At 46.8% G+C, this 72,089-nt stretch overlaps 1 protein-coding gene across 1 annotated transcript; it reads left to right on the plus strand.

The window, feature by feature from the left end:
• Window positions 1–10,008: 10,008 nt before the first annotated feature.
• LOC124020937 (early nodulin-12A-like) lies at window positions 10,009–43,294 on the plus strand. Its single transcript, XM_046336248.1, has 2 exons — window positions 10,009–10,101; window positions 43,016–43,294. The coding sequence occupies exons 1-2, from the start codon at window positions 10,009–10,011 to the stop codon at window positions 43,292–43,294; spliced, it is 372 nt and encodes a 123-aa protein (XP_046192204.1).
• The last annotated feature ends 28,795 nt before the right edge of the window (window positions 43,295–72,089 follow it).

Here is a 72,089-nt window from a genome sequence, read left to right on the forward strand (position 1 = left end):
GGAGACTGGGAGGTATAGGGGAGACTGGGAGGTATAGGGGGAGACTGGGAGGTATAGGGGGAGACTGGGGGGTATAGGAGGAGACTGGGGGTATAGGAGGAGACTGGGAGGTATAGGGGAGACTGGGAGGTATAGGAGGAGACTGGGGGTATAGGGGGAGACTGGGGGTATAGGGGGAGACTGGGAGGTATAGGAGGAGACTGGGGGTATAGGAGGAGACTGGGGGTATAGGGGGAGACTGGGAGGTATAGGGGAAGACTGGGAGGTATAGGGGAGACTGGGGGTATAGGGGAAGACTGGGAGGTATAGGGGAGACTGGGGGTATAGGGGAGACTGGGGGTATAGGGGGAGACTGGGAGGTATAGGGGGAGACTGGGGGTATGGGGGAGACTGGGAGGTAGGAGGAGACTGGGAGGTATAGGGGGAGACTGGGAGGTATAGGGGGAGACTGGGAGGTATAGGGGGAGACTGGGAGGTATAGAGGAGACTGGGGGTATAGGGGGAGACTGGGAGGTATAGGAGGAGACTGGGAGGTATAGGGGGAGACTGGGAGGTATAGGGGGAGACTGGGAGGTATAGGGGAAGACTGGGAGGTATAGGGGGAGACTGGGAGGTATAGGAGGAGACTGGGAGGTATAGGAGGAGACTGGGGGTAGGGGGAGACTGGGAGGTATAGGAGGAGACTGGGGGTATAGGGGAGACTGGGAGGTATAGGAGGAGACTGGGGGTATAGGGGGAGACTGGGAGGTATAGGAGGAGACTGGGGGTATAGGGGGAGACTGGGAGGTATAGGAGGAGACTGGGGGTATAGGAGGAGACTGGGAGGTATAGGAGGAGACTGGGGGTATAGGGGGAGACTGGGAGGTATAGGAGGAGACTGGGAGGTATAGGGGAAGACTGGGAGGTATAGGGGGAGACTGGGAGGTATAGGGGGAGACTGGGAGGTATAGGGGGAGACTGGGAGGTATAGGAGGAGACTGGGGGTATAGGGGGAGACTGGGAGGTATAGGAGGAGACTGGGGGTATAGGTGGAGACTGGGAGGTATAGGAGGAGACTGGGGGTATAGGGGGAGACTGGGAGGTATAGGGAGACTGGGGGTATAGGGGAAGACTGGGAGGTATAGGGGAGACTGGGAGGTATAGGGGGAGACTGGGAGGTATAGGGGGAGACTGGGAGGTATAGGGGAGACTGGGAGGTATAGGGGGAGACTGGGGGTATAGGAGGAGACTGGGGGTATAGGGGGAGACTGGGAGGTATAGGAGGAGACTGGGAGGTATAGGGGGAGACTGGGAGGTATAGGAGGAGACTGGGGGTATAGGGGGAGACTGGGAGGTATAGGGGAGACTGGGAGGTATAGGGGGAGACTGGGAGGTATAGGGGAGACTGGGAGGTATAGGGGGAGACTGGGAGGTATAGGGGAGACTGGGAGGTATAGGGGGAGACTGGGAGGTATAGGGGGGGGTAGACTGGGAGGTATAGGGGGAGACTGGGAGGTATAGGGGAGACTGGGGGTATAGGGGGAGACTGGGAGGTATAGGGGAGACTGGGAGGTATAGGGGGAGACTGGGAGGTATAGGAGGAGACTGGGGGTATAGGAGGAGACTGGGGGTATAGGAGGAGACTGGGAGGTATAGGGGAGACTGGGAGGTATAGGAGGAGACTGGGGGTATAGGGGAGACTGGGGGTATAGGGGAGACTGGGAGGTATAGGAGGAGACTGGGGGTATAGGAGGAGACTGGGGGTATAGGGGGAGACTGGGAGGTATAGGGGAAGACTGGGAGGTATAGGGGAGACTGGGGGTATAGGGGAAGACTGGGAGGTATAGGGGGAGACTGGGGGTATAGGGGGAGACTGGGGGTATAGGGGGAGACTGGGAGGTATAGGGGGAGACTGGGGGTATAGGGGGAGACTGGGAGGTATAGGAGGAGACTGGGAGGTATAGGGGGAGACTGGGAGGTATAGGGGGAGACTGGGAGGTATAGGGGGAGACTGGGAGGTATAGGAGGAGACTGGGGGTATAGGGGGAGACTGGGAGGTATAGGAGGAGACTGGGAGGTATAGGGGAGACTGGGAGGTATAGGACTGGGAGGTATGGGGAGACTGGGAGGTATAGGGGGAGACTGGGAGGTATAGGAGGAGACTGGGAGGTATAGGAGGAGACTGGGGGTATAGGGGAGACTGGGAGGTATAGGAGGAGACTGGGGGTATAGGGGGAGACTGGGAGGTATAGGAGGAGACTGGGGGGTATAGGGGAGACTGGGAGGTATAGGAGGAGACTGGGAGGGGGAGACTGGGAGGTAGGAGGAGACTGGGGGTATAGGAGGAGACTGGGAGGTATAGGAGGAGACTGGGGGTATAGGGGAGACTGGGAGGTATAGGAGGAGACTGGGAGGTATAGGGGAAGACTGGGAGGTATAGGGGGAGACTGGGAGGTATAGGGGAGACTGGGAGGTATAGGGGGAGACTGGGAGGTATAGGAGGAGACTGGGGGTATAGGGGGAGACTGGGAGGTATAGGAGGAGACTGGGGGTATAGGGGAGACTGGGAGGTATAGGAGGAGACTGGGGGTATAGGGAGACTGGGAGGGGGAGGAGACTGGGGGTATAGGGGAAGACTGGGAGGTATAGGGGGAGACTGGGAGGTATAGGAGGAGACTGGGAGGTATAGGAGGAGACTGGGGGTATAGGGGAGACTGGGAGGTATAGGGGGAGACTGGGGGTATAGGGGAAGACTGGGAGGTATAGGGGAGACTGGGGGTATAGGGAAGACTGGGAGGTATAGGGGAGACTGGGGGTATAGGGGAGACTGGGGGGTACTGGGAGGTATAGGGGGAGACTGGGGGTATAGGGGAGACTGGGAGGTATAGGAGGAGACTGGGGGGTATAGGGGGAGACTGGGAGGTATAGGGGGAGACTGGGAGGTATAGGGGAGACTGGGAGGTATAGGGGAGACTGGGGGTATAGGGGGAGACTGGGAGGTATAGGGGAGACTGGGAGGTATAGGGGAGACTGGGAGGTATAGGGGAGACTGGGAGGTATAGGGGAAGACTGGGAGGTATAGGGGGAGACTGGGAGGTATAGGAGGAGACTGGGAGGTATAGGAGGAGACTGGGGGTATAGGGGGAGACTGGGGGTATAGGAGGAGACTGGGGGTATAGGGGAGACTGGGAGGTATAGGAGGAGACTGGGGGTATAGGGGAGACTGGGAGGTATAGGGGAGACTGGGGGTATAGGGGAGACTGGGAGGTATAGGAGGAGACTGGGGGTATAGGGGGAGACTGGGAGGTATAGGGGAGACTGGGAGGTATAGGGGAAGACTGGGAGGTATAGGGGGAGACTGGGAGGTATAGGGGGAGACTGGGAGGTATAGGGGAGACTGGGAGGTATAGGAGGAGACTGGGGGTATAGGGGGAGACTGGGAGGTATAGGAGGAGACTGGGGGTATAGGGGGAGACTGGGAGGTATAGGGGAGACTGGGAGGTATAGGGGGAGACTGGGAGGTATAGGAGGAGACTGGGGGTATAGGGGAGACTGGGAGGTATAGGGGGAGACTGGGAGGTATAGGGGAGACTGGGAGGTATAGGGGGAGACTGGGAGGTATAGGGGAGACTGGGAGGTATAGGGGGAGACTGGGAGGTATAGGAGGAGACTGGGGGTATAGGGGAAGACTGGGAGGTATAGGGGGAGACTGGGGGGTATAGGGGGAGACTGGGAGGTATAGGGGGAGACTGGGGGTATAGGGGAGACTGGGAGGTATAGGGGAGACTGGGAGGTATAGGAGGAGACTGGGGGTATAGGGGAGACTGGGAGGTATAGGAGGAGACTGGGGGTATAGGGGAGACTGGGGGTATAGGGGAGACTGGGGGTATAGGGGGAGACTGGGAGGTATAGGAGGAGACTGGGAGGTATAGGGGGAGACTGGGAGGTATAGGAGGAGACTGGGGGTATAGGGGAGACTGGGGGTATAGGGAGACTGGGAGGTATAGGGGAGACTGGGAGGTATAGGGGAAGACTGGGAGGTATAGGGGGAGACTGGGAGGTATAGGGGAGACTGGGGGTATAGGGGAAGACTGGGAGGTATAGGGGGAGACTGGGAGGTATAGGGGAGACTGGGAGGTATAGGAGGAGACTGGGGGTATAGGGGGAGACTGGGAGGTATAGGGGGAGACTGGGAGGTATAGGAGGAGACTGGGGGTATAGGGGGAGACTGGGAGTTATAGGAGGAGACTGGGGGTATAGAGGAAGACTGGGAGGTATAGGGGGAGACTGGGGGTATAGGGGAGACTGGGAGGTATAGAGGAAGACTGGGAGGTATAGGAGGAGACTGGGGGTATAGGGGAGACTGGGGGGTATAGAGGAAGACTGGGAGGTATAGGGGGAGACTGGGGGGTATAGGGGAGACTGGGAGGTATAGAGGAAGACTGGGAGGTATAGGAGGAGACTGGGGGTATAGGGGAGACTGGGGGTATAGGGGAAGACTGGGAGGTATAGAGGAAGACTGGGAGGTATAGGGGGAGACTGGGGGGTATAGGGGGAGACTGGGAGGTATAGGGGGAGACTGGGAGGTATAGGAGGAGACTGGGGGTATAGGGGAGACTGGGGGTATAGAGGAAGACTGGGAGGTATAGGGGAGACTGGGGGTATAGGGGAGACTGGGAGGTATAGGGGGAGACTGGGAGGTATAGGGGGAGACTGGGAGGTATAGGAGGAGACTTAGGGGTATAGGGGAGACTGGGGGGTATAGGGGGAGACTGGGAGGTATAGGGGAGACTGGGAGGTATAGGAGGAGACTTAGGGGTATAGGGAGACTGGGGGGTATAGGGGGAGACTGGGAGGTATAGGGGAGACTGGGAGGTATAGGAGGAGACTTAGGGGTATAGAGGAGACTGGGGGGTATAGGGGAGACTGGGAGGTATAGGGGAGACTGGGAGGTATAGGGGGAGACTGGGAGGTATAGGGGGAGACTGGGGGTTTAGGGGGAGACATGGAGGTATAGGGAAGACTGGGGGTATAGGGGGAGACTGGGAGGTATAGGGGGAGACTGGGGGGCTATAGGGGAGACTGGGAGGTTTAGGGGGAGACTGGGCGGGATAGGGGGAGACTGGGACGTATAGGAGGAGACTGGGAGGTATAGGGAGAGACTGGGAGGTATAGGGGGAAACTGGGAGGTGTACGGGGAGACTGGTGGGTATAGGGGGAGACTGGGGGGTATAGGGGGAGACTGGGACGTTTAGGGGGAGACTGGGAGGTATAGGGGGAGACTGGGAGGTATAGGGAGAGACTGGGAGGTATAGGGGGAAACTGGGTGGTATAGGGGGAGACTGGTGGGTATAGGGGAGACTGGGAGAGATATAGGGATGGGGGCAGGAATATAGGGAGACTGGGGGGTATAGGGGAGACTGGTGGGTATAGGGGAGACTGGGAGAGATATAGGGATGGGGCGGGAATATAGGGGAGACTGGGGGTATAGGGAGACTGGGGGTATAGGTGGAGACTGGGAGGTATAGGGGGAGACTGGGAGGTATAGTGGGAGACTGGGGGTATAGGGGAGACTGGGGGGTATAGGGGGAGACTGGGAGGTATAGGGGAGACTGGGGGTATAGGGGGAGACTGGGGGTATAGGGGAGACTGGGGGGTATAGGGGGAGGCTGTGAGGTATAGGGGGAGACTGGGAGGTATAGTGGGAGACTTGGAGGTATAGGGAGAGACTGGGGGTTATAGGGGGAGACTGGGGGTATAGGGGGAGACTTGGAGGTATAGGGGAGACTGGGGGTATAGGGGGAGACTGGGGGTATAGGGGGAGACTTGGAGGTATAGGGGGAGACTGGGGGTATAGGGGGAGACTGGGGTATAGGGGGAGACTGGGGGTATAGGGGGAGACTGGGAGGTATTTTCTCCAGGTTTGGTTGTGCAGTAACTTAGGCTGATGGACAATCTATTTTTCAAGGAAATGTATAGTGATTTACAATTTCATAGGGGAAGATGTGGGCTTGAGGGAAAGTAAATGGTTTGTGGTGAAAGGGTGTAAAATGAGAGGGCTTTTTCATAAAGCCTCTCAGAGTAGGAGTTCTGATCTAGGATCAGGTCTCCCCTTTCCATGTCATCTTGTTCATTATCATCAACAATTTTTAATTGTTCCTAGATCAGCACTCCTATTCTGAGACTGTTTGTTAATACAGGCCACCTGGTGTGTTACTCTTAGTCAGAGTCAGACTGTGTCTATCCGTGGTTGTGGCTGTGTTCCCAGCACAAACAGGTGGTGATTTCATCCCAGATGCCTCTAGGGCTGATGGGTAGTTTCCGCTCCGCAACATGAGGCCCATTGGATCCTATTACAGTGTGATTGACAGGTGAATGACACCAATGAGAGCTGACCCTCTCCCCCAGGTCTGATGCTGAACCTCGTGAATGGAAACAGAGCCCGAGGAGAGAAAAGAGTAGAAAAGAGAGTCTTTGAACCTGAAAAGAATATTTTGGACCTCTCTTCTTTTCTCTCTCTTTCTCCCAGTCTCTCAGAGTGCCAGTCGCCCTCCTGCCCTTTGCCTGCCTTTCTCCTTTCTTTTCTCTGGGCCGGTGTTTTGTCTCTGTTCATGCCGGAGGCTTTGGGAGGCTGATGGGTTGGAGGCTGGTTGAGTCGTGGCAGTCGTCAGGCAGGCCAGAAAGAACTTAAGGCCTGTTAAATGAAGTCCTTTCAGAGGCGGAGGCAGGAATGTGTCAGTCAACTCATAGGTCCTGTTTTGTTTGGAGCTGTCAGAGAGGCTGGCAGGGGGCAAGGTGATGGGAGGGTGGAAAGTGAGTGAGAGAGAGAGATATGGTGGGTGTATACGAGTGTGAGGGCAAGTCAACTGGGAGGTCTGAAACCAATGCCAGAGAGTTTCCCTGCCTGCCTGTTCTCTCTAGCTGGGACTGGAGGGTCACTGGCAGGGCGTTTGGAGGTTTCAGCACCACTATCAAACTGTACTGTCTGAAATCTGGGTAGAATGAAATATGTGTTCAAACCAATGTTCTGAACTACAAATCAACCTGTAGAATGAGAAAGAGGGAACAAAGACCAGGTTTGACGTGTTCACCGTCGTCATTCCAGTAACGGACGATAGATCTTTGAGCACAGAAATGTGCCCTTTCCAACAGGAGACTGGAGAACCTGATCCAACTACTAGGCCTCATTGCTGAACGAAGACATGAGCGCCTTTGAAATAGTATCTTGTTCTTGATCGATACGGCTCAGGCATGAACGGGAAAGACACAGTATTATAAAGTCACGGACAACTGGTTTCATGATGGATGGCCCCTCTGCTGCTTCCTCATATCCAGTCATGATCCTCTGCAGTCACCCAGAGGGTTGTGTTTGCTTTGTGGTGTTGTGCTATTGTGACCACATCCCAATCCATCCTGGCCTCTCTCACCATCAAGTGTTCCCTTTCACAACTGCCAATCACCTTCCAATCAACCAAAGGTGACCACTGCCCTGACCTGGGTTTCTCTTAGTAGGAAGGGGGACAGACAGGGTGACAGCAAGCCTGCTAAACACAACCCATGCTAAGTCAATGGGACAAAACAGGCTAATTTGTTAGCTAGCTAGCCATGTAGAGATTGCATTTAGTTTTTCATTTAGATTGTGTTTTTGTATATTTAACTAGCTGGCTAGTTGGATGAATACCATTTACACCTCCGAGCTTAGAATTGTGAACTAAAATGTTTTTAAAATCTAGTTATCCTTATGTCTGCGTTGCCACTGACTTGACTGGTAGTATGTTGAGTGGATGCCCAGGGCACAGGAAACAACTCTTTACTGCTTATTTGTTAGCTGATAAATAAATTCCAGTACAGATGTGGAAGTCAACATGTTCATCATGCTGCTCATCATACTGCTCATCACACTGCTCATCATACTGCTCGTCATATTGCTCACCAAGCTGTTCATAATACTGTTCACCATACTTCTCATCATGCTGCTCATCATGCTTCTCATCATACTGCTCATCACACTGCTCATCATACTGCTCATCATGTTAATCTGCTCATCTGTTCATCATGCTGCTCATCACACTGCTCATCATACTCATCATGCTTGCTCACCAAGCTGTTCATAATACTGTTCACCATACTTCTCATCATGCTGCTCATCATACTGCTCATCACACTGCTCATCATACTGCTCATCACACTGCTCATCATGTTCATCTCTCTGTTCATCTCTCTGTTCATCTCTCTCCCTGTTCATCATGCTGCTCATCATGCTGCTCATCATACTGCTCATCATGCTGCTCATCATGCTGCTCACCATGCTGCTCATCATACTGCTCATCATATTGCTCATCATGCTGCTCATCATGCTGCTCATCATGCTGCTCATCATACTGCTTATTATGCTGCTCATCATGCTGCTCATCATATTGCTCACCAAGCTGTTCATAATACTGTTCACCATACTTCTCATCATGCTGCTCATCGTACTGCTCATCATGCTTCTCATCTCTCTGCTCATCATGCTGCTCACCATACTGCTCATCATGTTCATCTCTGCTCATCATGTTGCTCACCATGCTGCTCATCATGTTCATCTCTCTGTTCATTATGTTGCTCATCATCCTGCTCATCATGCTGCCCATCATGCTGCTCATCATGCTACTCATCATACTGCTCATCATACTGCTCATCATGCTGCTCATCATGCTGCTCATCATACTTCTCATCATGCTGCTCACCATGCTGCTCATCATGTTCATCTCTCTGCTCATCATGTTGCTCACCATGCTGCTCATCATGCTGCCCATCATGCTGCTCATCATGCTGCTCATCATGCTGCCCATCATGCTGCTCATCATGCTGGTCACCATGCTACTCATCATGCTGCTCATCATACTGCTCATCATGCTGCTCATCATGCTGCTCATCATGCTGCTCATCATACTTTTCATCATGCTGCTCACCATGCTGCTCATTATACTGCTCATCATACTGCTCATCATATTGCTCATCATACTGTTCACCATACTTCTCATCATGCTGCTCACCATGCTTCTCATCATGCTGCTCATCATGCTGCTCATCATACTGCTCATCATGTTCATCTCTCTGCTCATCATGTTGCTCACCATGCTGCTCATCATGTTTATCTCTTTGTTCATCATCCTGCTCATCATGCTGCCCATCATGCTGCTCATCATGCTGCTCATCATACTGCTAATCATGCTGCTCACCATGCTTCTCATCATGCTGCTCACCATGCTGCTCATTATACTGCTCATCATACTGCTCATCATATTGCTCATCATGCTGGTCATCATGCTGCTCATCATCCTGCTCATCATGCTGCCCATCATGCTGCTCATCATGCTGCTCATCATACTGCTAATCATGCTGCTCACCATGCTTCTCATCATGCTGCTCACCATGCTGCTCATTATACTGCTCATCATACTGCTCATAATATTGCTCATCATGCTGGTCATCATGCTGCTCATCATCCTGCTCATCATGCTGCCCATCATGCTGCTCATCATGCTGCTCATCATACTGCTAATCATGCTGCTCACCATGCTTCTCATCATGCTGCTCACCATGCTGCTCATTATACTGCTCATCATACTGCTCATCATATTGCTCATCATGCTGCTCACCATGCTGCTCATCATACTGCTCATCATATTGCTCATCATGCTGCTCATCATGCTGCTCATCATACTGGTCATCATGCTGCTCATCATACTGCTCGTCATGCTGCTCATCATATTGCTCATCATGCTGCTCATCATGCTGCTCGTCATGCTGCTCATCATGCTGGTCACCATGCTACTCATCATGCTGCTCATCATACTGCTCATCATACTGCTCATCATGCTGCTCATCATGCTGGTCACCATGCTGCTCATCATGCTGCTCATCATGCTACTCATCATGCTGCTCATCATATTGCTCAGCATGCTGCTCACCATGCTGCTCATCATGCTGCTCATCATACTGCTCATCATACTGCTAATCATGCTGCTCATCATATTGCTCATCATGCTGCTCACCATGCTGCTCACCATGCTGCTCATCATACCCCACTTTGTTGCCAGCAATATTGCCTCAAAGATTGTCCAGTTTCTCATGGCTGTTAGTCTGTTTGACTTGTAGTCAACCAATCAAGTCAGGACTTTTTAGCACGAGCACCATCTTGGCTGATCTTGAAAACTCAATGCTTTGTTCCAGAACCACGCCGAGGCCAAACCCAACCCATGAATCATTGCTTTTCAAACAATTATTCCTGTATTTCTTAAAATGTTATTACATGACGTGCCGGAGATAATTAACTTCTAAATATTATTGGAATAAAGGGAATACTTAGACAGCTGTATTCCACTATGACTTCCTAAAACATACTGTGTCATGTCTAGCCATCCCTCCACTAGGACTTCCTAAAACATACTGTGTCATGTCTAGCCATCCCTCTACTAGGACTTCCTAAAACATACTGTGTCATGTCTAGCCATCCCTCCACTAGGACTTCCTAAAACATACTGTGTCATGTCTAGCCATCCCTCCACTAGGACTTCCTAAAACATACTGTGTCATGTCTAGCCATCCCTCCACGATGACTTCCTAAAACATACTGTGTCATGTCTAGCCATCCCTCTACTAGGACTTCCTAAAACATACTGTGTCATGTCTAGCCATCCCTCCACGACTGACTTCCCTCTACTAGGAAAAACATACTGTGTCATGTCTAGCCATCCCTCTACTAGGACTTCCTAAAACATACTGTGTCATGTCTAGCCATCCCTCTACTAGGACTTCCTAAAACATACTGTGTCATGTCTAGCCATCCCTCTACTAGGACTTCCTAAAACATACTGTGTCATGTCTAGCCATCCCTCTACTAGGACTTCCTAAAACATACTGTGTCATGTCTAGCCATCCCTCTACTAGGACTTCCTAAAACATACTGTGTCATGTCTAGCCATCCCTCTACTAGGACTTCCTAAAACATACTGTGTCATGTCTAGCCATCCCTCTACTAGGACTTCCTAAAACATACTGTGTCATGTCTAGCCATCCCTCTACTAGGACTTCCTAAAACATACTGTGTCATGTCTAGCCATCCCTCTACTAGGACTTCCTAAAACATACTGTGTCATGTCTAGCCATCCCTCCACTAGGACTTCCTAAAACATACTGTGTCATGTCTAGCCATCCCTCTACTAGGACTTCCTAAAACATACTGTGTCATGTCTAGCCATCCCTCTACTAGGACTTCCTAAAACATACTGTGTCATGTCTAGCCATCCCTCTACTAGGACTTCCTAAAACATACTGTGTCATGTCTAGCCATCCCTCTACTAGGACTTCCTAAAACATACTGTGTCATGTCTAGCTTCCTAAAACATACTCATGTCTAGCCATCCCTCTACTAGGACTTCCTAAAACATACTGTGTCATCCCTCTACTAGGACTTCCTAAAACATACCATCCCATCCCTCTACTAGGACTTCCTAAAACATACTGTGTCATGTCTAGCCATCCCTCTACTAGGACTTCCTAAAACATACTGTGTCATGTCTAGCCATCCCTCTACTAGGACTTCCTAAAACATACTGTGTCATGTCTAGCCATCCCTCTACTAGACTTCCTAAAACATACTGTGTCATGTCTAGCCATCCCTCTACTAGGACTTCCTAAAACATACTGTGTCATGTCTAGCCATCCCTCTACTAGGACTTCCTAAAACATACTGTGTCATGTCTAGCCATCCCTCTACTAGGACTTCCTAAAACATACTGTGTCATGTCTAGCCATCCCTCTACTAGGACTTCCTAAAACATACTGTGTCATGTCTAGCCATCCTCTACTAGGACTTCCTAAAACATACTGTGTCATGTCTAGCCATCCCTCTACTGGACTTCCTAAAAACATACTGTGTCATGTCTAGCCATCCCTCCACTAGACTTCCTAAAACATACTGTGTCATGTCTAGCCATCCCTCTACTAGGACTTCATAAAACATACTGTGTCATGTCTAGCCATCCCTCTACTAGGACTTCCTAAAACATACTGTGTCATGTCTAGCCATCCCTCTACTAGGACTTCCTAAAACATACTGTGTCATGTCTAGCCATCCCTCTACTAACATACTGTGTCATGTCTTCCTAAAAAAACATACTGTGTCATGTCTAGCCATCCCTCCACTAGGACTTCCTAAAACATACTGTGTCATGTCTAGCCATCCCTCCACTATGACTTCCTAAAAAAACATACTGTGTCATGTCTAGCCATCCCTCCACTAGACTTCCTAAAACATACTGTGTCATGTCTAGCCATCCCTCCACTATGACTTCCTAAAACATACTGTGTCATGTCTAGCCATCCCTCCACTAGGACTTCCTAAAACATACTGTGTCATGTCTAGCCATCCCTCCACTAGGACTTCCTAAAACATACTGTGTCATGTCTAGCCATCCCTCTACTAGGACTTCCTAAAACATACTGTGTCATGTCTAGCCATCCCTCTACTAGGACTTCCTAAAACATACTGTGTCATGTCTAGCCATCCCTCTACTAGGACTTCCTAAAACATACTGTGTCATGTCTAGCCATCCCTCTACTAGGACTTCCTAAAACATACTGTGTCATGTCTAGCCATCCCTCTACTAGGACTTCCTAAAACATACTGTGTCATGTCTAGCCATCCCTCTACTAGGACTTCCTAAAACATACTGTGTCATGTCTAGCCATCCCTCCACTAGGACTTCCTAAAACATACTGTGTCATGTCTAGCCATCCCTCCACTATGACTTCCTAAAACATACTGTGTCATGTCTAGCCATCCCTCCACTAGGACTTCCTAAAACATACTGTGTCATGTCTAGCCATCCCTCCACTAGGACTTCCTAAAACATACTGTGTCATGTCTAGCCATCCCTCCACTAGGACTTCCTAAAACATACTGTGTCATGTCTAGCCATCCCTCCACTAGGACTTCCTAAAACATACTGTGTCATGTCTAGCCATCCCTCTACTAGGACTTCCTAAAACATACTGTGTCATGTCTAGCCATCCCTCTACTAGGACTTCCTAAAACATACTGTGTCATGTCTAGCCATCCCTCTACTAGGACTTCCTAAAATATACTGTGTCATGTCTAGCCATCCCTCTACTAGGACTTCCTAAAACATACTGTGTCATGTCTAGCCATCCCTCTACTAGGACTTCCTAAAACATACTGTGTCATGTCTAGCCATCCCTCTACTAGGACTTCCTAAAACATACTGTGTCATGTCTAGCCATCCCTCTACTAGGACTTCCTAAAACATACTGTGTCATGTCTAGCCATCCCTCTACTAGGACTTCCTAAAACATACTGTGTCATGTCTAGCCATCCCTCTACTAGGACTTCCTAAAACATACTGTGTCATGTCTAGCCATCCCTCTACTAGGACTTCCTAAAACATACTGTGTCATGTCTAGCCATCCCTCTACTAGGACTTCCTAAAACATACTGTGTCATGTCTAGCCATCCCTCTACTAGGACTTCCTAGGGACAGACAGGGATGTGACATGTGGTTGTCTGTGGTAAAACATACTGTGTCATGTCTAGCCATCCCTCTACTAGGACTTCCTAAAACATACTGTGTCATGTCTAGCCATCCCTCTACTAGGACTTCCTAAAACATACTGTGTCATGTCTAGCCATCCCTCTACTAGGACTTCCTAAAACATACTGTGTCATGTCTAGCCATCCCTCTACTAGGACTTCCTAAAACATACTGTGTCATGTCTAGCCATCCCTCTACTAGTGACTTCCTAAAAACATACTGTGTCATGTCTAGCCATCCCTCCACTATGACTTCCTAAAACATACTGTGTCATGTCTAGCCATCCCTCCACTAGTGACTTCCTAAAAACATACTGTGTCATGTCTAGCCATCCCTCCACTAGGACTTCCTAAAACATACTGTGTCATGTCTAGCCATCCCTCCACTATGACTTCCTAAAACATACTGTGTCATGTCTAGCCATCCCTCCACTAGGACTTCCTAAAACATACTGTGTCATGTCTAGCCATCCCTCTACTAGGACTTCCTAAAACATACTGTGTCATGTCTAGCCATCCCTCTACTAGGACTTCCTAAAACATACTGTGTCATGTCTAGCCATCCCTCTACTAGGACTTCCTAAAACATACTGTGTCATGTCTAGCCATCCCTCTACTAGGACTTCCTAAAACATACTGTGTCATGTCTAGCCATCCCTCTACTAGGACTTCCTAAAACATACTGTGTCATGTCTCCCTCCAGCCATCCCTCTACTAGGACTTCCTAAAACATACTGTGTCATGTCTAGCCATCCCTCTACTAGGACTTTCTAAAACATACTGTGTCATGTCTAGCCATCCCTCTACTAGGACTTCCTAAAACATACTGTGTCATGTCTAGCCATCCCTCCACTAGGACTTCCTAAAACATACTGTGTCATGTCTAGCCATCCCTCCACTAGGACTTCCTAAAACATACTGTGTCATGTCTAGCCATCCCTCTACTAGGACTTCCTAAAACATACTGTGTCATGTCTAGCCATCCCTCTACTAGGACTTCCTAAAACATACTGTGTCATGTCTAGCCATCCCTCTACTAGGACTTCCTAAAACATACTGTGTCATGTCTAGCCATCCCTCTACTAGGACTTCCTAAAACATACTGTGTCATGTCTAGCCATCCCTCTACTAGGACTTCCTAAAACATACTGTGTCATGTCTAGCCATCCCTCTACTAGGACTTCCTAAAACATACTGTGTCATGTCTAGCCATCCCTCCACTAGGACTTCCTAAAACATACTGTGTCATGTCTAGCCATCCCTCTACTAGGACTTCCTAAAACATACTGTGTCATGTCTAGCCATCCCTCCACTAGGACTTCCTAAAACATACTGTGTCATGTCTAGCCATCCCTCTACTAGGACTTCCTAAAACATACTGTGTCATGTCTAGCCATCCCTCCACTAGGACTTCCTAAAACATACTGTGTCATGTCTAGCCATCCCTCTACTAGGACTTCCTAAAACATACTGTGTCATGTCTAGCCATCCCTCCACTAGGACTTCCTAAAACATACTGTGTCATGTCTAGCCATCCCTCTACTATCTGGTTATCATATGGTTCAGACCTGTGTTAAGTTGTGCTCAAATATAATCAAACGTTAGAGTTGTTAAAAGGCTGGTCGACATGAAGAAAGTGTCAACAGACAGGGGTGTGACATGTGGTTATTGTGTGGTAGAGAGGACAGTAGGGACAGACAGGGATGTGATGTGGTTATTGTGTGGTAGAGAGGACAGTAGGGACAGACAGGGATGTGATGTGGTTATTGTGTGGTAGAGAGGACAGTAGGGACAGACAGGGATGTGATGTGGTTATTGTGTGGTAGAGAGGACAGTAGGGACAGACAGGGATGTGATGTGGTTATTGTGTGGTAGAGAGGACAGTAGGGACAGACAGGGATGTGATGTGGTTATTGTGTGGTAGAGAGGACAGTAGGGACAGACAGGGATGTGATGTGGTTATTGTGTGGTAGAGAGGACAGTAGGGACATACAGGGATGTGATGTGGTTATTGTGTGGTAGAGAGGACAGTAGGGACAGACAGGGATGTGATGTGGTTATTGTGTGGTAGAGAGGACAGTAGGGACAGACAGGGATGTGATGTGGTTATTGTGTGGTAGAGAGGACAGTGGGGACAGACAGGGATGTGATGTGGTTATTGTGTGGTAGAGAGGACAGTAGGGACAGACAGGGATGTGACGTGGTTATTGTGTGGTAGAGAGGACAGTAGGGACATACAGGGGTGTGATGTGGTTATTGTGTGGTAGAGAGGACAGTAGGGACAGACAGGGATGTGACGTGGTTATTGTGTGGTAGAGAGGACAGTAGGGACATACAGGGATGTGATGTGGTTATTGTGTGGTAGAGAGGACAGTAGGGACAGACAGGGATGTGATGTGGTTATTGTGTGGTAGAGAGGACAGTAGGGACATACAGGGATGTGATGTGGTTATTGTGTGGTAGAGAGGACAGTAGGGACAGACAGGGATGTGATGTGGTTATTGTGTGGTAGAGAGGACAGTAGGGACAGACAGGGATGTGATGTGGTTATTGTGTGGTAGAGAGGACAGTAGGGACAGACAGGGATGTGATGTGGTTATTGTGTGGTAGAGAGGACAGTAGGGACAGACAGGGATGTGATGTGGTTATTGTGTGGTAGAGAGGACAGTAGGGACAGACAGGGATGTGATGTGGTTATTGTGTGGTAGAGAGGACAGTAGGGACATACAGGGATGTGATGTGGTTATTGTGTGGTAGAGAGGGCAGTAGGGACAGACAGGGGTGTGCCATGTGGTTATTGTGTGGTAGAGAGGACAGTAGGGACAGACAGGGGTGAGCCATGTGGTTATTGTGTGGTAGAGAGGACAGTAGGGACATACAGGGATGTGATGTGGTTATTGTGTGGTAGAGAGGACAGTAGGGACAGACAGGGATGTGATGTGGTTATTGTGTGGTAGAGAGGACAGTAGGGACAGACAGGGATGTGATGTGGTTATTGTGTGGTAGAGAGGACAGTAGGGACAGACAGGGGTGTGCCATGTGGTTATTGTGTGGTAGAGAGGACAGTAGGGACAGACAGGGATGTGATGTGGTTATTGTGTGGTAGAGAGGACAGTAGGGACAGACAGGGATGTGATGTGGTTATTGTGTGGTAGAGAGGACAGTAGGGACAGACAGGGATGTGATGTGGTTATTGTGTGGTTATTGTGTGGTAGAGAGGACAGTAGGGACAGACAGGGATGTGATGTGGTTATTGTGTGGTAGAGAGGACAGTAGGGACAGACAGGGATGTGATGTGGTTATTGTGTGGTAGAGAGGACAGTAGGGACAGACAGGGATGTGATGTGGTTATTGTGTGGTAGAGAGGACAGTAGGGACAGACAGGGATGTGATGTGGTTATTGTGTGGTAGAGAGGACAGTAGGGACAGACAGGGATGTGATGTGGTTATTGTGTGGTAGAGAGGACAGTAGGGACAGACAGGGGTGTGACATGTGGTTATTGTGTGGTAGAGAGGACAGTAGGGACAGACAGGGGTGTGATGTGGTTATTGTGTGGTAGAGAGGACAGTAGGGACAGACAGGGATGTGATGTGGTTATTGTGTGGTAGAGAGGACAGTAGGGACAGACAGGGGTGTGATGTGGTTACTGTGTGGTAGAGAGGACAGTAGGGACAGACAGGGATGTGATGTGGTTATTGTGTGGTAGAGAGGACAGTAGGGACAGACAGGGATGTGACATGTGGTTATTGTGTGGTAGAGAGGACAGTAGGGACAGACAGGGATGTGATGTGGTTATTGTGTGGTAGAGAGGACAGTAGGGACAGACAGGGATGTGATGTGGTTATTGTGTGGTAGAGAGGACAGTAGGGACAGACAGGGATGTGATGTGGTTATTGTGTGGTAGAGAGGACAGTAGGGACAGACAGGGATGTGATGTGGTTATTGTGTGGTAGAGAGGACAGTAGGGACAGACAGGGATGTGATGTGGTTATTGTGTGGTAGAGAGGACAGTAGGGACAGACAGGGGTGTGATGTGGTTATTGTGTGGTAGAGAGGACCTCAGGGACAGACAGGGATGTAGGGACAGACAGACAGGGATGTGATGTGGTTATTGTGTGGTAGAGAGGACAGTAGGGACAGACAGGGATGTGATGTGGTTATTGTGTGGTAGAGAGGACAGTAGGGACAGACAGGGATGTGATGTGGTTATTGTGTGGTAGAGAGGACAGTAGGGACAGACAGGGATGTGATGTGGTTATTGTGTGGTAGAGAGGACAGTAGGGACAGACAGGGATGTGATGTGGTTATTGTGTGGTAGAGAGGACAGTAGGGACAGACAGGGATGTGATGTGGTTATTGTGTGGTAGAGAGGACAGTAGGGACAGACAGGGATGTGATGTGGTTATTGTGTGGTAGAGAGGACAGTAGGGACAGACAGGGATGTGATGTGGTTATTGTGTGGTAGAGAGGACAGTAGGGACAGACAGGGGTGTGATGTGGTTATTGTGTGGTTATTGTAGAGAGGACAGTAGGGACAGACAGGGATGTGATGTGGTTATTGTGTGGTAGAGAGGACAGTAGGGACAGACAGGGATGTGATGTGGTTATTGTGTGGTAGAGAGGACAGTAGGGACAGACAGGGATGTGATGTGGTTATTGTGTGGTAGAGAGGACAGTAGGGACAGACAGGGATGTGATGTGGTTATTGTGTGGTAGAGAGGACAGTAGGGACAGACAGGGATGTGATGTGGTTATTGTGTGGTAGAGAGGACAGTAGGGACAGACAGGGATGTGATGTGGTTATTGTGTGGTAGAGAGGACAGTAGGGACAGACAGGGATGTGATGTGGTTATTGTGTGGTAGAGAGGACAGTAGGGACAGACAGGGATGTGATGTGGTTATTGTGTGGTAGAGAGGACAGTAGGGACAGACAGGGATGTGATGTGGTTATTGTGTGGTAGAGAGGACAGTAGGGACAGACAGGGATGTGATGTGGTTATTGTGTGGTAGAGAGGACAGTAGGGACAGACAGGGATGTGATGTGGTTATTGTGTGGTAGAGAGGACAGTAGGGACAGACAGGGATGTGATGTGGTTATTGTGTGGTAGAGAGGACAGACAGGGATGTGAGGGACAGACAGGGATGTGATGTGGTTATTGTGTGGTAGAGAGGACAGTAGGGACAGACAGGGATGTGATGTGGTTATTGTGTGGTAGAGAGGACAGTAGGGACAGACAGGGATGTGATGTGGTTATTGTGTGGTAGAGAGGACAGTAGGGACAGACAGGGATGTGATGTGGTTATTGTGTGGTAGAGAGGACAGTAGGGACAGACAGGGATGTGATGTGGTTATTGTGTGGTAGAGAGGACAGTAGGGACAGACAGGGATGTGATGTGGTTATTGTGTGGTAGAGAGGACAGTAGGGACAGACAGGGATGTGATGTGGTTATTGTGTGGTAGAGAGGACAGTAGGGACAGACAGGGATGTGATGTGGTTATTGTGTGGTAGAGAGGACAGTAGGGACAGACAGGGATGTGATGTGGTTATTGTGTGGTAGAGAGGACAGTAGGGACAGACAGGGATGTGATGTGGTTATTGTGTGGTAGAGAGGACAGTAGGGACAGACAGGGATGTGATGTGGTTATTGTGTGGTAGAGAGGACAGTAGGGACAGACAGGGATGTGATGTGGTTATTGTGTGGTAGAGAGGACAGTAGGGACAGACAGGGATGTGATGTGGTTATTGTGTGGTAGAGAGGACAGTAGGGACAGACAGGGATGTGATGTGGTTATTGTGTGGTAGAGAGGACAGTAGGGACAGACAGGGATGTGATGTGGTTATTGTGTGGTAGAGAGGACAGTAGGGACAGACAGGGATGTGATGTGGTTATTGTGTGGTAGAGAGGACAGTAGGGACAGACAGGGATGTGATGTGGTTATTGTGTGGTAGAGAGGACAGTAGGGACAGACAGGGATGTGATGTGGTTATTGTGTGGTAGAGAGGACAGTAGGGACAGACAGGGGTGTGATGTGGTTATTGTGTGGTAGAGAGGACAGTAGGGACAGACAGGGATGTGATGTGGTTATTGTGTGGTAGAGAGGACAGTAGGGACAGACAGGGATGTGATGTGGTTATTGTGTGGTAGAGAGGACAGTAGGGACAGACAGGGATGTGATGTGGTTATTGTGTGGTAGAGAGGACAGTAGGGACAGACAGGGATGTGATGTGGTTATTGTGTGGTAGAGAGGACAGTAGGGACAGACAGGGATGTGATGTGGTTATTGTGTGGTAGAGAGGACAGTAGGGACAGACAGGGATGTGATGTGGTTATTGTGTGGTAGAGAGGACAGTAGGGACAGACAGGGATGTGATGTGGTTATTGTGTGGTAGAGAGGACAGTAGGGACAGACAGGGATGTGATGTGGTTATTGTGTGGTAGAGAGGACAGTAGGGACAGACAGGGATGTGATGTGGTTATTGTGTGGTAGAGAGGACAGTAGGGACAGACAGGGATGTGATGTGGTTATTGTGTGGTAGAGAGGACAGTAGGGACAGACAGGGATGTGATGTGGTTATTGTGTGGTAGAGAGGACAGTAGGGACAGACAGGGATGTGATGTGGTTAGGGACAGACAGGGATGTGATGTGGTTATTGTGTGGTAGAGAGGACAGTAGGGACAGACAGGGATGTGATGTGGTTATTGTGTGGTAGAGAGGACAGTAGGGACAGACAGGGATGTGATGTGGTTATTGTGTGGTAGAGAGGACAGTAGGGACAGACAGGGATGTGATGTGGTTATTGTGTGGTAGAGAGGACAGTAGGGACAGACAGGGATGTGATGTGGTTATTGTGTGGTAGAGAGGACAGTAGGGACAGACAGGGATGTGATGTGGTTATTGTGTGGTAGAGAGGACAGTAGGGACAGACAGGGATGTGATGTGGTTATTGTGTGGTAGAGAGGACAGTAGGGACAGACAGGGATGTGATGTGGTTATTGTGTGGTAGAGAGGACAGTAGGGACAGACAGGGATGTGATGTGGTTATTGTGTGGGAGAGGACAGTAGGGACAGACAGGGATGTGATGTGGTTATTGTGTGGTAGAGAGGACAGTAGGGACAGACAGGGATGTGATGTGGTTATTGTGTGGTAGAGAGGACAGTAGGGACAGACAGGGATGTGATGTGGTTATTGTGTGGTAGAGAGGACAGTAGGGACAGACAGGGATGTGATGTGGTTATTGTGTGGTAGAGAGGACAGTAGGGACAGACAGGGATGTGATGTGGTTATTGTGTGGTAGAGAGGACAGTGTGGTTATTGTGTGGTAGAGAGGACAGTAGGGACAGACAGGGATGTGATGTGGTTATTGTGTGGTAGAGAGGACAGTAGGGACAGACAGGGATGTGATGTGGTTATTGTGTGGTAGAGAGGACAGTAGGGACAGACAGGGATGTGATGTGGTTAGAGAGGACAGTAGGGACAGACAGGGATGTGATGTGTGGTAGAGAGGACAGTAGGGACAGACAGGGATGTGATGTGGTTATTGTGTGGTAGAGAGGACAGTAGGGACAGACAGGGATGTGATGTGGTTATTGTGTGGTAGAGAGGACAGTAGGGACAGACAGGGATGTGATGTGGTTATTGTGTGGTAGACAGACAGGACAGTTGTGTGGTAGGGACAGACAGGGATGTGATGTGGTTATTGTGTGGTAGAGAGGACAGTAGGGACAGACAGGGATGTGATGTGGTTATTGTGTGGTAGAGAGGACAGTAGGGACAGACAGGGATGTGATGTGGTTATTGTGTGGTAGAGAGGACAGTAGGGACAGACAGGGATGTGATGTGGTTATTGTGTGGTAGAGAGGACAGTAGGGACAGACAGGGATGTGATGTGGTTATTGTGTGGTAGAGAGACAGTAGGGACAGACAGGGATGTGAGGGACAGACAGGGATGTGATGTGGTTATTGTGTGGTAGAGAGGACAGTAGGGACAGACAGGGATGTGATGTGGTTATTGTGTGGTAGAGAGGACAGTAGGGACAGACAGGGATGTGATGTGGTTATTGTGTGGTAGAGAGGACAGTAGGGACAGACAGGGATGTGATGTGGTTATTGTGTGGTAGAGAGGACAGTAGGGACAGACAGGGATGTGATGTGGTTATTGTGTGGTAGAGAGGACAGTGGGGACAGACAGGGATGTGATGTGGTTATTGTGTGGTAGAGAGGACAGTAGGGACAGACAGGGATGTGATGTGGTTATTGTGTGGTAGAGAGGACAGTAGGGACAGACAGGGGTGTGATGTGGTTATTGTGTGGTAGAGAGGACAGTAGGGACAGACAGGGATGTGATGTGGTTATTGTGTGGTAGAGAGGACAGTAGGGACAGACAGGGATGTGATGTGGTTATTGTGTGGTAGAGAGGACAGTAGGGACAGACAGGGATGTGATGTGGTTATTGTGTGGTAGAGAGGACAGTAGGGACAGACAGGGATGTGATGTGGTTATTGTGTGGTAGAGAGGACAGTAGGGACAGACAGGGATGTGATGTGGTTATTGTGTGGTAGAGAGGACAGTAGGGACAGACAGGGATGTGATGTGGTTATTGTGTGGTAGAGAGGACAGTAGGGACAGACAGGGATGTGATGTGGTTATTGTGTGGTAGAGAGGACAGTAGGGACAGACAGGGATGTGATGTGGTTATTGTGTGGTAGAGAGGACAGTAGGGACAGACAGGGATGTGATGTGGTTATTGTGTGGTAGAGAGGACAGTAGGGACAGACAGGGATGTGATGTGGTTATTGTGTGGTAGAGAGGACAGTAGGGACAGACAGGGATGTGATGTGGTTATTGTGTGGTAGAGAGGACAGTAGGGACAGACAGGGATGTGATGTGGTTATTGTGTGGTAGAGAGGACAGTAGGGACAGACAGGGATGTGATGTGGTTATTGTGTGGTAGAGAGGACAGTAGGGACAGACAGGGATGTGATGTGGTTATTGTGTGGTAGAGAGGACAGTAGGGACAGACAGGGATGTGATGTGGTTATTGTGTGGTAGAGAGGACAGTAGGGACAGACAGGGATGTGATGTGGTTATTGTGTGGTAGAGAGGACAGTAGGGACAGACAGGGATGTGATGTGGTTATTGTGTGGTAGAGAGGACAGTAGGGACAGACAGGGATGTGATGTGGTTATTGTGTGGTAGAGAGGACAGTAGGGACAGACAGGGATGTGATGTGGTTATTGTGTGGTAGAGAGGACAGTAGGGACAGACAGGGATGTGATGTGGTTATTGTGTGGTAGAGAGGACAGTAGGGACAGACAGGGATGTGATGTGGTTATTGTGTGGTAGAGAGGACAGTAGGGACAGACAGGGATGTGATGTGGTTATTGTGTGGTAGAGAGGACAGTAGGGACAGACAGGGATGTGATGTGGTTATTGTGTGGTAGAGAGGACAGTAGGGACAGACAGGGATGTGATGTGGTTATTGTGTGGTAGAGAGGACAGTAGGGACAGACAGGGGTGTGATGTGGTTATTGTGTGGTAGAGAGGACAGTAGGGACAGACAGGGATGTGATGTGGTTATTGTGTGGTAGAGAGGACAGTAGGGACAGACAGGGATGTGATGTGGTTATTGTGTGGTAGAGAGGACAGTAGGGACAGACAGGGATGTGATGTGGTTATTGTGTGGTAGAGAGGACAGTAGGGACAGACAGGGATGTGATGTGGTTATTGTGTGGTAGAGAGGACAGTAGGGACAGACAGGGATGTGATGTGGTTATTGTGTGGTAGAGAGGACAGTAGGGACAGACAGGGATGTGATGTGGTTATTGTGTGGTAGAGAGGACAGTAGGGACAGACAGGGATGTGATGTGGTTATTGTGTGGTAGAGAGGACAGTAGGGACAGACAGGGATGTGATGTGGTTATTGTGTGGTAGAGAGGACAGTAGGGACAGACAGGGATGTGATGGGTTATTGTGTGAGAGAGGACAGTAGGGACAGACAGGGATGTGATTGGTTATTGTGTGGTAGAGAGGACAGTAGGGACAGACAGGGATGTGATGTGGTTATTGTGTGGTAGAGAGGACCTCAGGGACAGACAGGGATGTGATGTGGTTATTGTGTGGTAGAGAGGACAGTAGGGACAGACAGGGATGTGATGTGGTTATTGTGTGGTAGAGAGGACAGTAGGGACAGACAGGGATGTGATGTGGTTATTGTGTGGTAGAGAGGACAGTAGGGACAGACAGGGATGTGATGTGGTTATTGTGTGGTAGAGAGGACAGTAGGGACAGACAGGGATGTGATGTGGTTATTGTGTGGTAGAGAGGACAGTAGGGACAGACAGGGATGTGATGTGGTTATTGTGTGGTAGAGAGGACAGTAGGGACAGACAGGGATGTGATGTGGTTATTGTGTGGTAGAGAGGACAGTAGGGACAGACAGGGATGTGATGTGGTTATTGTGTGGTAGAGAGGACAGTAGGGACAGACAGGGATGTGATGTGGTTATTGTGTGGTAGAGAGGACAGTAGGGACAGACAGGGATGTGATGTGGTTATTGTGTGGTAGAGAGGACAGTAGGGACAGACAGGGATGTGATGTGGTTATTGTGTGGTAGAGAGGACAGTAGGGACAGACAGGGATGTGATGTGGTTATTGTGTGGTAGAGAGGACAGTAGGGACAGACAGGGATGTGATGTGGTTATTGTGTGGTAGAGAGGACAGTAGGGACAGACAGGGGTGTGATGTGGTTATTGTGTGGTAGAGAGGACAGTAGGGACAGACAGGGATGTGATGTGGTTATTGTGTGGTAGAGAGGACAGTAGGGACAGACAGGGATGTGGCATGTGATGTGGTTATTGTGTGGTAGAGAGGACAGTAGGGACAGACAGGGATGTGGTTATTGTGTGGTAGAGAGGACAGTAGGGACAGACAGGGATGTGGTTATTGTGTGGTAGAGAGGACAGTAGGGACAGACAGGGATGTGATGTGGTTATTGTGTGGTAGAGAGGACAGTAGGGACAGACAGGGATGTGATGTGGTTACTGTGTGGTAGAGAGGACAGTGGGGACAGACAGGGATGTGATGTGGTTATTGTGTGGTAGAGAGGACAGTAGGGACAGACAGGGATGTGATGTGGTTATTGTGTGGTAGAGAGGACAGTAGGGACAGACAGGGATGTGGTTATTGTGTGGTAGAGAGGACAGTGGGGACAGACAGGGATGTGATGTGGTTATTGTGTGGTAGAGAGGACAGTAGGGACAGACAGGGATGTGATGTGGTTATTGTGTGGTAGAGAGGACAGTGGGGACAGACAGGGATGTGATGTGGTTATTGTGTGGTAGAGAGGGCCTCAGGCTCAGTCCAACCCCCTCTGCCTGTCACTCTGTTACCATGCAGCTGTTGGCTGTCTGCCCTCATCACCAGGAGGAACACAAACCTCCCAACACTGTCTGTTGACCTTTCACTGTTGAACAGAACAACTCTCTCTCTGTCTGTCTGTCTGTCTGTCTGTCTGTCTGTCTGTCTGTCTGTCTGTCTGTCTGTCTGTCTGTCTGTCTGTCTGTCTGTCTGTCTGTCTGTCTGTCTGTCTGTCTGTCTGTCTCTCTCTCTCTCTCTCTCTCTCTCTCTCTCTCTCTCTCTCTCTCTCTCTCTCTCTCTCTCTCTCTCTCTCTCTCTCTCTCTCACACACCAACGCTTTCTTTCACTGAGACAGGAATACTGCGGGAAAGTCCCCTCGAAGTTCAACCACTACTAGAAAGTGTTTTTTTGTACTGTACTGTAGGTGTGTTCTACCCTGTACCTCTACACCCTCTCCTCTACCCTGTACCTCTACACCCTCTCCTCTACCCTGTACCTCTACACCCTCTCCTCTACCCTGTACCTCTACACCCTCTCCTCTACCCTGTACCTCTACACCCTCTCCTCTACCCTGTACCTCTACACCCTGTACCTCTACACCCTCTCCTCTACCCTGTACCTCTACACCCTCTCCTCTACCCTGTACCTTTACACCCTCTCCTCTACCCTGTACCTCTACACCCTCTCCTCTACCCTGTACCTCTACACCCTGTACCTCTACACCCTCTCCTCTACCCTGTACCTCTACACCCTGTACCTCTACACCCTCTCCTCGACCCTGTACCTCTACACCCTCTCCTCTACCCTGTACCTCTACACCCTGTACCTCTACACCCTCTCCTCTACCCTGTACCTCTACACCCTCTCCTCTACCCTGTACCTCTACACCCTCTCCCCTACCCTGTACCTCTACACCCTCTCCTCTACCCTGTACCTCTACACCCTGTACCTCTACACCCTCTCCTCTACACTGTACCTCTACGCCCTCTCCTCTACCCTGTACCTCTACACCCTCTCCTCTACCTTGTACCTCTACACCCTCTCCCCTACCCTGTACCTCTACACCCGCTCCTCTACCCTGTACCTCTACACCCTGTACCTCTACACCCTCTCCTCTACCCTGTACCTCTACACCCTCTCCATTACCCTGTACCTCTACACCCTCTCCCCTACCCTGTACCTCTACACCCTCTCCCCTACTCTGTACCTCTACACCCTCTCCTCTACCCTGTACCTCTACACCCTCTCCTCTACCCTGTACCTCTACACCCTCTCCTCTACCCAGCTCTTACTCAATCCTGTCTGTCTAGTACACCCTCTCTCCTACGCAGCTCTTACTCAATCCTGTCTGTCTGGTACACCCTCTCTCCTACGCAGCTCTTACTCAATCCTGTCTGTCTAGTACACCCTCTCTCCTACCCAGCTCTTACTCAGTCCTGTCTGTCTCTCTACTACACCCTCTCCTCTACCCTGTACCTCTACACCCTCTCCTCTACCCTGTACCTCTACACCCTCTCCTCTACCCAGCTCTTACTCAATCCTGTCTGTCTAGTACACCCTCTCTCCTACGCAGCTCTTACTCAATCCTGTCTGTCTGGTACACCCTCTCTCCTACGCAGCTCTTACTCAATCCTGTCTGTCTGGTACACCCTCTCTCCTACGCAGCTCTTACTCAATCCTGTCTGTCTGGTACACCCTCTCTCCTACCCAGCTCTTACTCAGTCCTGTCTGTCTCTCTACTACACCCTCTCTCCTACGCAGCTCTTACTCAGTCCTGTCTGTCTGTCTAGTACACCCTCTCTCCTACGCAGCTCTTACTCAAGCCTGTCTGTCTAGTACACCCTCTCTCCTACCCAGCTCTTACTCAGTCATGTCTGTCTGGTACACCCTCTCTCCTACCCAGCTCTTACTCAGTCCTGTCTGTCTGGTACACCCTCTCTCCAACCCAGCTCTTATTCAGTCCTGTCTGTCTGTCTACTACACCCTCTCTCCTACGCAGCTCTTACTCAGTCCTGTCTGTCTGTCTAGTACACCCTCTCTCCTACGCAGCTCTTACTCAATCCTGTCTGTCTAGTACACCCTCTCTCCTACCCAGCTCTTACTCAGTCCTGTCTGTCTGGTACACCCTCTCTCCAACCCAGCTCTTATTCAGTCCTGTCTGTCTGGTACACCCTCTCTCCTACCCAGCTCTTACTCAGTCCTGTCTGTCTCTCTACTACACCCTCTCTCCTACCCAGCTCTTACTCAGTCCTGCCTGTCTCTCTACTACACCCTCTCTCCTACCCAGCTCTTACTCAGTCCTGCCTGCCTGTCAGCCATCTGGCTTGGTCTCCTCAGGCTGGCTGGCTGGGCCAGTAATTACCCACAGCTGGACGTGAAAACAAAGGCAAAGCAACACGCCCTGCAAGGCCTGGTGACGGAGGGCTAATTGATAGAGACAGGCCACAGTGGTTCACCATTCACTTAGGTTGAGTCCCAAATTGCACCCTATTCCCTAGTGCAATAATACATTTGACCAGGGCTCATAGGGCTCTGGACAAAAGCAGTGCACTGTATGGGGAGTAGGGTGCCATTTGGGATTCAGCCTTACTGCTGTCCAGTCATTTTGCTTCCAGGACTGTGACATAACTTCCCCAATGGCAACATCAGTATAATCCCACCTTTTTTCACTTTTCTTCCAGACGTCAAAATGTTTCACCTTTCTTCCTGAGGTCAAAGTGTGGTGGAAGAGAACTGGCAGCAGCAGAGATGCTGGATGACTTTAACGTCATTATCTTGGAGTTCAAGACATTGAAAATGCGTCCGCAAAGCGTATTCCTAAACTTCAACGGTCCACAAAAGGTCCTGGTAAGGAAGGCCTTGCGTTTGGCTGATATGAGGAAAATAAATGGCGTATAATGTGACAGAATGTTCTGGAAAACAAGTGATAAACCCTCACTACATTTGTGTGGTCGTCTCTCTTCATCTCCGATTCATTGTTGAGACGGTTAATGATGCAAACCTCTTTCAGGTGATAGTTCTGTCATTCCATTACTACTGTTCTGTAGAACGATCCTTCCTCAGGGGGGTAAACGGTTTTATACTAGGGAAGACATGCCTGTTTGGTGTGAAAATCAGTGCTTTCATTGGCCCTGAACGCTGAACAACCCCACAACTGCTATACCCTCCCTCTGAACAACTGGAATCTGACAAAACCTTTACACTGATTTACATTGTCCATTCTCCAGAATGTCTTTTTCAATTTGGAACCTATCAAGACACGAAGTGGAAACCGTTACTCAGTGAGTCCTCAACATTAATTGCTTGCAGCTGAGATTCCAGCAGCTCTGGGAAGGCCAGAAGAAGGGAGGAGGGGAGAGACTGAGGTCACGTCCCTAATGACACCCTATCCCCTATATAGTGTACTACATTTGACCAGGGAATAGGGTGCCATTAGGGACACAGCTGAGAAGAGAGGAGGGGGAACTGTAGGAGGAACAAGTGCAGTTGATTCCATTGCGACTGACTGAATTCCTCCTCGGTGGGGGGTGATGCCATGTTGAGGTTTAATTGTCCCAGGAAACAGGCTCTCAGCTCTCTCAACCAGACAGGAAATGAAGTGGCAGACAGACACAGACCGGCTTGTGTTTCCCTCCTCTCCCCTCTTCAGCCTTCAGCTGGACCTTGTTATCCCGGAGACACCGGGCCTCGTGATTATGTTCCCATAGAGTGAACAGTAAACAACCCTGCAACATGTTTAACTTAAACTAACTTCTTGTGAAGGCTGCTGTGGGGTCTTGAGTTTCACACACACACACACGCACGCACGCACGCACGCACGCACGCACGCACGCACGCACGCACGCACGCACACACACACACACACACACACACACACACACACACACACACACACACACACACACACACACACACACACACACACACACACACACACACACACACATGTGCACACACACAGGCACGCACACACACATACCGACATGCGCACACACACACAAACACACACTTTTTTGCCCCTCTCAAAGGGTAGTGATAGATGGTCCCATGTTGGGAACGGTCCTGTGTAGTGAAAGACAGATTAAAGAGTCACTTCATTTAATTTAGTTAGCCTTAACTAATATTTAGTCAATCTTTCTGTGTTAGGAAAACATTCACTGCCTCAATAACCAAAGAGTGCTTCAGGACTCTTAACAGTTAAACATCATATATTTAGGTCCTTCTGGTTTTACCTTATATGGGCAATGTGGGACTGGTACATACATCGTTTGACTTTTAAATAACAGTATATATAGCTGTTGTTGTTTGAATCGCAGATTGTGCCTTTCTCCTGTCTGAGAGAGAGAAAGAAAGATACATCCCCCAGTTTGGTCGAGCCATGAATCCTTCACAACGAGAGGTAAAATACGAGTGCTCAGAGATTGCCCTGATAAAGGATACGCTATAGCTTTGTGTCAGGAATGTTCAGATTTATCTAGGGTCTGAGTTTGCCCTCCATATCCCATGAATTATGAATCATGCTGGTTTGATAATGGCTTAACCAGTGGCAGCAGGAGAGAGATACTTCATAGGGGATAGATGTAGGTATGTATGGCTGGGAGAGAGATACTTCATAGGGGATAGATGTAGGTATGTATGGCTGGGAGAGAGATACTTCATAGGGGATAGATGTAGGTATGTATGGCTGGGAGAGAGATACTTCATAGTGGATAGATGTAGGTATGTATGGCTGGGAGAGAGATACTTCATAGTGGATAGATGTAGGTATGTATGGCTGGGAGAGAGATACTTCATAGGGGATAGATGTAGGTATGTATGGCTGGGAGAGAGATACTTCATAGTGGATAGATGTAGGTATGTATGGCTGGGAGAGAGATACTTCATAGGGGATAGATGTAGGTATGTATGACTGGGAGAGAGATACTTCATAGGGGATAGATGTAGGTATGTATGGCTGGGAGAGAGATACTTCATAGGGGATAGATGTAGGTATGTATGGCTGGGAGAGAGATACTTCATAGGGGATAGATGTAGGTATGTATGGCTGGGAGAGAGATACTTCATAGGGGATAGATGTAGGTATGTATGGCTGGGAGAGAGATGGGATAGATGTAGGTATGTATGGCTGGGAGAGAGATACTTCATAGGGGATAGATGTAGGTATGTATGGCTGGGAGAGAGATACTTCATAGTGGATAGATGTAGGTATGTATGGCTGGGAGAGAGATACTTCATAGGGGATAGATGTAGGTATGTATGGCTGGGAGAGAGATACTTCATAGGGGATAGATGTAGGTATGTATGGCTGGGAGAGAGATACTTCATAGGGGATAGATGTAGGTATGTATGGCTGGGAGAGAGATACTTCATAGGGGATAGATGTAGGTATGTATGGCTGGGAGAGAGATACTTCATAGGGGATAGATGTAGGTATGTATGGCTGGGAGAGATACTTCATAGGGGATAGATGTAGGTATGTATGGCTGGGAGAGAGATACTTCATAGGGGATAGATGTAGGTATGTATGGCTGGGAGAGAGATACTGGGGATAGATGTAGGTATGTATGGCTGGGAGAGAGATACTTCATAGGGGATAGATGTAGGTATGTATGGCTGGGAGAGAGATACTTCATAGGGATAGATGTAGGTATGTATGGCTGGGAGAGAGAGATACTTCATAGTGGATAGATGTAGGTATGTATGGCTGGGAGAGAGATACTTCATAGTGGATAGATGTAGGTATATATGGCTGGGAGAGAGATACTTCATAGGGGATAGATGTAGGTATGTATGGCTGGGAGAGAGATACTTCATAGTGGATAGATGTAGGTATGTATGGCTGGGAGAGAGATACTTCATAGGGGATAGATGTAGGTATGTATGGCTGGGAGAGAGATACTTCATAGGGGATAGATGTAGGTATGTATGGCTGGGAGAGAGATACTTCATAGGGGATAGATGTAGGTATGTATGGCTGGGAGAGAGAGATACTTCATAGTGGATAGATGTAGGTATGTATGGCTGGGAGAGAGATACTTCATAGTGGATAGATGTAGGTATATATGGCTGGGAGAGAGATACTTCATAGGGGATAGATGTAGGTATGTATGGCTGGGAGAGAGATACTTCATAGTGGATAGATGTAGGTATGTATGGCTGGGAGAGAGATACTTCATAGGGGATAGATGTAGGTATGTATGGCTGGGAGAGAGATACTTCATAGTGGATAGATGTAGGTATGTATGGCTGGGAGAGAGATACTATAGGGGATAGATGTAGGTATGTATGAGAGATACTTCATAGGGGATAGATGTAGGTATGTATGGCTGGGAGAGAGATACTTCATAGGGGATAGATGTAGGTATGTATGGCTGGGAGAGAGATACTTCATAGGGGATAGATGTAGGTATGTATGGCTGGGAGAGAGATACTTCATAGGGGATAGATACTTCATAGGGGATAGATGTAGGTATGTATGGCTGGGAGAGAGATACTTCATAGGGGATAGATGTAGGTATGTATGGCTGGGAGAGAGATACTTCATAGGGGATAGATGTAGGTATGTATGGCTGGGAGAGAGATACTTCATAGGGGATAGATGTAGGTATGTATGGCTGGGAGAGAGATACTTCATAGGGGATAGATGTAGGTATGTATGGCTGGGAGAGAGATACTTCATAGGGATAGATGAGGTATGTATGGCTGGGAGAGAGATACTTCATAGGGGATAGATGTAGGTATGTATGGCTGGGAGAGAGATACTTCATAGGGGATAGATGTAGGTATGTATGGCTGGGAGAGAGATACTTCATAGGGGATAGATGTAGGTATGTATGGCTGGGAGAGAGAGATACTTCATAGTGGATAGATGTAGGTATGTATGGCTGGGAGAGAGATACTTCATAGTGGATAGATGTAGGTATATATGGCTGGGAGAGAGATACTTCATAGGGGATAGATGTAGGTATGTATGGCTGGGAGAGAGATACTTCATAGGGGATAGATGTAGGTATGTATGGCTGGGAGAGAGATACTTCATAGGGGATAGATGTAGGTATGTATGGCTGGGAGAGAGATACTTCATAGGGGATAGATGTAGGTATGTATGGCTGGGAGAGAGATACTTCATAGTGGATAGATGTAGGTATGTATGGCTGCGGGAGTGAGGCAGCGTGAGAGGGAGACAGGACGAGGGAGATAGAGAGTGTGTTCTGCCCAAGGTGAGAAGACTGCATTTGGAGCAACAAGCTCTCACAGTCTCACTGCAAAATTAGACGTTTATCCACGTTTCTCCAAACTTCAAATTTCTAAGTTGCTCTAAATGTCAAATTTAGAATGTTAGGGGTTCAGGTTTGGGATAGGGTTCAAACATAAAGTTTAGGCACTCATTTCCAAATGGTTAAGGTACGGGTTAAGGTTTGGGATAGGTTTAAAATCATATTTTTTATGAATGACTAAAAAGTAATGGGTTTACATCCATCCGCCACCCCTCTCCACGACGCCCTAGCAAAACACAAGCCTACTTGATGGTAATAGTGCTCAATGTTGCCCCTAGTGGCCAGTTCGGAAGGCATTTCAAGTGGTCCTCAATATCACGTGGATAGATGTCCAATTTTGAAGTTACTCTTAAGCGATCTGCCTAGTTCGTTGCATGTTTCCTTGATGTTATTGTGCACCTTGGTCAGTTTACCTTTGATGGTCAGCCAAATGGCTTACTGCAGGGGTGTCAAACTCACTCCTAGTGAATTTGGTTTCCCCTTTCAATTAAGACCTAGACAACCATGTGAGGGGAGTTCCTAACTACTCAGTGACCTTAATTCATCAATTAAGTACAAGGGAGGAGCGAACCCCCCCCCCCGACACCTGGCCCTCTGTGGAGTGAGTTTGAGATGTGGCTTACCATATCACTTGGAAAAATAGAAAAATATGCACATACAATTTATCAGGTGCAGGACAGAAGAACGTCTCAAAGACGAAAGGAATGTCTTCAACTCTGGTTCCTACGGTAATTTAAACAGATGCACAATAAAGACAAAGTTTCGATCATGACCTGACGAAGATCCAACTGAGATCAGAACGTCTGATTAAATCACCATGGGAGCACACCAGAGTATTTTATGACTGTATCACTGTGTATAACCCACCAGCTCTATGTTCTGTCTTACCAATAGAGTGTATAACCCACCAGCTCTATGTTCTGTCTTACCAATAGAGTGTATAACCGACCAGCTCTATGTTCTGTCTTACCAATAGAGTGTATAACCGACCAGCTCTATGTTCTGTCTTACCAATAGAGTGTATAACCCACCAGCTCTATGTTCTGTCTTACCAATAGAGTGTATAACCCACCAGCTCTATGTTCTGTCTTACCAATAGAGTGTATAACCCACCAGCTCTATGTTCTGTCTTACCAATAGAGTGTATAACCCACCAGCTCTATGTTCTTAATGTCGTCGTTCATCCACAACTTGGTGAAGCAAAACATATTGCAGTTTTTAATGTCCCGTTGGTAGTATATACGTGCTTTCAGTTCGTTCTATTTAATTTCTAGCGATGGAACGTTAGCTAGCAGAACTGAGGGCAAAGGCAGACTAGCCACTCGTCGCCTGGTCCTCACAAAGCACCCTGAACTTTTGTCTCGGTATCGACGTTTCCTTCTTCAGTGAATCACGGGGATTGGGGCCTGGTCGGGTGTCAACAGTTTATCCCTCGCTTTTGACTGATTGAAGACAAACTATTTGTCCAGTTTGAGGTGAGAAATCCCAGTTCTGATGTCAAGAAGCTCTTTTCGGTCGTAAATCAAATCAAATCAAATCAAATTTTATTTGTCACATACACATGGTTAGCAGATGTTAATGCGAGTGTAGCGAAATGCTTGTGCTTCTAGTTCCGACAATGCAGTGATAACCAACAAGTAATCTAACTAACAATTCCAAAACTACTGTCTTATACACAGTGTAAGGGGATAAGGAACATGTACATAAGGATATATGAATGAGTGATGGTACAGAGCAGCATACAGTAGATGGTATCGAGTACAGTATATACATATGAGATGAGTGTGTAGACAAAGTAAATAAAGTGGCATAGTTAGAATGGCTAGTGATACATGTATTACATAAGGATGCAGTCGATTATGTAGAGTACAGTATATACATATGCATATGAGATGAATAATTATTATACATTATATAAGGTAGCATTGTTTAAAGTGGCTAGTGATATATTTACATCATTTCCCATCAATTATGTACAAAACTAGTTACGAGCAATGCGAAAAAAAAATAAAAAATAGAATGGTTGGTGAGGGCCGATAAGCCGGCAGGCCTACCCTCCGGCGCCATCAGAAACTGAGATAGGTGGAGTCCGGTCTGTATATCGATGCCCTTTTCAGCGATCAGTGAGGATTTTTCAACAACCGGGTGTTTTTCTCCTCCTCCCTCATCTCTAAATGATCTCTCTGACAGAAATCAACGCTCCAAAGTGCCAGCGCCACAAAAACAAGAAGCCAATTATGGAACGTGTGTGTGTCCTTCTAACGAAGAACGTGTGTGTGTCCTTCTAACGAAGAACGTGTGTGTGTCCTTCTAACGAAGAATGTGTGTGGGTCCTTCTAACGAAGAATGTGTGTGTGTCCTTCTAACGAAGAATGTGTGTGTGTTGTAACGGAGAATGTGTGTGTGTTGTAACGAAGAATGTGTGTGTGTTGTAACGGAGAATGTGTGTGTGTTGTAACGAGGCCACTGGGACCGGAGAGTGAACGGATTACTATTACACCCAGAGAGCTGATGTCATGTTTGTCATTTATTATCATGTCTTGTCCCTGTGCTCCCCATGCTATTCGTTTCCCTCTGCTGGTCTTATTTGGTTCTTTCCCTCCTTCTATCCCTCTCTCTCCCCCTCCCTCTCTCACTCTCTCGCTCTCTCTTCTCTCTATCGTTCCGTTCCTGCTCCCAGCTGTTCCTATTCCCCTAATCATCATTTAGTCTTCCCACACCTGTTCCCGATCCTTTCCCCTGATTAGAGTCCCTATTTATTCCTTTGTGATCCGTTCCTGTCCCGTCGGTTCCTTGTATTGTATTCACCATGCTGTGATTGCGTTTCGCCCTGTCCTGTCGTGTTTTTGCCGTGATTGTGTATCGCCCTGTCCTGTCGTGTTTTTTGCCTTCATCAGATGCTGCGTGTGAGCAGGTGTCTCTGTCGACTACGGCCTGCGCCTACCCGAGCGACCTGCAGTCTGTGGCCGCTTCTCCAGTTGTTTCCCCTCTACAAGTCTAGAGGATTTCTGTTATTCCGTTTTGGACTTAAATAAACTCTGTTTCTGTTAAGTCGCTTTTGGGTCCTCTTTCACCTGCATGACAGAAGGAACCGACCAAGGAATGGACCCAGCGACTACAGACGCTCGTTACACTGCCGTCAGGATCCAAGGAGCCATGCTCGGCAGACACGAGCAGGAATTGTCTGCTGCTCGCCATGCCGTGGAGAACCTGGCCGCTCAGGTTTCCGACCTCTCTGGACAGTTCCAGAGTCTACGTCTCGTGCCACCTGTTACTTCCTGGCCTGCCGAGCCTCCAGAACCTAGGGTTAATAACCCACCTTGCTACTCCGGGCAGCCCACTGAGTGTCGCTCCTTTCTCACGCAGTGTGAGATTGTGTTCTCTCTCCAACCCAACACATACTCTAGAGAGAGAGCTCGGGTTGCTTACGTCATTTCACTCCTTACTGGCCGGGCTCGAGAATGGGGCACAGCTATCTGGGAGGCAAGGGCTGATTGCTCTAACAAATTCCAGAACTTTAAAGAGGAGATGATTCGGGTTTTTGACCGTTCAGTTTTTGGTAGGGAGGCTTCTAGGGCCCTGGCTTCCTTATGCCAAGGTGAACGGTCCATAACGGATTATTCTATTGAGTTTCGCACTCTTGCTGCCTCTAGTGAGTGGAACGAGCCGGCGCTGCTCGCTCGTTTTCTGGAGGGACTCCACGCAGTGGTTAAGGATGAGATTCTCTCCCGGGAGGTTCCATCAGATGTGGATTCTTTGATTGCTCTCGCCATCCGCATAGAACGACGGGTAGATCTTCGTCACCGGGCTCGTGGAAGAGAGCTCGCATCAACGGTGTTTCCCTGCTCCGCATCGCAACCATCTCCCTCCTCTGGCTTTGAGACTGAGCCCATGCAGCTGGGAGGGATTCGCATCTCGAATAAGGAGAGGGAATGGAGGATCACCAACCGCCTGTGCCTCTATTGCGGAGTTGCTGGACATTTTGTTAATTCATGTCCAGTAAGAGGCCAGAGCCCATCAGTAAGCGGAGGGCTACTGGTGAGCGCTACTACTCAGGTCCCTTCATCTAGATCTTGTACTACTATGTCGGTCCATCTACGCTGGACCGGTTCGGGTGCTACATGCAGTGCTTTGATTGACTCTGGGGCTGAGGGTTGTTTCATGGACGAAGCATGGGCTCGGAAACATAACATTCCTTTCAGACCGTTAGACAGGCCTACGCCCATGTTTGCCTTAGATGGTAGTCATCTTCCCAGTATCAAATTTGAGACACTACCTTTAACTCTCACAGTATCTGGTAACCACAGTGAGACTATTTCTTTTTGATTTTCCGTTCACCGTTTACACCTGTTGTTTTGGGTCATCCCTGGCTTGTATGTCATAATCCTTCTATTAATTGGTCTAGTAATTCTATCCTATCCTGGAACGTTTCTTGTCATGTGAAGTGTTTAATGTCTGCCATCCCTCCCGTTTCTTCTGTCCCTACTTCTCAGGAGGAACCTGGCGATTTGACAGGAGTGCCGGAGGAATATCATGATCTGCGCACGGTCTTCAGTCGGTCCCGAGCCAACTCCCTTCCTCCTCACCGGTCGTATGATTGTAGTATTGATCTCCTTCCGGGGACCACTCCTCCTCGAGGTAGACTATACTCTCTGTCGGCTCCCGAACGTAAGGCTCTCGAGGATTATTTGTCTGTGTCTCTTGGCGCCGGTACCATAGTGCCTTCTTCTTCTCCGGCCGGGGCGGGGTTCTTTTTGTTAAAAAGAAGGACGGTACTCTGCGCCCCTGCGTGGATTATCGAGGGCTGAATGACATAACGGTTAAGAATCGTTATCCGCTTCCCCTTATGTCATCAGCCTTCGAGATTCTGCAGGGAGCCAGGTGCTTTACTAAGTTGGACCTTCGTAACGCTTACCATCTCGTGCGCATCAGAGAGGGGGACGAGTGGAAAACGGCGTTTAACACTCCGTTAGGGCATTTTGAGTACCGGGTTCTGCCGTTCGGTCTCGCCAATGCGCCAGCTGTTTTTCAGGCATTAGTTAATGATGTTCTGAGAGACATGCTGAACATTTTTGTTTTTGTCTATCTTGACGATATCCTGATTTTTTCTCCGTCACTCGAGATTCATGTTCAGCACGTTCGACGTGTTCTACAGCGCCTTTTAGAGAATTGTCTCTACGTAAAGGCTGAGAAGTGCTCTTTTCATGTCTCCTCCGTTACTTTTCTCGGTTCCGTTATTTCCGCTGAAGGCATTCAGATGGATTCCGCTAAGGTCCAAGCTGTCAGTGATTGGCCCGTTCCAAGGTCACGTGTCGAGTTGCAGCGCTTTTTAGGTTTCGCTAATTTCTATCGGCGTTTCATTCGTAATTTCGGTCAAGTTGCTGCCCCTCTCACAGCTCTTACTTCTGTCAAGACGTGTTTTAAGTGGTCCGGTTCCGCCCAGGGAGCTTTTGATCTTCTAAAAGAACGTTTTACGTCCGCTCCTATCCTCGTTACTCCTGACGTCACTAGACAATTCATTGTCGAGGTTGACGCTTCAGAGGTAGGCGTGGGAGCCATCCTATCCCAGCGCTTCCAGTCTGACGATAAGGTTCATCCTTGCGCTTATTTTTCTCATCGCCTGTCGCCATCTGAGCGCAACTATGATGTGGGTAACCGTGAACTGCTCGCCATCCGCTTAGCCCTAGGCGAATGGCGACAGTGGTTGGAGGGGGCGACCGTTCCTTTTGTCGTTTGGACAGACCATAAGAACCTTGAGTACATCCGTTCTGCCAAACGACTTAATGCCCGTCAAGCTCGTTGGGCGTTGTTTTCGCTCGTTTCGAGTTTGTGATTTCTTACCGTCCGGGTAGCAAGAACACCAAGCCTGATGCCTTATCCCGTCTGTTTAGTTCTTCTGTGGCTTCTACTGATCCCGAGGGGATTCTTCCTTATGGGCGTGTTGTCGGGTTAACAGTCTGGGGAATTGAAAGACAGGTTAAGCAAGCACTCACGCACACTGCGTCGCGCGCTTGTCCTAGTAACCTCCTTTTCGTCCCTGTTTCCACTCGTCTGGCTGTTCTTCAGTGGGCTCACTCTGCCAAGTTAGCTGGTCATCCCGGTGTTCGAGGCACTCTTGCGTCTATTCGCCAGCGCTTTTGGTGGCCGACTCAGGAGCGTGACACGCGCCGTTTCGTGGCTGCTTGTTCGGACTGCGCGCAGACTAAGTCGGGTAACTCTCCTCCTGCCGGTCGTCTCAGACCGCTCCCCATTCCTTCTCGACCATGGTCTCACATTGCCTTAGACTTCATTACCGGTCTGCCTTTGTCTGCGGGGAAGACTGTGATTCTGACGGTTGTCGATAGGTTCTCTAAGGCGGCACATTTCATTCCCCTCGCTAAACTTCCTTCCGCTAAGGAGACGGCACAAATCATTATTGAGAATGTATTCAGAATTCATGGCCTCCCGTTAGACGCCGTTTCAGACAGAGGCCCGCAATTCACGTCACAGTTTTGGAGGGAGTTCTGTCGTTTGATTGGTGCGTCCGTCAGTCTCTCTTCCGGGTTTCATCCCCAGTCTAACGGTCAAGCAGAGAGGGCCAATCAGACGATTGGTCGCATACTACGCAGCCTTTCTTTCAGAAACCCTGCGTCTTGGGCAGAACAGCTCCCCTGGGCAGAATACGCTCACAATTCGCTTCCTTCGTCTGCTACCGGGTTATCTCCGTTTCAGAGTAGTCTGGGTTACCAGCCTCCTCTGTTCTCATCCCAGCTTGCCGAGTCCAGCGTTCCTCCGCTCAAGCGTTTGTCCAACGTTGTGAGCGCACCTGGAGGAGGGTGAGGTCTGCACTTTGCCGTTACAGGGCACAGACGGTGAGAGCCGCCAATAAACGCAGGATTAAGAGTCCAAGGTATTGTTGCGGCCAGAGAGTGTGGCTTTCCACTCGCAACCTTCCTCTTACGACAGCTTCTCGTAAGTTGACTCCGCGGTTCATTGGTCCGTTCCGTGTCTCCCAGGTCGTCAATCCTGTCGCTGTGCGACTGCTTCTTCCGCGACATCTTCGTCGCGTCCATCCTGTCTTCCATGTCTCCTGTGTTAAGCCCTTTCTTCGCACCCCGTTCGTCTTCCCTCCCCCTCCCGTCCTTGTCGAGAGCGCACCTATTTACAAGGTACATAAGATCATGGACATGCGTTCTCGGGGACGGGGTCACCAATACCTAGTGGATTGGGAGGGTTACGGTCCTGAGGAGAGGAGTTGGGTTCCGTCTCGGGACGTGCTGGACCGTTCACTCATCGATGATTTCCTCCGTTGCCGCCAGGATTCCTCCTCGAGTGCGCCAGGAGGCGCTCGGTGAGTGGGGGGTACTGTCATGTTTGTCATTTATTATCATGTCTTGTCCCTGTGCTCCCCATGCTATTCGTTTCCCTCTGCTGGTCTTATTTGGTTCTTTCCCTCCTTCTATCCCTCTCTCTCCCCCCTCCCTCTCTCACTCTCTCGCTCTCTCTTCTCTCTATCGTTCCGTTCCTGCTCCCAGCTGTTCCTATTCCCCTAATCATCATTTAGTCTTCCCACACCTGTTCCCGATCCTTTCCCCTGATTAGAGTCCCTATTTATTCCTTTGTGATCCGTTCCTGTCCCGTCGGTTCCTTGTATTGTATTCACCATGCTGTGATTGCGTTTCGCCCTGTCCTGTCGTGTTTTTGCCGTGATTGTGTATCGCCCTGTCCTGTCGTGTTTTTGCCTTCATCAGATGCTGCGTGTGAGCAGGTGTCTCTGTCGACTACGGCCTGCGCCTACCCGAAGCGACCTGCAGTCTGTGGCCGCTTCTCCAGTTGTTTCCCCTCTACAAGTCTAGAGGATTTCTGTTATTCCGTTTTGGACTTAAATAAACTCTGTTTCTGTTAAGTCGCTTTTGGGTCCTCTTTCACCTGCATGACAGCTGAACCTGAATATGGTCCACACACACACACACGCACGCACGCACGCACGCACGCACGCACGCACGCACGCACGCACGCACGCACGCACGCACGCACACACACACACACACACACACACACACACACACACACACACACACACACACACACACACACACACACAGTGTGATGACAGCAGTGTGTCAGCTGCCAGAGGACAGGGGAAATCAAACACGACACAACATCTAGAGGAGCCAATAAGGCTGAACTCTGATCAAAGCTCTTCCTGTAAGGAAAGAGGTTCAGTTCCACTTCACTGACTTCTCTACAATCCAAACAGAACTCTAATACCCATGACATCAGTCACCAAGCTCCTCACAACATTAATGGCTGTACACATACTAATTCTAACAGGCCATTAGGCTGCTTACAGACACTAACTTAAAACAACTTTTGATGGACAAACATATTGTAACATGTAACAATTAATGACACGGCAAACTCTATTTTGTAATTATATATTTTTTCTCCTAAAAACAGAATCATATACTTATATACTTCAATAACCAATTATTATACATGTTGTTTTGTAGATTTTTAGACAATCTGATCTGCTTCAATATCATACTCAGTTAAGTTTAATATAATAATTAGTGACTGTCCAGTCGTCCAGTCAGAGGACTAGTTGACAGGTGATGGATGCTTGGCAGGACAGAGACTTCCTGTTTGGCAGTTGCAGGAATTCTGGGATGTGCTGAGGCCAGAGCTGACTGTGTGCCCATGCAAACACACACACACACGCACATGCACACGCACACACACACACAGCCCTGCTCTCCAGTCTAAAGGAGTCCACTGTATACAGATCTGCTATGACTGCTGCTGTTTCATGTGGGGGTACCGAGGGCCAAGTCAATAAGATAGTAGAGGTACACCTCAGAGTTTTTGTTGGCCAGGAAGTTGCAGTTTGTGTGTATTTAACACTGCCAGTCACGGAGTGTAAACCTAGTCTTGTTGACTGACCATGTTTGTAATGTTAACAGAGCTCCTCTCTGCGTCTCAGGTGTACAGGGACCTCTCAGTTTGGTGTGGGGGAATGACCTGCATGGCCTCTGCTACACTGCCCCACAGCACCGTGTGTGTGTGTGTGTGTGTGTGTGTGTGTGTGTGTGTGTGTGTGTGTGTGTGTGTGTGTGTGTGTGTGTGTGTGTGTGTGTGTGTGTGTGTGTGTGTGTGTGTGTGTGTGTGTGTGTGTGTGTGTGTGTGTGTGTGTGTGTGTGTGTGTGTGTGTGTGTGTGTGTGTGTGTGTGTGTGACTTACATACTGAGTGTGCTGCTGTGTGGAGTCCTCAGGGCTCCAAAATATTTGAAAGAAAACCAATTTGAACCCAGGTGTAGTATACTGTAGTAGTCCTGAGAGTCTCGTGGGGAATCAGACCTGAGTCAGCACAGGAAACAGGGAGGATAGAATAACTGCCTCCCACATGGCACCCTATTCCTACATAGTGCACTACTTTTGACCAGAGCTCTATGGGCCCTGGTTAAAAGCAGTCCACTATTTAGGGAAATTAGGTGCCATTTGGGACCAATGACTTTACTTTTAGTGTGAACTATACAATTATGGTTTCTAATGCATCCTCACAAATAACTCTAGTGTCAGTTTAAATCAGGTGTTCGTCCAGTGCCTCGGTCCCAAGGGGTGATACAATACCATCAATCTAATATATTAATCAATGTGCGTCTATCAAAGGCTGTAGAAGTGTTATATATATATATAGCAATGAGAATATAGCAGTGAGAATATAGCAGTGAGAATATAGCAGTGAGAATATAGCAGTGAGAATATAGCAGTGAGAATATAGCAGTGAGAATATAGCAGTGAGAATATAGCAGTGAGAATATAGCAGTGAGAATATAGCAGTGAGAATATAGGAGTGAGAATATAGCAGTGAGAATATAGCAGTGAGAATATAGCAGTGAGAGTATAGCAGTGAGAATATAGCAGTGAGAATATAGCAGTGAGAGTATAGCAGTGAGAATATAGCAGTGAGAATATAGCAGTGAGAATATAGCAGTGAGAATATAGCAGTGAGAATATAGCAGTGTTATAAGTCAGTGTTCAGACAGTCGCTGATTGTTTGAGTACAAGATGTTGTCATGGATATGAATTGTTGTAAATATCTTGTGTTTAATGGTTTAAAGATGATTCTGAGGAGAACAGAGTTCTGTCGTGAGACGTTGTGTACTGAATTTGAGTTTCTACCACAATAGTGAACATTCTGACAATCAGAAGAAAGCATTTAACATGCAGGAAGTTATATTTATTGTAGCGTCTACAGCCTTGTTGCAGTGAGTGTTTGCCAGTCAGTTCAGGGTGTTTTAAGAGTTCCCTCTTGACTGTGTAAATATGGTCACTCTTCCTGGGGTCCAAACACATGAAGGCACTTACATTACATATCAAACTAATAATGAACCAGTTAAAGACATAGCATTATTACACCACTACATATCTACAATATCAAATGTATAATAACTGATATTGGTTAAACATAAGAGTATATCATTCTGTTTTTAGGATTTTTTAAAATTTACAAAACGGCACCCTATTCCCTATATAGTTCCCTATGGGCCCTGGTCAAATGTAGTGCACTATATAGAGGATAGGGTGCCATTTGGGACCCATTTCAGAGTCTTCTCTAACCTCGTTAAGTATTTATCATGGTGTTCAAGGCCAGAGAACCCAAGTGTACCACTGCATCTCCCAGACAGCGTTAGGTATTATACTGGTAATGAAAGCCAGAAGGTTTGGGTTCATTTTAGTGTGTTGCTTGTTGAGCTCCTTTCCAACATGTTATGACTCAGGTTCTGTTCAGCGTGACCTTTAAAACTGGTATCCCCAGTAGTGGGAAACAGCGCCACAGGCCGCTACAGGCCGCCACAGGCCCCCACAGACCGCCACAGGCCCTCACAGGCCCCCACAGGCCCCACAGAACGCCACAGGCCCCCACAGACCCCCACAGGCCCCCACAGGCCGCCACAGGCCCCCACAGGCCCTCACAGGCCCCCACAGGCCCCCACAGGCCTCCACAGGCCCCCACAGTCCCCCACAGGCCCCCACAGACCGCCACAGGCCCCCACAGGCCGCCTCAACACCGTTGTTATTGTTTGTGTTGCCATGCTGAGGTGTGTTGTGCATCAAGGTAAATTAAATCACACTACATATTGTGCTCTTCTATCGAGCGTGAAATGTCTGATGGGGAAAAACACTGTTGGTTGTTTTGCATTAACGTCTTTGTTGTTGTAATGTCTCAAACGGACAGTTTCACCATTACGGATTCCAGCACAGAAAAACAACAACAAACCTTTGAGTTCGAGCAGTAAAATAAACTTTCAGAAATACACAGAAAAACAACATCAAACCTTTGAGTTCGAGCAGTAAAATAAACTTTCAGAAATACACAGAAAAACGTGAAATAGTAATACCCATTCAAATGTATTTCAAATGGAATATTTTATTTGTTCTTGTTGTTTGTTTTAATATATTTAATGAATCTACTTCATCAGGCAAAAAATGTTTATCTACTTTCCTACATCCCCCCCCTTATACTGCAACCTAATTGTCGCCCAAACTCTAAGTCAAACTTTCTCTTCCTCTCCATCTTCTTGTTACTTGGTTGATCCCATCTGTTGGAGTAGAGAGAGTAGAGTTTTGACAGGCAGAGGTCCTGCTCCCTGAGAGTTAGCGCTCAGCTCGAGGGGGCTTGTTACGATCAGGGGTGAACTAGCCGCCCGTCCATCACCCTGACAGGACTGACAGCCATTCAGCCAGACCTGAAGAGGCCCTGCCAGCAATCAAAGGCTTTTTCATTGAGGGAGTCCAGCTCTAGTCTGTCATCTGGGAGGGGGTGTTACCAGCTGTCAGACCCAGAGAAGAGAAGAGGGGTCCCCTCTAGTACCGCCCCCTCCTCTCCTCCCTTTTCTCTCCATTCTACTCCCTCTGTCAACTTTCTAGACCGAGGCATTGGGCCAGAGCAGGAGCTCCACCCTCTCTCTTGCTCTGTCTCTGTGGCTCTCTCTCTCTCTCCTTCTCTCTTTCGTTCTCTCTCACTCTTTCTCTCTCTCACTCTTCCTCACTCTCTCTCTCTCTTTCTCTCTCTGCATTTCTCTCTCGTTCTCTCTTTCATTCTCCTCCTCTCTCTCTCTTTCACTCTCTCTCTCTTTTGTTCTTTCTCACTCTTTCTCTCTCCTTCTCTCTTTCGTTCTCTCTCACTCTTTCTCTCTCTCACTCTTCCTCACTCTCTCTCTCTCTTTCTCTCTCTCTGCATTTCTCTCTCGTTCTCTCTTTCATTCTCCTCCTCTCTCTCTCTTTCTCTCTCTCTCTCTTTTTTGTTCTTTCTCACTCTTTCTTCCCCTCTCTTTCTCTCACTCTTTCTCTCTCACTTTCTCTCTCTCTCTTCCTCTCTCTCTCTTTTGTTCTTTCTCACTCTTTCTCTCTCTCTCTCTCTTTCTCTCTTTTGTTCTTTCTCACTCTTTCTCTCACTCTTTCTCTCACTCTTTCTCTCTCTCTTTCTCTCTCTCTCTCTTTTGTTCTTTCTCACTCTTTCTCTCACTCTTTCTCTCACTCTTTCTCTCTCTCTTTCTCTCTCTCTCTCTTTTGTTCTTTCTCACTCTTTCTCTCACTCTTTCTCTCACTCTTTCTCTCTCTCTTCCTCTCTCTCTCTTTTGTTCTTTCTCACTCTTTCTTCCCCTCTCTCTCTCTCTTTTGTTCTTTCTCACTCTTTCTCTCACTCTTTCTCTCACTTTCTCTCTCTCTCTTCCTCTCTCTCTCTTTTGTTCTTTCTCACTCTTTCTCTCTCCTTCTCTCTTTCGTTCTCTCTCACTCTTTCTCTCTCTCACTCTTCCTCACTCTCTCTCTCTCTTTCTCTCTCTCTGCATTTCTCTCTCGTTCTCTCTTTCATTCTCCTCCTCTCTCTCTCTTTCTCTCTCTCTCTCTTTTGTTCTTTCTCACTCTTTCTTCCCCTCTCTTTCTCTCACTCTTTCTCTCTCACTTTCTCTCTCTCTCTTCCTCTCTCTCTCTTTTGTTCTTTCTCACTCTTTCTCTCTCTCTCTCTCTTTCTCTCTTTTGTTCTTTCTCACTCTTTCTCTCACTCTTTCTCTCACTCTTTCTCTCTCTCTTTCTCTCTCTCTCTCTTTTGTTCTTTCTCACTCTTTCTCTCACTCTTTCTCTCACTCTTTCTCTCTCTCTTTCTCTCTCTCTCTCTTTTGTTCTTTCTCACTCTTTCTCTCACTCTTTCTCTCACTTTCTCTCTCTCTCTTCCTCTCTCTCTCTTTTGTTCTTTCTCACTCTTTCTTCCCCTCTCTCTCTCTCTTTTGTTCTTTCTCACTCTTTCTCTCACTCTTTCTCTCACTTTCTCTCTCTCTCTTCCTCTCTCTCTCTTTTGTTCTTTCTCACTCTTTCTCTCTCCCTCTCTCTTTCGTTCTCTCTCACTCTTTCTCTCTCTCACTCTTCCTCACTCTCTCTCTCTCTTTCTCTCTCTCTGCATTTCTCTCTCGTTCTCTCTTTCATTCTCCTCCTCTCTCTCTCTTTTGTTCTTTCTCACTCTTTCTTCCCCTCTCTTTCTCTCACTCTTTCTCTCTCACTTTCTCTCTCTCTCTTCCTCTCTCTCTCTTTTGTTCTTTCTCACTCTTTCTCTCTCTCTCTCTCTTTCTCTCTTTTGTTCTTTCTCACTCTTTCTCTCACTCTTTCTCTCACTCTTTCTCTCTCTCTTTCTCTCTCTCTCTCTTTTGTTCTTTCTCACTCTTTCTCTCACTCTTTCTCTCACTTTCTCTCTCTCTCTTCCTCTCTCTCTCTTTTGTTCTTTCTCACTCTTTCTTCCCCTCTCTTTCTCTCTTCGCCCCTCTCTCTCTCTCTTTATGTGAAAACATAAAGATTGTCTTTAGCATTTAAATCATCGTTGGTCTATCTATTGCCTAGTGGTTCATTTTGAGGGTTTATACTGAAGCAACGTTAGAAAGAAATGTGATGCAACCTGAATACATCCCGTGTCATCAGTAGGGTACCACACATTGTCTGGGTTGAACATGTGAGGACAGGAGAGGTTTGCGTGTCTAGATCCAGCTGCTGGTTGTGGCAGGAACAACGAGTGTCTGTGGGGGTGATTACCCTCGGTAGTCACACCCACACCTCTCACACAGCCCTCTTTTCATTTTGTTACTAGATTAATTAGTGTCCATTTTGAAATAGTTATTTTAGTACTACTTAATAAGTGCCCACTCTGTATTACATTGCGGGCCCACCTCAAAATAAATGAAATGCCAGGGGAGATATTAGCCTGAGTGCCAGACTGTGCTGTCTTGCCAAACATGTGAAAACTATTGGATGGTCCCGTGTGGCTCATTTGGTAGAGCATGGTGCTTGCAATGCCAGGGTTGTAGGTTTGATTCCCACAGAGGACCAGCACAGAAACGTATCCACTCACTATTGTACGTCTCTCTGGATTAGAGTGTCTGGGAAAATGACTGAAATGTAAATGATAGACTCTGGTTGTATTTGTGGCGCGTTGACCAAAACACTAATCTGTCATGAATTTCACCACACCCGCAATCACATCAGCTAAATATGTGTATGGACCAATCACATCAGCTAAATATGTTTATGGACCAATCACATCAGCTAAATATGTGTATGGACCAATCACATCAGCTAAATATGTGTATGTGACCAATAACATCAGCTAAATATGTGTATGGACCAATAACATCAGCTAAATATGTGTATGTGACCAATAACATCAGCTAAATATGTGTATGTGACCAATAACATCAGCTAAATATGCGTATGGACCAATCACATCAGCTAAATATGTGTATGTGACCAATAACATCAGCTAAATATGTGTATGTGACCAATAACATCAGCTAAATATGCGTATGGACCAATCACATCAGCTAAATATGTGTATGTGACCAATAACATCAGCTAAATATGTGTATGTGACCAATAACATGTGATTTGATTTGAACAGGAAAATGAATTGCCTCTTTAGAAATGCTCTTTAAAGATCCAATCCTTAGTTGAAACAATAACTGAAAGGCTGAGGGATGGGCCTGAAGAAATGTCACCACTCTCAAAGTCATAGACAGAGCAGTCTGTTTGTGCTGTCGTGCCAAATCCTTGGGACTCAACATGTGGCCTGGACAAGGACAGCGACGTACTTGGCTGGAGAACAAACAGATCTGGGACCAGGGGATCTACCTGTGGGACTCTTTCCATTGGGCCATCAAACTAAACCATGTTTATCTTGGAATGACATATATCTCTCCATTTACTCTGGGATGCATGAATACCCAATCTAAATACACTATCTACACATTATGAGGATACCAGAGAGCGCTGGAGACAATAGCTACATAAAATACACGTTGCAGATATTTTTTTGTAGGTGAACATGTGTGATAATTCATAAAGAATGAAGTTGTATTCGCTACCTGTAATTACAACATTGACTTTTAATCAAGTGTAATTGTGAAGTGTTGAACCTTGAAGTTCTCCGAAGGAGGGAGTTCAGCTCAGTCACAGATTGATGAGCCACTCGGGACCAGGGCTTCGATGGGATGTGAAGGGAAAAACAGGGTTCACCTCAAGATGTCACTGTAGATTGATGATCATTATTGATGTTTAAAGAAAACAGAACGTATTTGAAATGAGTTCAGATGTTGTTTTTCACCCGGCAACAGAGTGTATTTCTTCTGCTGACGAGACAGGTTACAGGGGTACAGCTCTGCAGGAGACTGGGAGACCTACAGGAACACAGATATCACACATCAAACAGTGGATGGAAAAAAACATATTCAAGTTGGCCTTTTCAAGCATCCAGTTAACAAATGAGTAATCAATCAATTCATTGATTGATTGATTGATGAGTCATCTCTAGTATCACCTTGCTTGTCTGTGGTTTTTGTGTGTGAAGTTTTGAACAGATGTGAAAACTGTAGAACTGTCAGAGTTCCCATTGCTGTTATTGTGAGTCTGTCTGTGGGGTTTAGTGTTGTAATAATCTCGGTTAACCCAGAACTAAAATCTCCTAGTCTTTACGTAGTCTGTCCACGAAAAGATTAGTGTTGTTAAACAAAGGTTTGCCATGGTTGATATGTGTCCTGGGGCAAGACTAGTATCAGAGGAGAGGGCTGGGGTCCTGCAGGGGGGAGAGGAGGGGGATCAGGAGGGCCCTCAGGTCCTCTGTGGGAGCAGCAACCTCTGTCCTCCTCCTCTCCTTATTTTTCTACACTCAACCCCCCCCCCATCTCTCCTCTCTCTCAACCCCCCTCCATCTCTCCTCTCTCTCTCAACCCCACCCTCCATCTATCCTCTCTCTCTCAACCACCCCCTCCATCTATCCTCTCTCTCTCTCACCCCCTCCATCTCTCTTCTCTCTCTCAACCCCCCTCCATCTCTCCTCTCTCTCTCAACCCCCACCCTCCATCTATCCTCTCTCTCTCAACCCCCTCCATCTCTCTTCTCTCTCTCAACCCCACCCTCCATCTCTCCTCTCTCTCTCAACCCCACCCTCCATCTATCCTCTCTCTCTCAACCCCACCCTCCATCTCTCCTCTCTCTCTCAACCCCACCCTCCATCTATCCTCTCTCTCTCAACCCCCACCCTCCATCTATCCTCTCTCTCTCTCTCAACCCCCACCCTCCATCTATTCTCTCTCTCTCAACCCCCACCCTCCATCTCTCCTCTCTCTCTCTAACCCCCACCCTCCATCTCTCCTCTCTCTCAACCCCCACCCTCCATCTCTCTTCTCTCTCAACCACCCCACTACCCTCCTTCTCTCCTCTCTCTCAACCCCCCACCCTCCATCTCTCCATCTCTCCTCTCTCTCAACCACCCCACTACCCTCCTTCTCTCCTCTCTCTCAACCCCCACTACCCTCTGTCTCTCTTCTCTCTCAACCCCCTACTACCCTCTGTCTAATTTCTCTCTCAACCACCCCACTACCCTCCTTCTCTCCTCTCTCTCAACCCCCCCCACTACCCTCCTTCTCTCCTCTCTCTCAACCACCCCACTACCCTCCTTCTCTTCTCTCTCTCAACCACTCCACTACCCTCCTTCTCTCCTCTCTCTCTCAACCCCCCACTACCCTCCTTCTCTCCTCTCTCTCTCAACCCCCCACTACCCTCCTTCTCTCCTCTCTCTCTCAACCCCCCCACTACCCTCCTTCTCTCCTCTCTCTCAACCCCCCCACTACCCTCCTTCTCTCCTCTCTCTCTCAACCCCCCACTACCCTCTGTCTCAACAACCCCACTACCCTCCTTTTCTTCTCTCTCTCAACCCCCCCACTACCCTCTCTCTCAACCCCCCACTACCCTCCTTTTCTTCTCTCTCTCAACCCCCCACTACCCTCTGTCTCAACAACCCCACTACACTCCTTTTCTTCTCTCTCTCAATCCCCCCACTACCCTCTGTCTCTCTTCTCTCTCAATCCCCCCACTACCCTCTGTCTCTCTTCTCTCTCAATCCCCCACTACCCTCTGTCTCTCTTCTCTCTCAATCCCCCCACTACCCTCTGTCTCTCTTCTCTCTCAATCCCCCCACTACCCTCTGTCTCTCTTCTCTCAATCCCCCACTACCATCTGTCTCTCTTCTCTCTCAACCACCCCACTACTCTCCTTCTCTTCTCTCTCTCAATCCCCCCACCCTCTACTATATTTATGCTCTCTCTCGTCCAATTTCTCTCTGCTTTACATGTGTCCAAAGCAGAGACAATGTTGACCAAACATAGAACCCCGTCATCTAGTCTTGTTTTGTCATGTCTGAGAGCACTGTTTGACCGACCACGGGCAATGGACACATCACTTAAAGACTTAATTTAGTTCCTGGAGGATCATAGGGCCTGTACTAAAGTTATCCTCTTAGTTCCTGGAGGAACATAGGGCTTGTACTAAAGTTATCCTCTTAGTTCCTGGAGGAACATAGGGCCTGTACTAAAGTTATCCTCTTAGTTCCTGGAGGAACATAGGGCTTGTACTAAAGTTATCCTCTTAGTTCCTGCAGGAACATGGGGCCTATACTAAAGTTATCCTCTTAGTTCCTGGAGGAACATGGGGCCTGTACTAAAGTTAACCTCTTAGTTCCTGGAGGAACATGGGGCCTGTACTAAAGTTATCCTCTTAGTTCCTGGAGGAACATGGGTCCTGTACTAAAGTTAACCTCTTAGTTCCTGGAGAAACATAGGGCCTGTACTAAAGTTATCCTCTTAGTTCCTGGAGGAACATGGGGCCTATGCTAAAGTTATCCTCTTAGTTCCTGGAGGAACATAGGGCCTGTACTAAAGTTATCCTCTTAGTTCTTGGAGGAACATAGGGCCTGTACTAAAGTTATCCTCTTAGTTCCTGGAGGAACATAGGGCCTGTACTAAAGTTATCCTCTTAGTTCCTGGAGGAACATAGGGCCTGTACTAAAGTTATCCTCTTAGTTCCTGGAGGAACATAGGGCCTGTACTAAAGTTATACTCTTAGTTCCTGGAGGAACATAGGGCCTGTACTAAAGTTATCCTCTTAGTTCCTGGAGGAACATAGGGCCTGTACTAAAGTTATCCTCTTAGTTCCTGGAGGAACATAGGGCCTGTACTAAAGTTATACTCTTAGTTCCTGGAGGAACATAGGGCCTGTTCTAAAGTTATCCTCTTAGTTCCTGGAGGAACATAGGGCCTGTACTAAAGTTATCTCTTAGTTCCTGGAGGAACATAGGGCCTGTTCTAAAGTTATCCTCTTAGTTCCTGGAGGAACATAGGGCCTGTTCTAAAGTTATCCTCTTAGTTCCTGGAGGAACATAGGGCCTGTTCCTGGAGGAACTAAAAAGTTATACTCTTAGTTCCTGGAGGAACATAGGGCCTGTACTAAAGTTATTCTCTTAGTTCCTGGAGGAACATAGGGCCTGTACTAAAGTTATCCTCTTAGTTCCTGGAGGAACATAGGGCCTGTACTAAAGTTATCCTCTTAGTTCCTGGAGGAACATAGGGCCTGTACTAAAGTTATCCTCTTAGTTCCTGGAGGAACATAGGGCCTGTACTAAAGTTATCCTCTTAGTTCCTGGAGGAACATAGGGCCTGTACTAAAGTTATCCTCTTAGTTCCTGGAGGAACATAGGGCCTGTACTAAAGTTATCCTCTTAGTTCCTGGAGGAACATAGGGCCTGTACTAAAGTTATACTCTTAGTTCCTGGAGGAACATAGGGCCTGTACTAAAGTTATCCTCTTAGTTCCTGGAGGAACATAGGGCCTGTACTAAAGTTAACCTCTTAGTTCCTGGAGGAACATAGGGCCTGTACTAAAGTTAACCTATTAGTTCCTGGAGGAACATAGGGCCTGTACTAAAGTTATCCTCTTAGTTCCTGGAGGAACATAGGGCCTGTACTAAAGTTAACCTCTTAGTTCCTGGAGGAACATAGGGCCTGTACTAAAGTTATACTCTTAGTTCCTGGAGGAACATAGGGCCTGTTCTAAAGTTATACTCTTAGTTCCTGGAGGAACATAGGGCCTGTTCTAAAGTTATCCTCTTAGTTCCTGGAAGAACATAGGGCCTGTTCTAAAGTTATACTCTTAGTTCCTGGAGGAACATAGGGCCTGTTCTAAAGTTATACTCTTAGTTCCTGGAGGAACATAGGGCCTGTACTAAAGTTATCATCTTAGTTCCTGGAGGAACATAGGGCCTGTACTAAAGTTATACTCTTATTTCCTCGAGGAACATAGGGCCTGTTCTAAAGTTATCCTCTTAGTTCCTGGAGGAACATAGGGCCTGTTCTAAAGTTATCCTCTTAGTTCCTGGAGGAACATAGGGCCTGTACTAAAGTTATACTCTTAGTTCCTGGAGGAACATAGGGCCTGTACTAAAGTTATCCTCTTAGTTCCTGGAGGAACATAGGGCCTGTACTAAAGTTATCCTCTTAGTTCCTGGAGGAACATAGGGCCTGTACTAAAGTTATCCTCTTAGTTCCTGGAGGAACATAGGGCCTGTTCTAAAGTTATCCTCTTAGTTCCTGGAGGAACATAGGGCCTGTTCTAAAGTTATCCTCTTAGTTCCTGGAGGAACATAGGGCCTGTTCTAAAGTTATCCTCTTAGTTCCTGGAGGAACATAGGGCCTGTTCTAAAGTTATACTCTTAGTTCCTGGAGGAACATGGGGCCGGTACTAAAGTTATCCTCTTAGTTCCTGGAGGAACATAGGGCCTGTACTAAAGTTATCCTCTTAGTTCCTGGAGGAACATAGGGCCTGTACTAAAGTTATCCTCTTAGTTCCTGGAGGAACATAGGGCCTGTACTAAAGTTATACTCTTAGTTCCTGGAGGAACATAGGGCCTGTTCTAAAGTTATCCTCTTAGTTCCTGGAGGAACATAGGGCCTGTACTAAAGTTATCCTCTTAGTTCCTGGAGGAACATAGGGCCTGTACTAAAGTTATCCTCTTAGTTCCTGGAGGAACATAGGGCCTGTTCTAAAGTTATCCTCTTAGTTCCTGGAGGAACATAGGGCCTGTTCTAAAGTTATCCTCTTAGTTCCTGGAGGAACATAGGGCCTGTTCTAAAGTTATCCTCTTAGTTCCTGGAGGAACATAGGGCCTGTTCTAAAGTTATACTCTTAGTTCCTGGAGGAACATGGGGCCCTGTACTAAAGTTATCCTCTTAGTTCCTGGAGGAACATAGGGCCTGTACTAAAGTTATCCTCTTAGTTCCTGGAGGAACATAGGGCCTGTACTAAAGTTATCCTCTTAGTTCCTGGAGGAACATAGGGCCTGTACTAAAGTTATACTCTTAGTTCCTGGAGGAACATAGGGCCTGTTCTAAAGTTATCCTCTTAGTTCCTGGAGGAACATAGGGCCTGTTCTAAAGTTATCCTCTTAGTTCCTGGAGGAACATGGGGCCGGTACTAAAGTTATCCTCTTAGTTCCTGGAGGAACATAGGGCCTGTACTAAAGTTATACTCTTAGTTCCTGGAGGAACATAGGGCCTGTTCTAAAGTTATCCTCTTAGTTCCTGGAGGAACATAGGGCCTGTTCTAAAGTTATCCTCTTAGTTCCTGGAGGAACATAGGGCCTGTTCTAAAGTTATCCTCTTAGTTCCTGGAGGAACATAGGGCCTGTTCTAAAGTTATACTCTTAGTTCCTGGAGGAACATGGGGCCGGTACTAAAGTTATCCTCTTAGTTCCTGGAGGAACATAGGGCCTGTACTAAAGTTATACTCTTAGTTCCTGGAGGAACATGGGGCCGGTACTAAAGTTATACTCTTAGTTCCTGGAGGAACATGGGGCCGGTACTAAAGTTATACTCTTAGTTCCTGGAGGAACATAGGGCCTGTTCTAAAGTTATACTCTTAGTTCCTGGAGGAACATGGGGCCGGTACTAAAGTTATACTCTTAGTTCCTGGAGGAACATGGGGCCGGTACTAAAGTTATCCTCTTAGTTCCTGGAGGAACATAGGGCCTGTACTAAAGTTATCCTCTTAGTTCCTGGAGGAACATAGGGCCTGTTCTAAAGTTATCCTCTTAGTTCCTGGAGGAACATAGGGCCTGTTCTAAAGTTATACTCTTAGTTCCTGGAGGAACATGGGGCCTGTACTAAAGTTATACTCTTAGTTCCTGGAGGAACATAGGGCCTGTACTAAAGTTATACTCTTAGTTCCTGGAGGAACATGGGGCCTGTACTAAAGTTATCCTCTTAGTTCCTGGAGGAACATAGGGCCTGTACTAAAGTTATCCTCTTAGTTCCTGGAGGAACATAGGGCCTGTACTAAAGTTATCCTCTTAGTTCCTGGAGGAACATAGGGCCTGTTCTAAAGTTATCCTCTTAGTTCCTGGAGGAACATAGGGCCTGTTCTAAAGTTATACTCTTAGTTCCTGGAGGAACATGGGGCCGGTACTAAAGTTATACTCTTAGTTCCTGGAGGAACATGGGGCCTGTACTAAAGTTCTCTTAGTTCCTGGAGGAACATAGGGCCTGTACTAAAGTTATCCTCTTAGTTCCTGGAGGAACATAGGGCCTGTACTAAAGTTATCCTCTTAGTTCCTGGAGGAACATAGGGCCTGTTCTAAAGTTATACTCTTAGTTCCTGGAGGAACATAGGGCCTGTACTAAAGTTATACTCTTAGTTCCTGGAGGAACATAGGGCCTGTTCTAAAGTTATCCTCTTAGTTCCTGGAGGAACATAGGGCCTGTTCTAAAGTTATCCTCTTAGTTCCTGGAGGAACATAGGGCCTGTTCTAAAGTTATCCTCTTAGTTCCTGGAGGAACATAGGGCCTGTTCTAAAGTTATACTCTTAGTTCCTGGAGGAACATGGGGCCGGTACTAAAGTTATCCTCTTAGTTCCTGGAGGAACATAGGGCCTGTACTAAAGTTATCCTCTTAGTTCCTGGAGGAACATAGGGCCTGTACTAAAGTTATCCTCTTAGTTCCTGGAGGAACATAGGGCCTGTACTAAAGTTATACTCTTAGTTCCTGGAGGAACATAGGGCCTGTTCTAAAGTTATCCTCTTAGTTCCTGGAGGAACATAGGGCCGGTTCTAAAGTTATCCTCTTAGTTCCTGGAGGAACATAGGGCCTGTTCTAAAGTTATCCTCTTAGTTCCTGGAGGAACATAGGGCCTGTTCTAAAGTTATACTCTTAGTTCCTGGAGGAACATAGGGCCTGTTCTAAAGTTATCCTCTTAGTTCCTGGAGGAACATAGGGCCTTTCTAAAGTTATCCTCTTAGTTCCTGGAGGAACATAGGGCCTGTTCTAAAGTTATCCTCTTAGTTCCTGGAGGAACATAGGGCCTGTTCTAAAGTTATACTCTTAGTTCCTGGAGGAACATGGGGCCTGTACTAAAGTTATCCTCTTAGTTCCTGGAGGAACATAGGGCCTGTACTAACATAGGGCCTTATCCTCTTAGTTCCTGGAGGAACATAGGGCCTGTACTAAAGTTATCCTCTTAGTTCCTGGAGGAACATAGGGCCTGTACTAAAGTTATCCTCTTAGTTCCTGGAGGAACATAGGGCCTGTACTAAAGTTATACTCTTAGTTCCTGGAGGAACATAGGGCCTGTTCTAAAGTTATCCTCTTAGTTCCTGGAGGAACATAGGGCCGGTTCTAAAGTTATCCTCTTAGTTCCTGGAGGAACATAGGGCCTGTACTAAAGTTATCCTCTTAGTTCCTGGAGGAACATGGGGCCTGTTCTAAAGTTATCCTCTTAGTTCCTGGAGGAACATAGGGCCTGTTCTAAAGTTATCCTCTTAGTTCCTGGAGGAACATAGGGCCTGTACTAAAGTTATCCTCTTAGTTCCTGGAGGAACATAGGGCCTGTTCTAAAGTTATCCTCTTAGTTCCTGGAGGAACATAGGGCCTGTTCTAAAGTTATCCTCTTAGTTCCTGGAGGAACATAGGGCCTGTTCTAAAGTTATCCTCTTAGTTCCTGGAGGAACATGGGGCCGGTACTAAAGTTATCCTCTTAGTTCCTGGAGGAACATGGGGCCTGTACTAAAGTTATCCTCTTAGTTCCTGGAGGAACATGGGGCCTGTACTAAAGTTATCCTCTTAGTTCCTGGAGGAACATGGGGCCGGTACTAAAATGATCCAATATTTCTGTTCTTGGGTTGTTCTTTTTGCCTCTGACCATGACAGCAGATGTTCTTGAGTTCTGCATGTGAACTTCTGTGCCAGGTCAAAGGTTGGGCGTCCTTTTCTACGCCTGCCTTTTCAAAGACCTGTAGCTTGTGTTCTGCTCCATAGAGTAGCAGTAGGCAACGCATAACAACAGTTAAAAGGGCGCAGTGACAAGGTGACGAGCATCAGTTCCTCCTGTCTATGTCATAAGGAACAGGATGACATCACTTCTGAGCCGTACTGCTTCTTATCAATGAATATTTAATGTGTCAAAACACTGAGGGGCCTTTGATTGGGACAGGAAACCAAACCAAGCAGACAAGGAAGCACAATAAACGTTGAAAAACAACATGTGTACAGTCCATGTATCTCCACCGGGCCCCAAACACTTTGACTGATTTCTGCAGTTAAGAACAGCATCTTGAAGTCTTTGTCTCTCTATTGCACATAAAAGCCTTTTGAATGCCGAGCCCTGGAGTGAAGGGAGGTGTGAAGAGAGAAAGAGGGAGATATAGAGGAGTAAAAACCTTTGACAGACGAGAGAACCAACACAAGTTCCTTCCACATCCACACAGAGAATATGTGGTACTGTACGGCTGTACGGGGAGTTGGATCTATGGATCTGAGGGCTTCTGTTTTTGTAACAGTGTTTTTATTGGAATTTCACAATTTTCACCCATATTAAGAGATACAACAACAGAGACAAAGCACACAGAACAAAAACAAGAAAAACAGCCCCCACGTACACATATCTACACGCATATATATACACATACATACATACATACACACACATACATATACCCATGCATATACACACACACACCCATACAAACGTACACCATTTCCCTCTTCCCGCTCTGTGCCTCTCTCACCCCATCACCATCATTGTGTCTCTCAATACATACATTTTAAACAAACTTACAAACAGAAATTAAACAAAAAAGCTCAGTTTAAACCAAGAGGTTAGGTTCCACCCATGGAACGTACAGTGTAGTTCTGAAATACATAGATCCCCGCCATTCTAAGAGAATCCTTGCAGCATAATAGCTGATACCTCAGGTTCTAGGTAATTTAGGTTCCCATACTTTGTAGAACTGGTCTGTTTTAGAATGCAATGTACATGTCAGATATTCCAGAGGCACCCATTCAAATAGTATCTTATGCAAATCTTTAATAGAAGGAACCTTATCACTAATCCACTGTAAAAGGATGTTTTTCCTCGCTGCGAAGGTAAGGATGTTGTAAAGCCTCCTTTTACCCACAGAAGTAACATGCCTACTAGGGAGACCTAACAGTAAAGAAACTGGGTCCAATTCTAGATCAACCCCTAGGATCTTTTCAATTTCTTGCAGAACACCAGACCAGTATCTTTGTATTTTGGTACATGACCATAAACAATGTGTTAGGGTGCCTGTATCAGTTTTGCATTGAAGACACTGAGGGGAAGAGGAAGTGGGGCTAAAAGCATGTCTGCGATTTGGGGATAGAGGGCTTCTGTTTTTACGTTCAATCAACCAGATCCCAACAGGTCATCATCATCATCATCATCATCATCATCATCATCATCATCATCACACACCAGGTTACATCAACCAGATCCCAACAGGTCATCATCATCATCATCATCATCATCATCATCATCATCATCATCATCATCATCATCATCATCACCACCAGGTTACATCAACCAGATCCCAACAGGTCATCATCATCATCATCATCATCATCATCATCATCATCATCATCATCATCATCATCACCACCAGGTTACATCAACCAGATCCCAACAGGTCATCATCATCATCATCATCACCAGGTTACATCAACCAGATCCCAACAGGTCATCATCATCATCATCATCATCATCATCACCACCAGGTTACATCAACCAGATCCCAACAGGTCATCATCATCATCATCATCATCACCAGGTTACATCAACCAGATCCCAACAGGTCATCATCATCATCATCATCATCATCATCATCATCATCATCATCATCATCATCACCAGGTTACATCAACCAGATCCCAACAGGTCATCATCATCATCATCACCAGGTTACATCAACCAGATCCCAACAGGACATCATCATCATCATCACCAGGTTACATCAACCAGATCCCAACAGGTCATCATCATCATCATCATCATCATCATCATCATCATCATCATCATCATCATCACCAGGTTCCATCAACCAGATCCCAACAGGTCATCATCATCATCATCACCAGGTTACATCAACCAGATCCCAACAGGACATCATCATCATCATCATCACCAGGTTCCATCAACCAGATCCCAACAGGTCATCATCATCATCATCATCATCATCATCATCACCACCAGGTTACATCAACCAGATCCCAACAGGTCATCATCATCATCATCATCACCAGGTTACATCAACCAGATCCCAACAGGACATCATCATCATCATCATCATCATCATCATCATCACCAGGTTCCATCAACCAGATCCCAACAGGTCATCATCATCATCATCATCACCAGGTTACATCAACCAGATCCCAACAGGACATCATCATCATCATCACCAGGTTCCATCAACCAGATCCCAACAGGTCATCATCATCATCATCACCAGGTTACATCAACCAGATCCCAACAGGACATCATCATCATCATCACCAGGTTACATCAACCAGATCCCAACAGGACATCATCATCACCAGGTTACATCAACCAGATCCCAACAGGACATCATCATCATCACCACCAGGTTACATCAACCAGATCCCAACAGGACATCATCATCACCAGGTTACATCAACCAGATCCCAACAGGTCATCATCATCACCAGGTTACATCAACCAGATCCCAACAGGTCATCATCATCACCAGGTTACATCAACCAGATCCCAACAGGACATCATCATCATCACCACCAGGTTACATCAACCAGATCCCAACAGGACATCATCATCATCACCAGGTTCAATCAACCAGATCCCAACAGGTCATCATCATCACCATCACCAGGTTACATCAACCAGATCCCAACAGGTCATCATCATCATCATCACCAGGTTACATCAACCAGATCCCAACAGGTCATCATCATCACCATCACCAGGTTACATCAACCAGATCCCAACAGGTCATCATCATCATCACCACCAGGTTACATCAACCAGATCCCAACAGGTCATCATCATCATCACCAGGTTACATCAACCAGAACCCAACAGGTCATCATCATCATCACCAGGTTACATCAACCAGATCCCAACAGGTCATCATCATCATCATCACCAGGTTACATCAACCAGATCCCAACAGGTCATCATCATCATCATCACCAGGTTACATCAACCAGATCCCAACAGGTCATCATCATCATCACCACCAGGTTACATCAACCAGATCCCAACAGGTCATCATCATCATCACCAGGTTACATCAACCAGATCCCAACAGGACATCATCATCATCACCACCAGGTTACATCAACCAGATCCCAACAGGACATCATCATCATCACCAGGTTACATCAACCAGATCCCAACAGGTCATCATCATCATCATCACCAGGTTACATCAACCAGATCCCAACAGGTCATCATCATCATCATCACCAGGTTACATCAACCAGATCCCAACAGGTCATCATCATCATCATCACCAGGTTACATCAACCAGATCCCAACAGGACATCATCATCATCATCACCAGGTTACATCAACCAGATCCCAACAGGTCATCATCATCATCACCAGGTTACATCAACCAGATCCCAACAGGTCATCATCATCATCACCAGGTTACATCAACCAGATCCCAACAGGACATCATCATCATCATCATCACCAGGTTACATCAACCAGATCCCAACAGGTCAGCATCATCATCATCACCAGGTTACATCAACCAGATCCCAACAGGTCATCATCATCATCATCACCAGGTTACATCAACCAGATCCCAACAGGTCATCATCATCATCATCACCACCAGGTTACATCAACCAGATCCCAACAGGACATCATCATCATTACCAGGTTCAATCAACCAGATCCCAACAGGTCATCATCATCATCATCACCAGGTTCAATCAACCAGATCCCAACAGGTCATCATCATCATCATCACCACCAGGTTACATCAACCAGATCCCAACAGGACATCATCATCATCACCACCAGGTTACATCAACCAGATCCCAACAGGACATCATCATCATCACCACCAGGTTACATCAACCAGATCCCAACAGGTCATCATCATCATCACCACCAGGTTACATCAACCAGATCCCAACAGGTCATCATCATCATCATCACCACCAGGTTACATCAACCAGATCCCAACAGGACATCATCATCATCACCACCAGGTTACATCAACCAGATCCCAACAGGTCATCATCATCATCACCACCAGGTTACATCAACCAGATCCCAACAGGACATCATCATCACTAGGTTACATCAACCAGATTTACATTTACATTTACATTTAAGTAATTTAGCAGACGCTCTTATCCAGAGCGACTTACAAATTGGTGCATTCACCTTATGACATCCAGTGGAACAGTCACTTTACAATAGTGCATCTAAATCTTAAGGGGGGGTGAGAGGGATTACTTATCCTATCCTAGGTATTCCTTAAAGAGGTGGGGTTTCAGGTGTCTCCGGAAGGTGGTGATCCCAACCAGGACACCATCATCATCATCATCATCATCACCAGGTTCAATCAACCAGATCCCAACAGGACATCATCATCACCAGGTTACATCAACCAGATCCCAACAGGACATAATCATCATCATCACCACCAGGTTACATCAACCAGATCCCAACCAGGATCTGCCTTCATATCTAGTCCTGTCTTCCTATCTAGTCCTGTCTTCCTCTCTAGTCCTGTCTTCCTATCTAGTCCTGTCTTCCTATCTAGTCCTGTCTTCCTATCTAGTCCTGTATATTAGTCATGTCTTCCTCTCTAGTCCTGCCTTCCTATAAAGTCCTGTCTTCCTGTCTAGTCCTGTCTTCCTGTCTTCCTATCTAGTCCTGTCTTCATATCTATTCCTATCTTCCTATCTAGTCCTGTATATTAGTCATGTCTTCCTCTCTAGTCCTGTCTTCCTCTCTAGTCCTGTCTTCCTATCTAGTCCTGTCTTCCTATCTAGTCCTGTCTTCCTATCTAGTCCTGTATATTAGTCATGTCTTCCTCTCTAGTCCTGCCTTCCTATAAAGTCCTGTCTTCCTGTCTAGTCCTGTCTTCCTGTCTTCCTATCTAGTCCTGTCTTCATATCTATTCCTATCTTCCTATCTAGTCCTGTATATTAGTTCTGTCTTCCTATCTAGTCCTGTCTTCCTGTCTAGTCCTGTCTTCCTGTCTAGTCCTGTATATTACTCCTGTCTTCCTATCTAGTCCTGTCTTCCTGTCTAGTCCTGTATATTAGTCCTGTCTTCCTATCTAGTCCTGTCTTCCTGTCTAGTCCTGTCTAGTCCTGTCTTCCTATCTAGTCCTGTCTAGTCCTGTCTTCATATCTAGTCCTGTCTAGTCCTGTCTTCATATCTAGTCCTGTCTTCCTGTCTAGTCCTGTATATTAGTCCTGTCTTCCTATCTAGTCCTGTCTTCCTGTCTAGTCCTGTCTAGTCCTGTCTTCCTATCTAGTCCTGTCTAGTCCTGTCTTCATATCTAGTCCTGTCTTCCTGTCTAGTCCTGTATATTAGTCCTGTCTTCCTATCTAGTCCTGTCTTCCTGTCTAGTCCTGTCTTCCTGTCTAGTCCCGTCTTCCTGTCTTGTCCTGTCTTCCTATCTAGTCCTGTCTTCCTGTCTAGTCCTGCCTTCCTATCTAGTCCTGTCTTCATATCTAGTCCTGTCTTCCTATCTAGTCCTGTATATTAGTCCTGTCTTCCTATCTAGTCCTGTCTTCCTGTCTAGTCCTGTCTTCCTGTCTAGTCCTGTCTTCCTGTCTTCCTGTCTTGTCCTGTCTTCCTATCTAGTCCTGTCTTCCTGTCTAGTCCTGCCTTCCTATCTAGTCCTGTCTTCATATCTAGTCCTGTCTTCCTATCTAGTCCTGTCTAGTCCTGTCTTCCTATCTAGTCCTGTATATTATTCCTGTCTTCCTGTCTAGTCCTGTCTTCCTGTCTAGTCCTGTCTTCCTGTCTAGTCCTGCCTTCCTATCTAGTCCTGTCTTCCTAACTAGTCCTTTCTTCCTATCTAGTCCTGCCTTCCTATCTAGTCCTGTCTTCCTATCTAGTCCTGTCTAATCCTGTCTTCCTATCTAGTCCTTTCTTCCTATCTAGTCCTGCCTTCCTATCTAGTCCTGTCTTCCTATCTAGTCCTGTCTAGTCCTGTCTTCATATCTAGTCCTGTATATTAGTCCTGTCTTCCTATCTAGTCCTGTATATTAGTCCTGTCTTCCTATCTAGTCCTGTCTTCCTGTCTAGTCCTGTCTTCCTGTCTAGTCCTGTCTTCCTGTCTTGTCCTGTCTTCCTATCTAGTCCTGTCTTCCTGTCTAGTCCTGCCTTCCTATCTAGTCCTGTCTTCCTATCTAGTCCTTTCTTCCTATCTAGTCCTGCCTTCCTATCTAGTCCTGTCTTCCTATCTAGTCCTGTCTAGTCCTGTCTTCCTATCTAGTCATGTCTTCATATCTAGTCCTGTCTTCCTATCTAGTCCTGTATATTAGTCCTGTCTTCCTATCTAGTCCTGTCTTCCTATCTAGTCCTGTCTTCCTATCTAGTCCTGTATATTAGTCCTGTCTTCCTATCTAGTCCTGTCTTCCTATCTAGTCCTGCCTTCCTATCTAGTCCTGCCTTCCTATCTAGTCCAGTCTTCCTTTCCAGTCCTGTCTTCCTGTCTAGTCCTGTCTTCTATTCCTGTGTTCCTATCTAGTCCTGTCTTCCTGTCTAGTCCTGTCTTCTATTCCTGTGTTCCTATCTAGTCCTGTATATTAGTCCTGTCACCTATCTCATCCTGTCTAGTCCTGTCTTCATATCTAGTCCTGTCTTCCTGTCTAGTCCTGTCTTCCTGTCTAGTCCTGTCTTCTATTCCTGTGTTCCTATCTAGTCCTGTCTTCCTGTCTAGTCCTGTCTTCTATTCCTGTGTTCCTATCTAGTCCTGTCTTCCTGTCTGGTCCTGTCTTCTATTCCTGTGTTCCTATCTAGTCCTGTCTTCCTGTCTGGTCCTGTCTTCTATTCCTGTGTTCCTATCTAGTCCTGTCTTCCTGTCTAGTCCTGTCCAACAATGGATAGCGTGGCTAATTCATGCCAATCTAATGAAGTCTGGGATGCGTAAAAGTAGTGAAAAATATAGGGAATATGGTGCCGTTTAGGAGGCATCCCTCGATCAGATGTTTCATCCACTCAGAGTAAGCATGGCTGTTATCCTGGATATGAATGTTCCGGTGACCTGCTACACAGCCCTGCAAAGATGTCACTATGGTGTCATAAAGTCATACACAGAGCCATATAATATACATGGATCTGATAGTACATGTCTTTGGGTCAAAGGATACTGAAGAAGAATGTATTCATTTGACATGCCAATGCTCTCCCTCCTCAATTTAGGAAGGCAGAACAGACAGATATAGACCTGGGTTACAATACAAACGCACCCTCGTCCCTTTATAGTGCACCACTTTTGACCAGGGCCCATAGGGTATAGTGTCCTATATAGGGAAAAGGGTCAGCCGTTTGGGACGCAGCCCTCCTCTCTCTACTGAACTCAGCCCTGATGTGTGCGTCCTGGTCTGTCTCATCTAAAGGCTAATGCATGAGGTTAATACCCAGTATAGCTCAAAGAGACAGAGGTATTTCAACTACTCCTTAGACTAGATACATGCCTGCTGGCCAGGGGGCAATCCCCATCACCTCTACAGTCAACACTGATCTAGTGGGACAAAACTCCAGGAACACAGTGTAGACATTGTTAATGTTGTAAATGTCTGTTGTAGCTGGAAATGGCCAATTTTTTAAATGGAATATCTACATAGGCGTACAGAGGCCCATTATCATCAACCATCACTTCTGTGTTCCAATGGCACGTTGTGTTAGCTAATCCAAGTTTATAATTTTAAACGGCTAATTGATCATTAGAAAACCCTTTTGCAATTATGTTAGTACAGCTGAAAACTGTTGTGCTGATTAAAGAAGCAATAAAACTGGCCTTCTTTAGACTAGTTGAGTATCTGGAGCATCAGCATGTGGGTTTGATTACTGGCTCAAAATGTCCAGAAACAAATAACTTTCTTCTGAAACTCGTCAGTCTATACTTGTTCTGAGAAATTAAGGCTATTCCATGTGAGAAATTGGCAAGGAACACAATGCTGTGTACTACTCCCTTCACAGAACAGTGCAAACTGTCTCTAACCAGAATAGATAGAGGAGTGGGTGACCCCGGTGCACAACTGAGCAAGAGGACAAGTACATTAGAGTGTCTAGTTTGAGAAACAGACACCTCACAAGTCCTCAACTGGCAGCTTCACTAAATAGTACCCGCAAAACACCAGTCTCAACGTCAACAGTGAAGAGGCGACTCCGGGATGCTGACCTTCTAGGTAGAGTGCCTCAGTCCAGTGTCTGTGTTCTTTTGCCCATCTTAATCTTGTCTTCTTATTGATCAGTCTGAAACATGTTTTTTTTATATGCAACGCTGCCTAGAAGGCCAGCATCCCGAAGTCGCCTCTTCACTGTAGACATTTCAGTGGGGAATACGCATGCAATCTGGCAATCCTCCAACCAGGATTTCTTGAAAAACTGTGCATTTTTTAAAATTACAACTATATCCAATGCCTTGTGGTCAGGGGTCATCCTCCATCACCTCTAAACACTGGCTGGCTCAGATCTGTGAGTGCTGACTGAACAGTTCACACTAGCAATCTCAGATCTGTGGGTGCTGACTGAACAGTTCACACTAGCTGACTCAGATCTGTGGATGTTGACTGAACAGTTCACACTAGCAATCTCAGATCTGTGGATGTTGACTGAACAGTTCAGACTGGCTGGTTCAGGTCTGTTGATGTTGACTGGAGGTGGGTGGATGGGTAGATGGGTGGGTGTATAACAAGAACGTCCAACAACCCAAAGGTTGCGTGTTAGAATATCATCATGGACAACTTTAGCTAATTCACATACTACTTTTTAGTTACTTTGCAACAACTTTGCATTTTAGCTAACCCTAACCTTAACCCTAACCTTAACTCCTAATTCCTAGCCTACGTAAACGTCCAACTTCAAATGTAGCTGGCTAATGCTAATGTTATCTAGGTGACTAACGTTAGCGTTAGCCACCTACAGTTAAAGTCGGAAGTTTACATACACCTTAGCCAAATATATTTAAACCAGTTTTTCACAATTCTTGACAGTTAATCCTAGTAAAAAATGCCCTGTCCTAGGTCAGGTAGGATGACCACTTTATTTTAAGAATGTGAAATGTCAGAATAATAGTAGAGAGAATGATTTATTTCAGCTTTTATTTCTTTCATCACATTCCCAGTGGGTTAGAAGTTTACATACACTCAATTAGTATTTGGTTGCATTGCCTTTCAATTGTTTAACTTGGGTCAAACGTTTCGGGTAGCCTTCCACAAGCTTCCCACAATAAGTTGGATGGATTTTGGCCCATTCCTCCTGACAGACCTGGTGTAACTGAGTCAGGTTGGTAGGCCTCCTTGCTCGCACATGCTTTTTCAATTCTACACATTTTCTATAGGATTGAGGTCAGGGCTTTGTGATGGTCACTTCAATACCTTGACTTTGTTGTCCTTAAGCCATTTTGCCACAACTTTGGAAGTATGCTTGGGGTAATTGTCCATTTGGAAGACCCATTTGCGACCAAGCTTTAACTTCCTGACTGATGTCTTGAGATGTTGCTTCAATATATCTACATAATTTTCCTTCCTCATGATGCCATCTATTTTGTGAAGTGCACCAGTCCCTCCTGCAGCAAAGCACCCCCACAACATGATGCTGCCACCCCCGTGTTTCACGGTTGGGATGGTGTTCTTCAGCTTGCAGACCTCCCCCTTTTTCCTCCAAACATAACGATGGTCATTATGGCCAAACAGTTATATTTTTGTTTCATCAGACCGGAGGACATTTCTCCAAAAAGTACGATCTTTGTCCCCATGTGCAGCTGCAAACCGTAGTCTGGCTTTTTTATGGTGGTTTTGGAGCAGTGGCTTCTTCCTTGCTGAGCGGCCTTTCATGTTATGTCGATATAGGACTCGTTTTACTGTGGATATAGATACTTTTGTACCTGTTTCCTCCAGCATCTTCACAAGGTCCCTTGCTGTTGTTCTGGGATTGATTTGCACATTTCGCACCGAAGTACGTTAATCTCCAGAAGACAGAACACGTCTCCTTCCAGAGCGGTATGATGGCTGCGTGGTCCCATGGTGTTTCTACTTGCGTACTATTGTTTGTACAGATGAACGTGGTACCTTCAGGCGTTCGGAACCAGACTTGTGGAGGTCAACTATTTTTTTCTGAGGTCTTGGCTGATTTCTTTTGATTTCCCATCATGTCAAGCAAAGAGGCACTGAGTTTGAAGGTAGGCCTTGAAATACATCCCCAGGTACACCTCCAATTATCTCAAATTATGTCAATTAGCCTACCAGAAGCTTCTAGATCCATGACATATTTTTCTGGAATTTTCCAAGCTGTTTAAAGGCACAGTTAACTTAGTGTATGTAAACTTCTGACCCACTGGAATTATGATACAGTGAATTATTAGTGAAATAATCTGTCTGTAAACAATTGTTGGAAAAATGACTTGTGTCATGCACAAAGTAGATTTCTTAACCGACTTGACAAAACTTTAGTTTGTTAACAAGAAATTTGAGGAGTTGTTGAAAAACGAGTTTTAATGACTCCAACCTAAGTGTATGTAAACTTCCGACTTCAACTGTAGCCAATTCGTCTCATATCATCTACGAAATGAACGATGAACATCCACAAATGAATACAAACAAAACGTAACATTCTGTATCATACTAAATGAAGGGAGACAGATGTGCATTTACTATGTTACTTCTACTCCTGAGTCCAGGTTTACTTATACAGTCATAATTATATTTAGAATGGGTGGGTAGTATAGTGCAGTATAGTGTAGTAGAGACTAGTATAGAGTAGTATAGAGTAGTATAGTGTAGTATAGAGTAGTATAGAGTAGTATAGTGTGGTATAGTGTAGTATAGTGTAGTATAGAGTAGTATAGAGTAGTATAGTGTAGTAGAGACTATTATAGTGTAGTAGAGACTAGTATAGCGTAGTATAGAGTGGTATAGTGTAGTATAGATTAGTATAGAGTAGTATAGTGTGGTATAGTGTAGTATAGAGTAGTATAGAGTAGTATAGTGTGGTATAGTGTAGTATAGTGTAGTATAGTGTAGTATAGAGTATTATAGTGTAGGAGAGACTATTATAGTGTAGTATAAACTAGTATAGCGTAGTATAGAGTGGTATAGTGTAGTATAGATTAGTATAGAGTAGTATAGTGTGGTATAGTGTAGTATAGAGTAGTATAGAGTAGTATCGTGTGGTATAGTGTAGTATAGAGTAGTATAGAGTAGTATAGAGTAGTATAGAGTAGTATCATGTGGTATAGTGTAGTATAGAGTAGTATAGAGTAGTATAGAGTAGTATACTGTGGTATAGTGTAGTATAGAGTAGTATACATTTACATTTACATTTAAGTCATTTAGCAGACGCTCTTATCCAGAGCGACTTACAAATTGGTGCATTCACCTTATGACATCCAGTGGAACAGTCACTTTACAGTCACTTTACAGTATAGAGTAGTATAGTGTGGTATAGTGTAGTATAGCGTAGTATAGAGTAGTATAGTGTAGTATAGAGTAGTATAGAGTAGTATAGTGTGGTATAGTGTAGTATAGAGTAGTATAGAGTAGTATCGTGTAGTATAGAGTAGTATAAATCAAATCAAATCAAATCAAATTTATTTATATAGCCCTTCGTACATCAGCTGATATCTCAAAGTGCTGTACAGAAACCCAGCCTAAAACCCCAAACAGCAAACAATGCAGGTGTAAAAGCACGGTGGCTAGGAAAAACTCCCTAGAAAGGCCAAAACCTAGGAAGAAACCTAGAGAGGAACCGGGCTATGTGGGGTGGCCAGTCCTCTTCTGGCTGTGCCGGGTAGAGATTATAACAGAACATGACCAAGATGTTCAAATGTTCATAAATGACCAGCATGGTCAAATAATAATAAGGCAGAACAGTTGAAACTGGAGCAGCAGCACAGTCAGGTGGACTGGGGACAGCAAGGAGCCATCATGTCAGGTAGTCCTGGGGCACGGTCCTAGGGCTCAGGTCCTCCGAGAGAGAGAAAGAAAGAGAGAATTAGAGAGAGCATATGTGGGGTGGCCAGTCCTCTTCTGGCTGTGCCGGGTGGAGATTATAACAGAACGTGGCCAAGATGTTCAAATGTTCATAAATGACCAGCATGGTTGAATAATAGTAAGGCAGAACAGTTGAAACTGGAGCAGGAGCATGGCCAGGTGGACTGGGGACAGCAAGGAGTCCTCATGTCAGGTAGTCCTGGGACATGGTCCTAGGGCCCAGGCCAGTTGAAACTGGAGCAGCAGCATGGCCAGGTGGACTGGGGACAGCAAGGAGTCATCATGTCAGGTAGTCCTGGGGCATGGTTCTAGGGCTCAGGTCCTCCGAGAGAGAGAAAGAAAGAGAGAAGGAGAGAATTAGAGAACGCACACTTAGATTTACACAGGACACCGAATAGGACAGGAGAAGTACTCCAGATAAACAAACTGACCCTAGCCCCCCGACACATAAACTACTGCAGCATAAATACTGGAGGCTGAGACAGGAGGGGTCAGGAGACACTGTGGCCCCATCCGAGGACACCCCCGGACAGGGCCAAACAGGAAGGATATAACCCCACCCACTTTGCCAAAGCACAGCCCCCACACACCACTAGAGGGAAATCTTCAACCACCAACTTACCATCCTGAGACAAGGCCGAGTATAGCCCACAAAGATCTCCGTAGTATAGAGTAGTATAGTGTAGTGTAGAGTAGTATAGAGTAGTATACTGTGGTATAGTGTAGTATAGAGTAGTATAGAGTAGTATAGAAGTATAGTGTTCCCTTGAGCTGCTATTTACCTTGCTATCCTTATGAAACGATAACATCATTCTGATTTCAAAGTGCAGTACAACATAAATGAGTAATAATCATGAAGTGAATGAAGCTGTCCTCTGGGCTGATACAGTATGTTGTAATGAGGGTATGCATACATTCATGTAAATAGGCTACTTACTGTGCAATGCATTTGCATGGGTTTACTGGCAGAGTGTAGTTTCCAAAAATGAATTTAGATTGTTTCCGGTTCCTAGATGTCCTGCTGGGGTTCTATTTCCCCAGAAATTACACTCCCTGGTGTTATGATCATTATTATCATACAAATAGCTTTTAGTACATACGACTGACTGATTCACACAGGTTAGCAGAGGGTAGTGAGCTTCTAGTTTCAGTTTCCCTTTCAGTTTCTGCATACAAAGCTGTTTATAATACTCAATCAGCGTTTCGTAATGGAAGCTTGTTGTGGTCTTGTAACTAGGACTCTGTCATCATAAACAAACAGTTGGAGAGAGAAAGAAGGAATAAAGAGAGAGATAGTGAGTGAAAGAGAGAGAGAGAAATGAGAGAGAGAGGAGGAGAGGGAGGGAGAGAGAGAGAGAGAGAGAGAGAGAGAGAGAGAGAGAGAGAGAGAGAGAGAGAGAGAGAGAGAGAGAGAGAGAGAGAGATATGAATAGAGAACGAGAGCATGACAGAATGATAAACACACAGAGAGAGAGAGAGAGATAGTGAGTGAAAGAGAGAGAGAGGAGGAGAGGGAGGGAGAAGGAATAAGGAGAGAGTAAGCAAGTGAAAGAGACACAGAGACAGAGAGAGAGAGAGAGAGAAGAATAGAGAACGAGAGCATGACAGAATGATAAACAGAGAGAGAGAGAGAGAGAGAGAGAGAGAGAGAGAGAGAGAGAGAGAGAGAGAGATCAAAGACTACTATATAGTCAGGCCCCATAATCACACCGAGGTTGGTCCCCTCGGCACCCCCTTCCTCTCCTTTCTGTTCTCCTCTGTTCAGTGGATTTGAGAATAAACTCAATCCCTGTTAAATTATAGATTACAGCCTGGCTCTGGCTATAGTCACAGTATGGCTGTGCTGATTGACTGCCTGCCTAGCTGTGTGTGTGTGTGTGTGTGTGTGTGTGTGTGTGTGTGTGTGTGTGTGTGTGTGTGTGTGTGTGTGTGTGTGTGTGTGTGTGTGTGTGTGTGTGTGTGTGTGTGTGTGTGTGTGTGTGTGTGTGTGCGTGCGTGCGTGCGTGCGTGCGTGCGTGCGTGCGTGCGTGCGTGCGTGCGTGCGTGCGTGCGTGTGTGTGTGTGTGTGTGTGGAACCAGCTCTGAGCCTCAACACAGCTGTTTCACCTCTCAACCTCATTAATTAAAAGCAACATCAAACACTCTCAACAACCCTTCACAGGGCTGGAGCAGGGGATACAGTTAAAGAGACTATATGAATATGGAAACATCTCTCACATTCAGTACAATATGGTTTCCGTTGGTGCTGTTGCCGTTTGTAGTCTTACCTTGTGCAATATGATTTATGGTGCATGGCTCTCTGAAACTGTACACATCATCTGGTGTAGATTATACAGTACCTGTGCTGTGATATGGAGAACACTGTGGTGTAATATGGAGAACACTGTGGTGTGATATGGAGAACACTGTGGTGTAATATGGAGAACACTGTGGTGTGATATGGAGAACACTGTGGTGTAATTTGGAGAACACTGTGGTGTAATTTGGAGAACACTGTGGTGTAATATGGAGAACACTGTGGTGTAATATGGAGAACACTGTGGTGTGATATGGAGTACACTGTGGTGTAATATGGAGAACACTGTGGTGTAATATGGAGAACACTGTGGTGTGATATGGAGTACACTGTGGTGTAATATGGAGAACACTGTGGTGTAATATGGAGAACACTGTGGTGTGATATGGAGAACACTGTGGTGTAATATGGAGAACACTGTGGTGTGATATGGAGTACACTGTGGTGTAATATGGAGAACACTGTGGTGTAATATGGAGAACACTGTGGTGTAATATGGAGAACACTGTGGTGTAATATGGAGAACACTGTGGTGTGATATGGAGAACACTGTGGTGTAATATGGTGAACACTGTGGTGTAATATGGAGAACACTGTGGTGTAATATGGAGTACACTGTGGTGTAATATGGAGAACACTGTGGTGTGATATGGAGAACACTGTGGTGTAATATGGAGAACACTGTTGTGTGATATGGAGAACACTGTGGTGTAATATGGAGAACACTGTGGTGTAATATGGAGAACACTGTGGTGTAATATGGAGAACACTGTGGTGTGATATGGAGAACACTGTGGTGTAATATGGAGAACACTGTGGTGTAATATGGAGAACATTGTGGTGTGATATGGAGAACACTGTGGTGTAATATGGAGAACACGGTGGTGTAATATGGAGAACATTGTGGTGTAATATGGAGAACACTGTGGTGTAATATGGAGAACACTGTGGTGTAATATGGAGAACATTGTGGTGTAATATGGAGAACACTGTGGTGTGATATGGAGAACACTGTGGTGTGATATGGAGAACACTGTGGTGTAATATGGAGAACACTGTGGTGTGATATGGAGAACACTGTGGTGTAATATGGAGAACACTGTGGTGTAATATGGAGAACAATGTGGTGTAATATGGAGAACACTGTGGTGTGATATGGAGAACACTGTGGTGTAATATGGAGAACACTGTGGTGTGATATGGAGAACACTGTGGTGTAATTTGGAGAACACTGTGGTGTAGAACACTGTGGTGTAATATGGAGAACACTGTGGTGTAATATGGAGAACACTGTGGTGTGATATGGAGTACACTGTGGTGTAATATGGAGAACACTGTGGTGTAATATGGAGAACACTGTGGTGTGATATGGAGTACACTGTGGTGTATATGGAGAACACTGTGGTGTAATATGGAGAACACTGTGGTGTGATATGGAGAACACTGTGGTGTAATATGGAGAACACTGTGGTGGTATGGAGTAACTGTGGTGTATATGGAGAACACTGTGGTGTAATATGGAGAACACTGTGGTGTAATATGGAGAACACTGTGGTGTAATATGGAGAACACTGTGGTGTGATATGGAGAACACTGTGGTGTAATATGGTGAACACTGGTGTAATATGGAGAACACTGTGGTGTAATATGGAGTACACTGTGGTGTAATATGGAGAACACTGTGGTGTATGGAGAACACTGTGGTGTAA

The sequence above is a fragment of the Oncorhynchus gorbuscha genome, unplaced genomic scaffold (assembly GCF_021184085.1).
Source record: "Oncorhynchus gorbuscha isolate QuinsamMale2020 ecotype Even-year unplaced genomic scaffold, OgorEven_v1.0 Un_scaffold_999, whole genome shotgun sequence".
NCBI classification, from domain to species: domain Eukaryota; kingdom Metazoa; phylum Chordata; class Actinopteri; order Salmoniformes; family Salmonidae; genus Oncorhynchus; species Oncorhynchus gorbuscha.

What these genes read in the sequence shown, in the direction of transcription:
- LOC124020937 (XM_046336248.1), top strand. Translation starts at nt 10,009, where the DNA reads ATGCTGCTCACCATGCTGCTCACCATGCTGCTCATCATACCCCACTTT. An exon ending in TTGTCCAGTTTCTCATGGCT is followed by an intron (nt 10,102 to 43,015) that starts GTTAGTCTGTTT and finishes TATCCCCAGTAG; the next exon opens with TGGGAAACAGCGCCACAGGC.